Below are 72,089 nucleotides of genomic sequence, written 5' to 3'. Positions count from 1 at the left end.
CCATTGTAAGGATACTAGTGAGAGAGGGTCATGTCTTTTTGTGGTTAACTGGTGTTCGTGTATCCTGGTGGCTAGTTTTCTATCTGTTTGTCCAATGTAGTGTTTGCTACAGTCCTTGCATGGTATTTTGTAAATGACATTAGCTTTGCTTGCTGTCTGTATACGGTCTTTCAAGTTCATTAGCTGCTGTTTTAGTGTGTTGGTGGGTTTGTGGGCTACCATGATACCAAGGGGTCTGAGTAGTCTGGCAGTCATTTGAGATGTCTTTGATCTGGGGAGAGTGGCTAAACTTTCTGGACGTGTTTTAGCTACTTGTTTTGGTTTGTTGCTGAGAAATCGGTGGACTGTGTTCATTGGGTACCCATTCTTTTTGAATACACAATATAGGTGATTTTTCTCAGCTCTGCGTATTTCCTCTGTACTACAGTGTGTGTTAGCTTATTGAAGTAATGTTCTGATGCAGTTTCATTTGTGGGTGTTGGAGTGATTGCTTCTGTAGTTCAATATTTGGTCTGTATGTGTTGTTTTCCATTGGGGAAGTTCGCTCTCCTATGACATCTAGGAATGACATTTTGTTGTTGCTTTTCTCCTCTTTAGTGAATTTTATGCCTGTAGGGGTATTATTGATGGTCTTGAAGGTTTCCTCTAATTTCGTTTAGTGATGACAAAGGTATCATCCACGTAGCGGACCTAAAGTTTGGGTTGGATGGTTAGCAGAGCTATTTGTTCAAGTCTCTGCATTACTGCCTCTGCTAAGAACCCTGATATTGGAGATCCCATGAGTGTTCCGTAGGTTTGTCTGTAGGTTTTGTTGTTGAAGGTGAAGTGTGTGGTAAGGCATAGGTCCACTAGCTTGATGATACTGTCCTTGTTGTTAAAGTTAGTGGTGCTTGGTGTATGTATCTTTGGGTCTTCTAATAGTGTAGTCAGTGTTTCCTTGGCCAGGTTAATGTTGATTGATGTAAACAGGGTTGTTATATCAAGGGAGACAATTATTTCATCCTCTTTTATCTTAGTGTCTTTAATGGTCTTCAGGAATTCTTGGGTGGAGTGGATGGAGTGGCATGAGTCTTCTACAAAGTGTTTTAGTCCTTGGTATAGCTCCTTGGCCAGTCTGTAAGTTGGTGTGCCAGGTAGCGAGACTATGGGTCTGAGGTGGGCTCCTGGTTTGTGAATTTTGTGTAATCCGTAGAAGCGTGGTGTGTTGGATCCATTTGGTTTAATTTTTTGGAAGTCGGTCTTATTTATTTCTCCAGATTTCTGAAGTTTTTTGAGTAGGGCTATGAATCAGCTCTCTAGTTGTGGGGTCGGGTCTATCACCACTTGTTGAGAAGTGTTGGTATCTGTAGGTAGTGTGTTCGCTTTTTCAATGTAGTCTCTTCGATTTAGAATGACTGTCAAGTGTCCTTTGTCTGCAGGAAGGATAACAATGTTTTTATCTTTTTTTTAGTCTTTCCAGTGCTTTCCTTTCTTGAGTGTGTTGAGTGTGTTTCCTTCCTTTTTTCTGCTTAATGTTGGCACAACTACCTGTCTGATGGTTTGCTGGGTTTCTTCTGTGAGTTGGTTGTCTTTTAGTGCTGTTTCTAATGCTGCTAAGAAATCTTTCTTGTCCGCATCTTGGCAGTTGTAATTTAATCCTCTTACTAAGACAGCTTTTTCAGTGTCTGTTAAAGGTCGGTCAGATAAATTTTTTATCCATGCTTCTGTGTTGTCAGTGTTGTTACTTTGTGTAAGTTTGTCTAGTTTTTTTCTGCAAGTCTAGTTTTTTTCATTTTCTGTGTTTGTTGCTGTCTAATATCTATGGCTTGTGGTACTGTGTCTATCCATTCATGATCTGTTGCATGAGTGAGTAAAGATTTTTGGTGCAAAATTTCCCAGTTGTATTTACAGAGTCTGTTGTGGGCATCATTATTCATTTTTCTAAGCATTCTGCAGCCGTTTTGCTCTGCTATTCTTTTGGTTAGTGGGGTGTTAAGAGGAGGTTTGTATTAAAGCATTTGGATAGTACCTGTTTCTTAGGCATTTGTGCAGGAAGTATAGCTGTTCGTGGGTGGCACTCTGTCAGATGGCATTTGTTTCCCATTTTCGGGCCATTTTTAGTGTATGATTATGGTAGCCCACAAGCCCACCAACATACTAAAACAGCAGCTAATGAACTTGAAAGATGCTATACAGACAACACGCAAAATGAACATCATCTACAAAATACTTTGCAAAAACTGTAACAAACACTACATTGGACAAACAGACAGAAAACTAGCCACCAGGATACATGAACACCAATTAGCCACACAAAGACATGACCCTCTCTCACTAGTATCCTTACATTCGGATGAGGAAGGACACTACTTCGACTGGGACAACATATCCTTCCTAGAACAAGCCAACAAAGACATGCACGAGAATTTTTAGAAGCATAGCATTCCAAGCAGTACTCTATCAACAAACACATCGAGTTAGACCCCATCTACCACCCCTTGAGAAATGGAACCGGATGTGACTTCACCACCGGAAATCACATCACCACAGGAAATGTAACATGACATCATCAACCCAAAGAAACCCAAACATATAAATAGAAAGCAGGGATTTTCAGCAGTGCTTCGTCTGAGGCCCACTGAAGATGTTACCTAGTCAGGTGACAAACCTCTCGAAATGAGCCTTCCAGCTCAGTGAGCAAACCTACATCCAAAACCTCAACCTGAGCTACAAATCTTCTCAAAACCTGTCAAAGGGATGCGCTTGGGCTCTCTATTGGAGTTATCACTATGGAAACAAGCACATTATCCAGTAGTCTGTTTGTGTAGCTTGACATTTTGCTATTTATTGTTCTGTCTATTGGCTTTTGTTATGGATCAATATTCATCATTATTTACTACTGCTGTGTGGTTTCTATGTATTCAAAAATAGATTAAGGAGCAACCACAAAATGTTAATTTGGAGAGTTTATTATTTGGTTGTTAAGAGCCTGTTAATTGCTCCACAATTCCACATTTGCAATATTAGATTGGAAAGCAAATATTTTACTCTATTCATTAGTGAGCTTAATGAAGGGGAAGATTTCAAACTCTCTACCAAGCATTAATGATAATATAATATCATGATCAGGTATGTTATTTTTACCATTAGCGCAAGTTTATTTTTTTTCTGATAGCAAACTGACTCCTAACTCTTTAAATAAGACAGCAGAATCATAGAAATGTGGAGAAAACAGTGTAAAAACTAATAATATGAGCTCATGATAAAATGTAACCCATAGCAGACGCTGGAAATATAAAATGACAAAAGAAGATGTTCCAATAAAAGGTTATTTGTTGAAAACATTAACCGTTTCTCTCTCTGTAGATTTGCCTACTGCATGTTTCGAGTCCTAATTCAATGGCCTGCTATCCATGTTATCTGCATTCTTACTACTCCTATGTTGCTGTTGTTGTCCATTTTGGACTCACCAACCAGTTTATGTATTAAAAACACTTTGCCCAATTGCTGTTGTCTTTGAGGTGATCAAAGGGGCAGAATTCCAGTTGTCATTCAACTAAACCTTATTAACAAAATTTTCCTGATGGAAAACACCATGTCAGCATTTTCCAATATCCAGCTGCATCCATCTGAGAAAAGATATTACCTGTCATTATTCGCATGTTTGAGCTGGGTCATTGGAATCTCCTTTCCGATGTAGGCTGGCTCACTGACATGAATGTGGCAATCACAGGTCAGGGTGGATATTCTCCTCAGCTTTCTTAGATTGATGCATAGTTATTCGTCATGACACTTACTGCAATTCTTCTCTGAGAGGGTGGCTTTCAGGTGGGAGCTTTTATCCCCCTTATCCGAAAAATTCCCAAACCTCCTGTAGGTAATGGCCAATAGTGTTATGAGTAGGGTTCAAAGCATCTAATGGGGTCACACCAACTTCCTCCGCTGTTGCCATGGTGGAAAGATGTTAATTGCACATCCTCAGTCTCTGGCTGGAAGTCCAGGTGCCAGAAAGTCTGATCAATATTTCTCTAATACATAGCCCTTGAGATGGTTGTAACTGGTTTTCCCCCCAAGCTTCATGAGCTCTTTAATTTTGGTTTCCAGTGTTCTCTGTAGCTGATAGCTACTAGCCTGCTGTTTAATTTAGCTTGGCCAATTTCCTGCCAGGCTCTATTTCTCCACCTATGGATCAATTTAAAACCTCCAATTTTGAGTTCATGGTCACTTGAGCACACTGCTGCTCTATATTCACTCTAGTATCAAAGTAGTAGTTGTTTGTTGAAGAGGACAAGCAATGTCAGTTGATTAAGAATCTGAAGGTGTCTTCATATACCAAATTGGAGCTCTTCAAACGAGCAGGTCAATCAAAGACAGTGGAACCAGTTCAGACAGCTTATGTGTTTCTGCAAGGTTATAGTAGCAAAGAAATCCTGTGCTGTCCGTCATACAAGACTTTTGTATTTCTGGCACTTGTCCTGCTGCTTGGAATGCTTACTCCGTTACTGTCATAATCACAGTCATAGAATCAGAAAGGTCTACAGCACAGAAAGAAGGTCCTTTGACACTTCTTATCTGCACTGGTCACATGCAAGTATCTAACTATTCTAATCCCATTTTCCAGCATTTGACCTTATATACCTGGCACTGCATATGTATATCTAAATCCTGCTTAAATGATATGAAGGTTTCTGTCTCTACCACCCTTGTGTTCCTTGGTTGACAGGTCCCATTTTAAGACTCTCTTTTTTTCTCAGGTCCAGCCCAGCTGTGTTGCTTCTGCCCCCTTGGTAATTTGTCTCCTTGCTAATGGCTAGGTAAAGAAATATATGTGTAATGCAACTTTGCTAAAACTGTGGCTCTGTGGTGTTTGGCCGTGTTACAAAATCAAGCGTAGCAGTGCTATGATGGTAGGCATGGCACTATTGAAAATCTACAGTCTCAGCAGTCTTAATCATATTTTATTCATATCACTCAGTGAGCAAGGTTTTTTTTATGGAATTGACCTGCATCTTCCACAGTATCACAAACACTTTTTGACATCGCAGTCAGCTGTGAGTTGCGCTATTGACAACAATGCTTTTGGATTAGATGTCAGATTCAGGGTTAGTAGTAAGAGTAAGCTAGAGTCAGTGAATAGAGTTAAAAGTTAAATTGAACAATTGGGTTTGGGATGGGGTTCAGGAGTTCATTAGTGGTAAAGTTATGATTAATGATTGTGTTAAGGCTTAGATTTCAGGTTAAATTAGATTTAGGATTCAATTTAGGGTTAGAGTTAATGATGACGATTAAGTCTTGACTTTGACTAAAGTCAGTCAGAAATGTATTTTGTTTTATTCATCTTAATGTAGGCCAAAAGGCTCAATTAGATTAGATTACTTACAGTGTGGAAACAGGCCCTTCGGCCCAACAAGTATACACCGCCCCGCCGAAGCGTAACCCACCCATACCCCTACATCTACCCCTTAACTAACACTAGGTGCAATTTATCATGGCCAATTCACCTGACCTGCACATCTTTGGACTGTGGGAGGAAACCGGAGCACCCGGAGGAAACCCACGCAGACACGGGGAGAACGTGCAAACTCCACACAGTCAGTCGCCTGAGGCGGGAAATGAACCCGGGTCTCTGGCGCTGTGAGGTAGCAGTGCTAACCACTGTGCCACCGTGCCGCCCACAATTACCACCAGTGAAATGTGTCCTTTGACAAGAAGCTTTCAGAAGGGACTTCATCTTCAACCCAATAGGAGTCCAACCCACCACCAATGCTTTTGTTGAGCAATGGACAGCCCACCCTTCCTGAGTCACCCCCTTTTCCAAGATATAGTGTGAGGTCAGTGTGCTGGGATAGCAGCAACCAGAAGTTTCACATTCTCACACTTCCAATCTGCCTGGAGAACCTTTGTGGAATTTACAGCATTGTAACTGGGAATAGCTGAACAAGAATATGCATTGGAAAACTGGCAAATCTTCAAAAAAAGCAATAAGATGCAAATTCCAATCCAAATAGCACCCCAATGTTGAAAATTATGTCACAAAGACAAAATATAACTTAATCTTAATCTATAATCTGGTAACAATCTTGGGGAAAAGAATAAAATGCAAGAGAGAATTGAGAGAATTGTCCTCTGAATTGAGTGTTGATTTGGCTATTTCTGGTGGGTACGTTATCTAACTTTAACTAGCCGGCAGTATTGAGATTAGTGAAGAATTATGTAAATGTGGAAATGGTTCGGTTTATTTTCAGGAGCTGGCTGAGGGAGCAGAATGATGAACTGGGAATATTACTTGGCTTGTACTTAAAATTCCAGGTTGATTTGCTGCAGGCATGAGTTCAAATCCCAACACGGCAGCTGGTGCTTTTGAAAATTCAATTAACAACATTTAGAGTTTAAAAACTAGTTTCAGTTAGGCTGACTGTCTTAAAAGCCAAGGTGTGTCAGTATGCTTTACAAGAATTGCTCTTGATATCATAAATATGTCATAGAACGTACAAGCCTCAGAATCCATCTTGACCCATGCCACTTGAAGAATGACACTCTCATGGAAGCATACTATACTTTGTAACTAAATAGCTTAATGTTAGCCCAGGAAGTGAAGTCGCTGTGACTGTGATATTTGCATACACTGGTGAGTTGTAATTGATGCCTGTTGGATATTTTGATACCAAATTACCAACATTCCAGTTTCTTATATTTAGAAGGAATAACATAAGCAAGGTACCCTGCTGGAAGTAAAATGCATACGAATGAATCAATTATCGATTACCATCAAAAAATGCTGGTTTATTAATGCTCTTTTGAGTAGGACATCTTTTCCTGTATCATCTGCCCTCCAAGTGACTCTAGATTCAAAGTCATATGGTAGGCTTTTAAGTGTCCTCTGAAATTAGTTCAAAGACAATTAGGGGTCAGCAACAAATATGAACCTTGCTCAGATTGCATGAAATGATTTTTAAAAGTGGACAGGTCTCTGGGTATACTTTAATTTTTACATCTGATCCAGACCAAAGTGTAATAAGATTTTAAAGCTGAATATAGAGGATATTTTGTGCCCCAATATTATCTTCCTTGCTGTAGAAATATTTTTTAAAATTTATCTTCCTGTCAACTATGAATGGAGCAAAATCTTCTAGCAATTTCCCTCAGCATATTGCATTTTGAATTCAAATACCTAATTATAAAGGGAATGTACTCCATCCCACGACAAGAGAACATTTTGAATTATGTTTAATTAAATCTAATCAGATGTGTTTTTGACTATTAAATTTCAGTCTTTATGTTCACAGAAGCACAGATGGACACACTGATAGCAGCACAAAATAAAACATCTTGCTCCTTGAAGGTTGAGTGGTAAGTAATCTCAGTGTTGGAGACTTCCTTGCACATAATATTATTTAGATTCAAGGCTGATACAGGCAAGCAGTGACTTCAGCTTTATTTATTTTAAAAGTCATATCATGAATTGAATTGAATTGAATTGAATTGAATTTATTGTCACGTGAACCAAGGCACAGTGAAAAGCTTTGTCTTGTGAGCAATACAGGCAGGTCACAGAGTTAAGTAGCATAGATAGTAAGTAATAGATAAACAGCAGCAAAAACAAAACACAGGCACAGGCAAATGTTTAGAGTTTGTGAGTCCATTCAGTTTTCTAACAACAGTAGGGTAGAAACTGTTGTGAAACCGGCTGGTGCATGTGTTCAGGTTTCTGTATCTTCTTCCAGATGATAGAGGTTGTAGAAAAACATTGCCAGGGATATTTAAGAATGCTGGTGGCCTTTCCTTGACAGCAGGCCTGGTAGATGGATTCTACAGATGGGAGGTTGGCCTTTGTGATTGTCCGGGCTGAGTTCACCACTCTCTGTAACCGTCTCCAATCTTGAATGGTACAGTTGCCATACCAGGCAGTGATACATTCAATGGCGCACCTATAAAGGTTGGCAAGGGTATTTGCATCATGCCAAATTTCCTCATCTGACTGAGGAAGAAGAGACGTTATTCTGCCTTCGTAATCAATGTGTCCACATGAAGAGTCTAATAAAGCTTGTTGTGGATGACCACTCCCAAGAGTTTGACACTCTCCATTTGTTCCACCTCTGTGCTGTTAACGTATAGGGGTGCATGAGTAACATTCACTGAAAGTCAATAATGAGTTCCTTAGTTTTGCTGGCATTGAGATCTAGGTGCATCATTTTTCCAGGTAGTCCACTTCCCGTCTGTAGTCTGTTTTGTCACCATCTGAGATTCGACTGACTATAGCGGTGTCATCAGTGAACTTGTAAATGGCATTAGTCTGGTATTTGTGACACAATCATGGGTATACAATGAGTACAGTAGGGGGCTGAGGATGTTCCCCTGAGGGACTCTAGTGTTGAGTGTTAGTGATGATGAAATATTGTCCCCAATCTTTGGTAAATTGAAAGAAATGTGCAGCTGCTACGGTTGTCAATCTTTTGTCACTAAGTCAAAAATTAATCAGGGAGACATCAGCATCCTGAATCATTGAATTTATAAATTCAGAGGAGCCTGTAATCTGAATTCAAATCGCAATACAAATTTGAGATTTTAACCAATAAGGCAAGAGGAGACAATCTAGTCAATAACTCAGAAAGCTTTACTTAGGTTGTAAATGTTATCTATTTGGGTGTAGAGGTGCCAGTGTTGGACTAGGTTGGACAAAGTTAAAAATCACTCAACACCAGGTTATAGGTGTTTATTTGGAAGCACTCGCTTTCAGAGTCCTCCTCCTTCATCAGGTCGCTTTGGAAGAGGATCATAAGACACAGAGTTTATAGCAAAAGATTACAGTGCAGACACATTCTATTTTGCTCAAAAAGCATACAATTTGCAGACAGTCAATCCATGTAATATTTTATAAATTCCTACTTAGGAAATAGAACCAGCCTGACTCAAAATTGGGATGCAACAGACTCAAACCTTACATCATTAATGCATTGTCTTAGCAGAGGTGTAACTTTTTTTAATAAAACCTTAAGTTATCTCGAGAATGTGGCTAAAAGAAGTTCTGGGATTTACATATTAATGAACGGAAACCTGCAATCCATTCTAAAAGATGAAAGACTTAACAGCAATCTAGGTTTTTATTTCAATATATAATTTCAGTTGCATGACACTGTCATTTTTTGCTGTAAATTCTGTGTTTTATGATCCTTTTCCAAAGCTACCTACTAAAGGAGCAGTGCTTTGAAAGCTAGTGCTTCCAAATAAACCTCTAGTACTATAACCTAGCATTGTTGATTTTTAACTTTACTTATTAAAGCAGGACAGCAAATTTGTAGACTTACCGCAGTTCTTATCTTTCATTTCAGATTGGGACACAGATCAACACTGGGTTTCTGACTGTCTCTCTCCAATGCCTTCAGGGCTTTCCAGTCCTGATTGGAATCATGATTACTTCAAATTTCTTAGGTATGTTGATCACTGAAAGTTGTTGCTTCTTAACAATTTCCAAGTTACAAGCCCATGGCTTGATCAATTTCATCACTACGTTGTGGTTTGTTTGTTAATTGGGTTGAAGGGGTGTACAAGTCTATTATCTGGTTGTTTTTGTTTCTCCAGTTTCTTGTAATACAAGGAATAACAGAAGTGAGGTATCCATGATGTGAAGGTGCCAGTGTTGGACAAAGTTAAAAATCACACAACATCAGGTTTCAGTCTCACAAGTTTGTTTGGAACTGCTAGCTTCTGGGGAGCTGCTGCTTTGTCAGGTAGCTAGAGGTGCAGGATTATAAAACACAGAATTTATAGTAAAAGATCAAAGTGTCATACAACTGATGTGATGGATTGAACAAACCTGGATTGCTGTTAAGTCTTTAATCACTTAGAATAGCATTACAGGTTTCAATTAATAAGTGAGGTACCCTGCTGGAACTAAAATACATATGAATGAACCAATTATTGATCGCCATCAAAATAAGCTGGTTTATTAATATTCTTTTGGGAAGGACACCTTTACCTGTATCATCTGCCCTCCAAGCGACTCCAAATTAAAGGTAATATGGCAGGTTCTTAACTATCCTCTGAAATAAGTTCAAAGGCAATTATTGGAAGGCAACAAATGTGAACCATTGAAAGCTTATTATTTAGAGGTGAAAGATAGTGTCAAAACTATATGAAAATTAATGTAGAAGATCAGGACTTACTAATGTCAATACAAAGTTTGTACATCAGAATGGACACTGTTTTGTGAAAACAATGTTTATTCATATATTATTGTTTCTTCGTATGGTTTAATGAAGCTAACCTACTTCTTTACAAAAAGTGTTGCATTTTGCCTTCCTTCTGTCAGTGCAGAATCCTTGCATTCTCTTCTACATTCAAGTATGACACTACTGTGACAATAGGCAGAAAGTGAGTACTGCAGATGCCGGAGATTAGAGTCAAGATTAGAATGGTGCTGGAAACACACAGCAGGTCAGGCAGCATCCAAGGAGCAGGAAAATCGATGTTTTGGGCAGAAGCCCTCCGTCAGGAATGAATGACTGATTCATTCATTCCTGATGATGGACTTCTGCCCAAAACATCAATTTTCCTGCTCCTCGGATGTTGCCTGACCTGCTGTGCTTTTCCAGCACCACTCTAATCTTGACTACTATGACAATACCCATTTTCTTAGATGTCAGCTTAATTTTCAAAACTGGCAAAATGCTTGTGCACACCTTGAGTGGGAAATGTAGAGGGCACTCTCTTGATAAAGATATTTGCAAGACACTTAACCGTAGTATGCAGAGCAAGCAGATTACGAAGTCAATCCAAAGCACTGTTGTGTGAGAAAGATTCTTCTGCTTGGAGTTTTCTGGCTGATATGTATAATCTTTGGCATAAAATCATATATTTACCTCTCAGGCAATCAACCAAAATGTGGGTCATTGTCAAGTGCTTTTTGAGCAGGTTCTGCCTGCTTTGTTTGATCAGGACTGTTCTTTCAACACCAAACCTGTGGACCTTTTATTCAGCAATATAAAGACAGAATGTCATTTTGAAAAACTCATGGACAATCTCTTCTGAATGTGATTGTTTTGCTGGATGCTAGACCTGACATAGATACCTTAGTGTATGCGCAAGTTATTGGTTTATCATCGAAAGACAGGTTCCTATCCCATCCCGCTGTAACTGCTTAAAAGCAAAATGCTACAGATGCTGGAGAGCTGAAATAAATCCTGTGAAAGCAGCCCATCAACTCTGCTCTGCAATTCAATGAGTTCATGGCTGATCTGATAATCTTCAATCCAAATTCCTGCCTTATCCCTATATTCTTTGATTCCCAAAAAGATGAAAAATCTGTCTACCTTGGCCTTGAATATACTTAATAACCCAGCCTCGAAGATCTTCTGCGGTAAATAATTTCACAGGTTCACTATCCTCAGAGAGAAAAATTTTCCTTATCTCTGTCCTAAATGGGTAACCCCCGACTCTAAGATAGTGCCCTCTGCTCTGAGTCTCTACCAAAGGGAAACAACCTCTCTGCATCTATCTGTCAAGACCACTAAGGACCTTATATACTTCAATGAGTTCCCCTCTCATTATTCTAAACTGTAACTCTAACTCTAAAGTTCAAACCACTTAATCTCTCCTTACCTGAGATCATTTTAGCAAGATGTCTCTATTTAAGTATTCCTTTTCCTTTGAAATAAATTCCATTTACCTTCCCTATTACTTACATAACTTCTATGCTAGCTTTTTGTGGTTCAGGATTGTAAGACTTGAATCCAAAAAAAGTTCGAATTAAAAGCTGGCCTGAGGGTAGCTGTTCAAACACTGCGAATTATTGTAAAAGAAAATATGGTCATTATTGTCCTTTAGGGAAGAAAATCTGTCATCATTATCTGATCTGTCCGACATGTGACTTCAGACCTATGGCAATGTGATTGACTCTTAAATGTTTCGGGGTGATGAAGGATGAGCAATAAATGCTGATCTAGCCAAAGATATCCAAATCTCTTGAACCAATTAAAAAATGCACAAAAGCCTTTGAGCTGTAGCCTTTTATAGACTTTCTCTATTTAAATAATGCTCAGCTCTTCCACATTTCCTGCAGAAGAAAATAACCCCACATCTTCCCAAGCTACAGTCCATTTGTGAAGTTTTTGCCCATAAAGTTAACCTGTGTATATGCCAATGTCCTTATATAGGCTCGTGCCACCTCACTAGCTGCCTTTCCATCCATTTTTGTGTTATCCACAAAACTGGTAATAGAACATTCCACATTTGTATGTGGCTTTGATAAAAATCAGTTTTTTAATGACACATTTGGATTCTTTATTGTTCACATTAATGGTTGTCTATTCTTTTGCCAAAGGTAGCCGTTTCTCTACAACTATTCTATCCAGACCTCTTACTGATTTTGAATACCTCTATCAGATCTTCTGTTAACAGTTCTTCTTGAAGGAGAACAACCCCAGCGTATCCAATCTATTCCCAATTCTAAAGTCACTTATCCATGCAATTATTTTTATAAATCCTTTCTGCATCCTCTCCAAAGTCTTCACTAGAGTCTGGTGTCCAGAATTAGACATAATATTCCAATTCAAGATCGAAGCTTTATAAAAGCTATTCATATGTAGTTGCTTTCTCATGATATTTTACTTCTGTCAGATGCACTGATTCAGGCTCCAAAATGTCTCCCTCCTCTGACCCCTGAGCAGCATATTGATGCTATGTGGTCAGCTTTCTCTCTATGGAAAGCTGTGTAATGGACATTAAAGAAGATGGTGATAAGAGTCAATAAAGACTAAAAGCAATGAGATGATAGCTGATACATTGGCTACAAGGTTCATAGCGACTATTTCCATGCAACTCCTGAATCTGGTGATGTTAGGCTAGTTTAATTCTTTATACAGTGGACTCCTGTCTCTATTTTGCAGTAGCCCTGTGGCTTTGGTACTCAGATCTACATCAATGACCAACTGATTAAAATAAACAGTGTAACAGGATGATGTACTTCACCATCCATACGCAGTACAATACACATTCCCCTTTTCATTTCCCTTTTGATTAATGTACGATTAAAAAAAAGTTGAAGTCCTCTTTCCCTGATCACTTGCTGCTTTTCATTTGTTTAACATAAGACCATATGATGTTAACAGTAGAAGGAGGCCTTCCAGCCCATCAGGTGTGGTCCACCATTCAATGCGATCATGACTAATCCTTGACTCACTTTCCTGCTTTTCCCTCATAATACTTGATTTTCTTACTGATTAAAAAATTGTCTTATCAGCTTTAAATACATGTAATGGCCATGGTAAAGATTCCACAGATGTACTATCCTCTGCAAGAAGAAACTCATCCTCAATCTTAAATGTGCAACCTTGTATTCTGAGGTTATGCCCTCTCATCACGGATTCTCCCAAAATGGGAACAACTTTTCCACATCTACCCTATCAAGCCCTGAAGAATCTTGTATGTTTCAATAAGATCACTTCTCAATCTTCTATACTCCAAAAAGTACAGGCCCCAACTACTCAAAGTTTCATGTTGAAAGGAGGAACAAGAATTCAGAGTACTGGGCTTATGGTAACATTCTTGGTAGTGTAGATGAGCAGAGGCATCTCGGTGTCCAGGTACATAGATCCTTGAAAGCTGCCACCCAGGTTGATAAGGTTGTTAACAAGACATACAGTGTGTTAGCTTTTATTAGTAGAGGGATTGAGTTTTGAAACCATAAGATCATGCTGCAGCTATACAAAACTCTGGTGCGGCCACACTTGGAGTATTGCATACGGTTTTGGTCACCGCACTATAGGAAGCATGTGGAAGCTTTGGAGAGGGTTCAGAGAACACTTAACAGGATGTTGCCTAGTATGGAGAGAAGATCTTACAAAGAAAGGCTGAGGGACTTGAAGCTGTTTTTGTTGGAGAGAAGGAAGTTGAGAAGTGACTTAATTGAGGACATGTAAGATAATCAAAGGGTAAGATAGGGTGGACAGTGAGAGCTTTTTTCCTTGGATGGTGATGGCTAGCACGAGGGGGGCATAGCTTTAAAATGAGAGATGATAGATATAGAACAGATGTCAGTTTCTTTACTCAGAGAGTAGTAGGGACATGGAACGCATTGCCTGCAACAGTAGTAGACTCGGAGAAAGTGAGGACTGCAGATGCTGGAGATCAGAGCTTAAAAATGTATTGCACTTTTCCAGCAACACATTTTTAAATAGTAGTAGACTCGCCAACTTTAAGGACAGTTTAATGGTCATTGATAGACATACGGGCGAAAATGGGATAGTGTAGATTAGATGGGCTTCTGATTGGTTTCACAGGCCAGCGTAACATCAAGGGCCAAAGGGCCTGTACTGCACTGTAATATTCTATATTGTATGTTCTATGTTCTATAACCTCGAGACAGTGCAGTCCATATTCCAGCTTCCTTTTCTTATGGGTCATCGATGCTACTATGCACACAGCCTTCCATGCACCCACAAGATATATTTCCCTCAATCACTCTTTACTGCTGGTCATATTAATGGTTGGTGTTGAATAATCAATCACTCATCGGGATTGACGGACTTTGTGGGTTAGTTGATTTGAAACAGCGAAACTTGTTGAATAAAACAGAATGTATAGCAAAGTGACTGATATCTGTGTATGCAGACCCACAGCAGGCTAACTGGTGGAGTTACAACATTGTACATACAGAGTACATGGAATCCTTAAAGGTAAACTCTCTTAAAGGCAAGATACACATATGACACAGTCAGGAGGCAATGCTGTCTGACCTGCTGTGCTCGTCCAGTTTCATACCTATTGATTCTGGCTTCCAGTATCTGCAGTTTTTACTGTCTCTGGGAGGCATACCATCGAGGTGCTTCATTGATATTATCTTGCCAAACCTAAGAAGTCTGTTGAGATCTTCCTGGTGCTGGGTCCAGGTTTCCATCAGTCTGCTGTTGCTTCTGCAGTCAATCCCACAAGCCCACCTCCAATTATGGTTTCCTGGTCACCTTTTCCAGTTTTCTGATGCTACTGGCATTTAGTCAGCATGTCCATAACCAGTTCCAGTGAAGGAGTTAATTTGGCTTTATAAGTCATGTTGGTGGGTAGTGGATGAAGGAAGACTTTTCTAGCTATGTAATTCCCTGTGTTGTAAGTGCTTGTGCTTACTCTTTACATCAGTCCCATTGTTTCCTGTGTCCTGTCTCCTTGGTTTGTCTGCTGCCATTAATTGGACAATAAATATGACTGCAGGCCAATTATTTACTTATCATGCATTTTGCTGATGTTCTGTGGGGTTGGATTGGGAAGGTAGGTGGAGTTGAAATCCTGCCTGTAATTGATATATGTTTGCTGTTCATAAGGGTTATGTAGACTGTCCGACAGTTGCATCATTTATCCTTCCTCTTTTTTTGACAATGATGTCACATGTAGAATTTTCCAGTCTTCTGGTACCATCCCAATTCATATGGAGAACTGAAATGGAAGGCTATAGGCAGAAATTTGTCACATTCTGGTCTCACATCCTTCATATTTTCAGATGCATTCTACCAACTTCATGTGCAGTTCTAATGCATCACGTTTATAAAACTTGAACCCACCCAGTACCTCAGCTATCTATTCCTTTAATATTCACAAACTCTCTTTTCTTGCCATTGCTTTTCTCACTGCTGTCTGAACTTTCCATACTCTCGCACATGGCATGTGATGTAGGAGCAGTATAAGAACATTCAACCCCTCGTGTCTGTTCTGCTTTTCAATGCAATCATGGCTGATCTAAATATAACTACAACTCCACATTCCCGTCTACATACAATAGCATTTTTTTCTCTTTGCTTATCAAACATCTATTCACTTCTGCTGTAAAAGTATTCAAAGATTCTGCTTCCATAATCTTTTTAGGAAATTAGTTCCAAAGACTGTGAGAAAAAAAGTTGCCTCCTCTCTGTCTTCATCCCAATTCTCACTTCTACTCTCAACCTGACATCTGTTGTGATTTTTTTTTCTGCTCCATCTTGTCCTCTATCTCTTTCATCATACAGGGAGTCTGGTTTGCCCCTCATGGGAATGTGCCTTGACTGTACCCAAACTACCTCATTTTTAAAGGTAGTCCATTGTTCAATAATGTTGGCCAACCAAATATTCACTCAATTTTAGCCAGGACAGGTCTCTTCTTTTACCCTGGGTTGCTCTTTGTGTTTTTCCATAGACAATGTGTGATATTATTCACTATTCCCTAAATATTCCTAAACTTGATTCAATTCATTAGTCCCATTCCTCATTTGGTCAGAAACTTATTGATCAAGAAAAGTCTTCTGAGCATACTTCAGAAATTATTTTCTCTCTCTGCTGTTGACACCACTAGTATCGCAGGATAATTAAAAACCCTCACTTTTTAGTTCTTGCACTTCTCTGTAACCTTTCTGCAGATTTGCTTCTCTATATCTTTCCTATTAATTGGCAATTGAAAACATCCAATAACGTGATAATGCCTCTCTTGTTTCTTAACTTGAAACAAGTAACTTTTGCCCTTTATAAAGTGAAAGGTTGATAAATGTACCTTGACTAAGCTTGACCAGTTTGCAGTATCCCTTATTTAACACAGTATCATTGCACTTTGAGATAGACAAAGGGAATGAGAATCAGTGAAAGATCCAACATACCTTTGTTGAACACTATATCAAGGAAAAACAATATTTATCCAATTCTAATTTGTATTTTAATTAAACTCTGTCAACTTATATCAATCCCTTTATGGTATCCTTCAATAAACTGGCTTAAATCTCTAAGTAAACAGTTTCAAATCTACATTAGCTGACTACATCTGACACGGGCTTCCAAAGGTTCAGTACACTCTATCCATGGGCCTCCACAGTGTAGCTGAACTGTTTGTCTGAAAAGACAGGTAATACCTGTTCAATAAGGCTGGGACAGGTTGTTCCTTGATCTCTGAAGATTGGTTAATTTGAATCCACAGTACTACTTGGGGCTTCTCTTGTCATCTAGAGCAGGTCCTGGCCTTCAGGACCCCTTCTGGGTCTGGTCAGTCTGAGGATGCTCGGCATGAGGTACAAGAAGCTGGAGATGCTGTGTAGCCCGGCTGCCAATTGAGGGTGCTCCTCATGCATTTGCAACTTCTTTCATATTTTCTCTTGATCTTCTCCTCTCGACAGAAAACAGTCCCAACTTCTCCAAACTTTTCTCATGGCTGAGGGTTCTCATTCCCTGGAACTATTCTTAAAAAATATTTTGCATTCTCTTTAATACATTAACATTCTTCCTAAAGTGCTAGAACTGTACACAATACTCCAGATGAAGTCTAACGTATGATCATCGTATGATCATCAGAACCTGTTTACTTTTGTCTTCTCTACCCCAACGAATGTAACCAAAAATAATGTTTTCTTTATTAAGAGCTCTCCCTATCTGTCTTGTCATCATTAATAACTTATGGGCATAAGCATACAAATTTCTTTGGTTCTGCACACCATTTAGAGTGGAATTTATTATTGTCTCTCCATACTCTTTCTCCTAAAGTGCATCACCTCACATTTCCCCATATTGAACTTCATCTGCCACCTTCCTGCCCACCACCAACTTATTAATGGATCTTTGAAGGTCTGCACTTTCCTATTCACACTACAATACTTCTAAGTTTTATGTCACCTGCAAGTTTTGAAATTGTCATACGAAAATCTTGATCATTGTGCTTCAGGGTCCTAATAACTGACCTCTGCGGAACGCCACTACAAACCTTTCCCCAGTCTGAAAACATCCATTAACCATTCAATCCTTTTTCCTTGCAATCCATTAATTTTGTATCCAAATTGTTGCTGACCCCTTCATTCCATACCTACAACTTTCCTCACAAATCTGTTGTGTGATTCTGTATGGAGCAACTTTTATAAGTCCAAGTAAACAACATCAGTGGCCTTACACTCTCTGTTCCTTCTTCAAGAAAACTCTGGCAGGTTTGGCAGACATGACTTTCCCTTAACAAACTCATGCAGACTCATCTGAATCAATCCACATTTTTCTATGTGGCTATTAATTTTAACTCAAGTACATTGTTTCTATTCTCCTTAACACAGAATGTAGGCTTTCTGACTAGTGTTCCAGTGCATCAAGCTTTTTGGTGTAGGCACCCATTAGGCTTTATTCTATGGTCCGTCCTATCAAAGCTTTCAACTGAGTTCTTAGAAGTAAGGATTAGTGGGAACTCACGCTCCAGCAAGCTGATACCTGTCTCCTCCTTTCCTGCTTTCTGTACAATTGCCTTATCAGCTGCAGATTCCACCTCTATCTTGGTGACTACAATGCTTATGGCATCTGAATATGAGCTGGAAACTGTAAGATCAATTTGAAAGACAAAAGAAATAAAGAATGAGCTGCAGTAAAGGGGGAGGAGGGGGCAAGGAATACGTGCAGCTTCTAAAGCAGAAAAGGTAGAAGGAAGAGAGAATTGTAGATGAGGCAGGGAAGATTATGTGGTTATCCTCAATGCTAATCCAGCCAGTCACACCAGTGGACATGATTTCAGCAATGTCTCATCCCAAGACAATGGCACCATCTCTTCTGTTGGGGTGAAAACTTGGAGGATACTTGTCCTTTTCCAAGTTAAAAATCACACAACACCAGTTATAGTCCAGCAAGTTTAATTGGAAGCACTAGCTTTCAGAGCACTGCTCCTTCATCCGTTGGTTGTGGAGTACACAATTGTAAGACACAGAATTTATTGCAAAAGTTTACAGTGTGATGTAACTGAAATTATACATTGCAAAGTACCTTGATTGTTTGTTAAGTCTTTCAAGGAGTGGCATGGTGGCACAGTGGTTAACACTGCTGCCTTACAGCGCCAGAGACCTGGGTTCATTTCCCGCCTCAGGCGACTGACTGTGTGGAGTCTGCACATTCTCCCCGTGTCTGCGTGGGTTTCCTCCCACAGTCCAAAGATGTGGAGATCAGGTGAATTGGCCATGCTAAATTGCCCGTAGTGTTAGGTTAGGGGTATGGGTGGGTTGCACTTCGGTGGGGCGGTGTGGACTTGTTGGGCCGAAGGGCCTGTTTCCACACTGTAAGTAATCTAATCTATTGGGCTATAACCTGGTGTTGTGTGATTTTTAACTTTGTACACCCCAGTCCAACACCGGCATCTCCAAATCATGTCCTTTTCTAGTTCTTCTCTGCTGTCTCCTATTGTGCACCATCTTCCACAGCCTTTCAATGAGTTCTACACATTATGTTTATGTGATGTTGCTGAATGAATGTGTGCTACCTGCGAGTTGAATGTGTGAGGCTTGCAAAGATGCTAATTCTGTGAGATTGAGTTAAAATGTTTGAATATTAGTGCTGAGCTCCAGGTAATACAGATTATTGAAGGATAAGAACCCAGCCCTTTAGCTCTTGTGTATCAGCACTAGCTCTCAGCCTGGATAAATCGGAGGATTGGCAGTAGGAGGGGCATTTTGTTGTAAGACCACCCAACAAATCCAAAAGTAATGTTTGATGTAAAGGTGATGACCATGCAACAAAGGAAAAAGGAGAGAGGAGGAAGGACGGACAGAAGGTGAGGGAGGAAGGTAGGAAAGTGACAGAGGACGGGGTTAGTGGTCACCTATAGACATCCTAGTTTGGTTTAGGTTATAAAGTAACGCAGTTTAGTGTGAATATACTATGTATTTAACACTGAGGGTAGATAGCCACATCTTCATAGGAGATGTATAAGCTCACAAAATGATGGATGTGACTTTTGTCATTAATTGGGGTAGCACTATTTTCGGGTGTTCATTGGTGGATCAAGGAGAAATCATTAAGGGTATTGATTCCACAATATTTGATAAACTTCTACCTAGTTCACTGACAAAGTACTGATTTCCTCAGATAATCACAAATAAGCCTTGTCTGTAAATTTAAAAGTTCCCATGTGAACCAACAAAAAGATTAAATTCTGAACTTTCATCCATCTCCTGTCTAGTTAAATATGGGAGAATATATTATTTTGTGAACAGCGGAACTTCATTGAATTGACTGAAAAATGTCGTACTTGAAAGGCAAGTCAACAATCAATGGCATTGCAAAAGTTTAATTAAAATACTAAAGAAGAGACCTAAAAATGGCTGTATAATTCAAACAATAACCCACTTTCCCCCTCACCCTCAGTATCTTCACCCCCATGACAGCATTGGTTAACTGTCAGGACTTAAAAAGGTACAGCTTTATGAAGAATGGTCTTGCAAACATTTTTTTGTTGCAACCAAACAGTGAGACTTTATTAACAAATGAATGCATAGTTGTTACTGAGACACTGCCTACAGTGAAGATGCCAAGACTTCAATCCAACACAAGGAATTGGGTAGCTAGTGTTGAACTAATGCATTTCCCATTTGACAGTGTCAACATGACCAAGTGGGTCTGTAGCAAAGTGACCTGACTCCAAGACTCTTCTACGATAATTTTGTTGGATGACTATACCAAGCACTTCCCAAAATATTTTGGAGGGAAGGTTGGAAACTCCCAGTACACAGTAAGAATTAGAGTTGAGTTTATACATCAAATACAATAATGTGGACTGCTCATGCTCACCAAGGCTCTCTGCATGGTGAAATATAGAACATAGAACATAGAAAAATACAGCACAGAACAGGCCCTTTGGCCCTCGATGTTGCGCTGACCTGTGAACTATTCTCAGCTCTTCTCCCTACACTATCCCATCATCATCCATGTGCTTATCCAAGGATTGTTTAAATCTCCCTAATGTGGCTGAGTTGACTACATTGGCAGCTAGGGCATTCCATGCCCTTACCACTCTCTGAATAAAGAACCTGCTTCTGACATCTGTCTTAAATCTATCACCCCTCAATTTGTAGTTATGCCCCTTCGTACAAGCTGACGTTAACATCCTAGGAAAAAGACTTTCACTGTCTATCCGATCTAAATCTCTGATCATCTTGTATGTCTCTATCAACTCCCCTTTTAGCCTTCTTCTTTCCAATGAGAACAGACCTAAGTCTCTCAGCCTTTCCTCATAAGACCTTCCCTCCAGACCAGGCAACATCCTGGTAAATCTCCTCTGCACCTTTTCCAATGCTTCCACATCCTTTCTGAAATATGGCAACCAGAACTGTGCACAATATTCCAAGTATGGCAGGATTAGCGTTTTGTATAGTTGAAGCATAATATTGCGGCTCCGGAACTCAATCCTTCTACCATTGAAACCTAACACACCATATGACTTCTTAACAGCATTATCAACTTGGGTGGCAACTTTCAAGGATCTATGTACATGGACTTCAAGATCCCTCTGCACATCCACACTACCAAGAATCTTTCCATTGACCCAGTACTCTGTTATTCTTCCCAAAGTGCATCACCTCACATTTAGTTGCATTGAACTCCATTTGCCACCTCTCAGTCCAATCCTGCAGTTTATCCAAGTCCCCCTCCAACCTGTAATATTCTTCCAAACTGTCCACTACTCCACTGACTTTAGTGTCATCTGCAAATTTACTAATCCATCCACCTATGCCTGCGTCTAAGTCATTTATAAAAATGACAAACAGCAGTGGTCCCAAAACAGATCCTTGTGGCACACCACTAGTAACTGAACTCCAGACTGAATATTTTCCATCAACCACCACTCGCTGCCTTCTTTCAGAAAGCCAGTTTCTAATCCAAACTGCTAAATCACCCCAACCCCTTGCCTCTGCATTTTCTCCAACAGCCTGCCATGTGAAACCTTATCAAAGGCTTTACTGAAGTCCATGTATACCACATCAACTGCCCTACCCTCATCAAATGCTTGGTCACCTTCTCAAAAAACTCAATGAAGTTTGTGAGACACAACCTGTCCTTGACGAACCATGTTGGCTATCTGAAATCAAATTGTTGCTTGCGAGATGATTATAAATCTTATCTCTTATAATCTTTCCAAAACTTTTCCTACAACAGATGTAAGGCTCACTGGTCTATAATTACCTGGGTCATTTCTACTGCCCTTCTTGAACAAGGGCACAACATTTGCAATCCTCCAGTCTCTGGTACTAGACAATGATGAGTCAAATATCAAAGCCAAAAGCTCTGCTATCTCCTCCCTCGCTTCCCAGAGAATCCTCGGATAAATCTTCGGCCCAGGGGACTTGTCTACTTTCACTCCTTCTAGAACTGATAACACCTGTTCATAACTAACCTCGATCCCTTCTAGTCTAGTATCTTGTATCTCATTCTTCTCCGCTACAATATTCTCCTTTTCTTGAGTGAAAACCGATGAGAAATGTTCGTTTAGCACCTCTCCAATCTCCACAGGGTCCACACTCAACTTCCCACTTCTGTCTTTGACTGGCCCTATTACTACTCTAGTCATCCTTTTATTCCTCATATACCTATAGAAAGCTTTGGGGTTGTCCTTTATTCTATTTGCTAAAGATTGCTCGTGTCCTCTCTTTGCTCTTCTTAACTCTCTCTTTAAATCCTTCCTAGCTGATCTGTAACTCTCCATCTCCAAATCTGAACCATCTTGCTTAACAAGAGATGCAGTTTCTGTAGTAAACCATGGTTCCCTTACCTTATCACTTCCTCCCTGCCTGACAGGGACATACCTTTCAAGGGCAAGCATTATCTGTTCCTTAAACCAGCTCCACATTTCCATTGTTTGCATCCCTTGCATTTTGCTACCCCATTCCATGCACGTTAATTCTTGCTGAATCGCATTATAATTGCCCTTGCCCCATCAATAACTCTTGACCTGTGGCTTGTACTTATCCCTTTCCATCGCTAAACTAAAAGTAACTGCCAAATTTGATCCAACTTATTTTTATTTGGAAATCAGAAAGGTGATGAAGATGAAGCACTTCATATAGGGCACTTGAACTTTAGCAAGGCTTTTGATAAACTTAGCAGACTAGTCAAGAACGTAAGAGTCCATGGGATCAAAGAGAAACTGACATGTTACATTCAAAATTTGCTGAGAAACAGGAAGCAGAGTTTGATGGTAGAGTGGTGATTTTGTGGCTAGAAGTCTGCCTCCTCTGGGGTTCCAAGGGCTCAGGGCTGGTTCCCTTGCTGTTTGTGAAGTACACTAATCTTTGGGATTTAAATGATCAAGATACGATCAAGAGGTTTGGGATATGATCAAGAGGTTCATGGGTGGCATGAAAATCAGTAAAGTGGTAAATAGTGAGGAAGATATTAAAGGACTGGTCAGGTGGACAAAGCAGTGACAAATGGAATTCAACTCAGAAAAGTGTGTGGTAATCCACCAAAGGAGGCATGACAGGATGAATCTTTGTAGAATCTTTGTAGGAAGCAAGGTGTTGTCAAGGTAACTGTGGGGGCTGGTGGGTTTATAGAGTCATGGAATCATAGAGTCATAGAGATGTACAGCATGGAAACAGATCCTTTCGTCCATCTATGCCAACCAGATATCCCAATCCAATCTAGTCCCACCTGCCAGCACCTGGCCCATATCTCTCCAAACCCTTCCTATTCATATACCCATCCAAATGCCTTTGAAATGTTGCAATTGTACTAGCCTCTACTACTTCCTCCGGCAGCTCATTCCATACATGTACCACCCTCTACGTGAAAACGTTGCCCCTTAGGTGTCTTTTATATCTTTCCCCTCTCACCCTAAACCTATGCCCTCTAGTTCTGGACTCCCCGATCCCCGGGAAAAGACTTTGTCCATTTATCCTATCCATGCCCCTCATAATTTTGTAAACTTCTATAAGGTCACTCCTCAGCCTCCGACGCTCCAGGGAAAACAGCCCCAGCCTGTTCAGCCTCTCCCTATAGCTCAAATCCTTCTACCTTTGAGCCAGTTCTGTATCCAAAAGGCTAGGTCTCCATATATTCCATGAGATCTAATCTTGCTAACTAGTCTCCCATGGGGAACCTTGTCGAACGCCTTACTGAAGTCCATATAGATCACATCTACTTCTCTGCCCTCATAAATCCTCTTTGTTACTTCTTCAAAAAACTCAATCAAGTTTGTGAGACATGATTTCCCACTAGCAAAGCCATGTTGGCTCTCCCTAATAAGTCCTTGCCTTTCCAAATACTTGTACATCCTGTCCCTAAGGATTCCCTCCAACAACTTGTCCACCACTGACGTCAGGTTCACTGGTTTATAATTCCCTGGCTTTTCCTTGACACCCTTCATAAATTTGGCACCACTTTGGCCAATCGCCAGTCTTCCGGCACCTCACCTGTGATTATCGATGAGACAAATATCTCAGCAAAAGGCCCAGCAATCATTTCTCTAGCTTCCCACAGAGTTCTAGGGTACAACTGATTAGGTCCTGGGGATTTATCCACCTTTATGCGTTTCAAGATATCCAGCACTTCCTCCTCTGAGGATCTTAGTGGCCAGTCTATCCCTAGAAATGGAGACAGAGATGTCGGGAAAGGAAAGAGGAGTCAGAGGTGGACCGGGTGAAGGTAAGATTAGGATGGAAATTGGAAGTAAAATTGATAAATGTTTCCAATTCCAGGCACGAGAGGGAGGCAACATTGATTATGCCGTCAATATACTAGAGAAAGATTTGTGGATGGAGGCTGGGAAGAACTATTATTTCTGCCTGCTCCTGCCCCACAGAACTCATCTCTTCTTGCTTTGACTTGGTCTTTTCTCCCCTGGTCCAGTCCCTGCCTCCCCGTACATCCACACTTCCTCTGACATTTTATACCAATTTCAGAATTTCCAGCTTGCGGGCTCTAGCCAAGTCCTTTGTACTATGGCTGTGTTATCCTTTTACAAATCCATCCCCCACCACAGTGGTCTCAGGGCTCTCTGCTTCTTCCTGAAGCAAAGGCCCGAAATGTCCCCAAACATCAGTAGTCTCCTTCACCTGGCCGAGCTCGTCTTCAATCTGAACAACACTTCTTTTAACCCCTCTTATTTTCTTCAGGTCAGAGGTGTGCCCTTGAGTACAAGCATGGGCCCCAGTTACGCCTGTATCTTTGTGGAGTATGTGAACATTTCTTGTTCTAGTCCATTTCCAGCCCCTACTCACTACTCTGAGGCTCCCTGGTCCACTCTTCCTTCACTCCCAATATTCCCGCAGACCCTAATGGCACCTTCCGCTGCAACCACAGAAGATGTAACAGCAGCCCTTTTATTTCCTCCCTCCTCAGTATCCAAGGACACAAATGCATTTTCCAGATGAAGCAGCCCTTTACCTGCACTTCACACAATCTAGTCTACTGCATTCGCTGCTCACAATGTGGTGTCCTCTACATTGGGGAAATAAACCATAGACTGGATTACCACTTCACAGACTGCTTATGTCCTGTCTGCAAAAAAGGCCCTGGGCTTCCAGTTACCTACCACTTCAACACACCACCTAGCTTCCCGGCCAACATCTCTGTCTCAGGTTTGCTGCCATGCTCCAGCGAAGCTCAGAGCAATCTGGAAGATACCACCTCATTTTCCTCTTGGGGATCCTGCAGCTTTCTGAACTCAACATCGAGTTCAATAACTTCAGGGCTTGAGCTCTCTCATGACCTTATCCCAACTGCCACACACCAGGCCTTGATGTCACTTAGCTTGCTATGACACACAGTAACAGTCCCCATTAATAGCTATTCACCCTCCTAGCTAGATTGTTATTCACTCCTTTGTCTGTCCAACTGTTCTTCTTTCTATTTGGGCCCTATTCCCACCTTTCGTTTACTCTCAATCCACTATTTCTGGATTATAACTGCAGTAATACAATAGCTGGACTACTGTATCTTGCTGCATCACTGCATTTGTGCAAACAAAGTGATCCATTCTAATAATTTATCGTTACATGAGAAATCACAAGATTAGATTGGACCTTCCAATGGCAACAGTGGGAGTGCAAGGTGAAGTGTTCAATGTTGTTGCATGTCAGGACCCTGGGCAACTTGCAATGTTCACAGCTTAAGGGTATGGAATAAGCCAATTAGGACTGTGAGGAAGGATTGTTAGGACTGTGAGGACAGAGGATGATGAGCCTGCAGAGTTCTCTGTCACAGGGAATGGTTGAAGCCAAAACATTGAACAATTCCAAGAAGGAGTTAAATGTAGTTTTCAAGGCTAAGGGCTCAAAAAGGTATGGGGAGAAAGTGGGAATGGAATACTGAGTTGGATGATCAGCCATGATCACATTAAATGGCGAAGCAGGCTTGATGAGCCAAATGGCTTAATCCTGCTCCTTTTTCTAGGTTTCTATGATATGAGCCATGCATACCTGAAGAGAGAAATAGTAAAAAACAGTATTTCTTGTAAATGAACCGGCTGTACTGGAGATCCGTTTGAAAGTGTGCAAGGTAAGCCAGACCAGTATGTCTTATTCTCTCATTTTACTGGTTTCCTCTTCTGGAAATGCCTGGATTTTCTCCATGTGGTTTAAATTGATGATGGGCTGAATTCCAAAATGCTCAGTTCTCTCCAAGTCCACTTCTAACAGTGACTTTAGGATCAGAGACTTGGGCTTGATACCTTGCAATTCATCTAAAAATTTATGCTGGGAGGACCTGGCCTGAAGGGAATTGCACTAAGTGATGATGTTAGTTTGGAGTGCTGGCGCAGACATGACAGGTTGAACGGACCTTCATCTATGCCATAAAAATTCTATAATCAGCAATGGAAGATGTCATGAAGAAACCTTAAATTTTATTTAGAATTAAACTGAAACAATTAACATCCATTCATCAATCCCATTTAACACAGTAAATTAATGTATTAGAAAAAGGCAAAATATTAAAGAAAACCTCAACAACTTTAAATAAAACTAGTATATTGACTTGATCCTTCCATCCTAGCCAATACAGCAATGAAGTTATGCATATTGCCTAAGTAAGAAATCAGTTTTATTTAATTTCAGCATTTTCGAAGTAGAAAATTCAAATTTTAAAAAATTAAGAGAAGCTTATTCTTTTGTCAGTGTGTGACTATTGTTGGAACATTCACATTGACCTACCATTTTATCCCACTACAGTCAATAGACTAGGGTGAAGAGAGGAGACAATTAGGAAGAAGATAATAAGCCAAATAGAAAACAAAAAAATGCAATAACACGATGATACTTCAACAATGATAACTCAATGACTTCTGAAGTTTGAAACTAGATCGTTCAACCTGTCAGGTTTTCCTGGATTTTGGCCAAGTCAGGCTGACTTGTGTGCCCTACAAAAGTGCCCTGAAGAATAGATTGATATATTCCAGACCCTTTCCAGTTTTCTGCAGTTTTCCTATAAGGATAAGTGTGCAGGAAGTCAGCCTATCTCCACCTTGAGCCTTTGCAGTGTCATTCAAATACCCACCTGTCCTCCAATTTTAGTAGAATCACTTATAAATAAACATAATTCAGAAAGGTCATAAATCAAGGGAACTCCACTCCCAAGTGCAGAACCGAAGAATGCCAGCACATTGTTTTATTCACTCGTAGGAAGTGAGCATCACTAGCTGGCCAGCATTTATTGACCAACCCTGGTTTCCCTTGAGAAGGTGGTAGTGGGCTCGCTCCTTAAACCACTGCAATCAACATGCTATGGGTAGACCCACAATGCAATTAGAGAGGAAATTCCAGAATTTTGACTGAGCGATAGTGAAGGAATATATATTTCCAAGTCAAGATGGTAATACCATCAGAAGGGAACTTGCAGGTGATAGCTTTCCTATGTATCTGCTGCCCTTGTCCTTCTAGACAGCAGCACCCATTGGTGTGGGCATTGATGTTTAAGCATCTTTAGCGAATTGCTGCACTGCATCTGTTAGATAGTACACAATGCTGCAACAGAGCATCTGGTGAGCAAAAGAGTGGATGCTTGTGAATGTAGGGCCAAAAAAGCAGGCTACTTTGTTATGGATGGTGTCATGCTTCTTGAGTGTTGTTGGAGCTGCACTCTTCCATGCAAGTGGAGAGTTTTCTATCATACGTTTGACTTGTGCGCTATAGACAGTGGACAGATTCTGTGAAGTCAAGAGGTTAGTTACTCGCTGCAGTGTTCATAGACCTCTGACCTTGTCTTGTAACCTTTGTACTTCTGTAGTGAGTCCAACTGAGTTTCTGGTCAATGGTAACCCCAGGAAGTTGATAATAGGGGATTCTGCGATGTTAATGCTATTAAATGTCGAGTGCTTTTTTGATTGCCTGTTCTTGCAGATAGTCATTGCCTAGCATTTATTTGGCTTAAAGATTACTTCAATGCTCCTGGCATTTTTAAAGAATCTGTCCTTTAAATTTCAATAGTTAGATGCTGTCACACTAGTTAGATGCATTTTTATTGCAATTATCCATTATGCAACTCTCTATCATAAAGGTATATTGATTGTTACTTTGATCTGAACAGTTTAGGTGTGGAGATGCAAAACTAAAGAAACCACTGCTTGGTGTCTCTGATGTAATAATATGAAGCCACACAAGTATCTAGAGCTCTACTATACATTGAAAAAAAAACAACTGCTTTTAGTGGCAGGTGGTCTCCAACTTCGAAACATCTCACGTCTGAATATGCATGCTCATGAACACGCGGAACATCTATGAATTAGATTCCATCAAGTCATAGATGATAGAGGTTTACAGCACAGAAAAAGGCCCTTTGCCCATCGCTTCTGCATCAATCAAAAAAATCTAACCATTCTAATCCCATTTTCCAGTCTTGTGTACCTTAGTATCCCAAAGCACATCTAAATACTTCTTAGATGTTATGAGGAATACTTCTTAAATTATGCTATGAATTATAGTATCAATATTGCCATTAATTTTAAGGATAGGATGTGTGAATGTCTAATTGTACTTACAAATGGATATTTTGTTGTGCACTGTGTTCTAACTTGCATGCAAATTGATTTACAGCATATGAAGAATGGAACCCATTTGTAACTCAGTGACTAACTGTATCATGAAAGTGACATCTGAAACTTGCCTGCTTTGATTTGCAGAAAATCTGATTGACTTTGAAAAATTAACAGCAAGTTTTTATTCAATTTCAATAAACTCTATTTTACAAAAAATTTTTGACAGCTGATTACATTATAAATACTTGATTGGTTTTCAAAAGCTCCAGAGCCATTTGTCTCATTAAAGGGCTTGCGTTCAGATATTGGTTGACAGTTTTAAGAGGTTATTAAAGGATGTTCTGTCTTTAATGTAGTAAGCAAATAAGTGTTTGTTATTAAAATAGACAAGGTAAATAAAGAAGTTTCTTTTATGAATGAGTGCTTTTTACAGTATGATCTGCGTTTAAATAACAGCTCTGTGAGACTGTTAGATCTTTTATTGAGCATTAAAAAGACATTGTTTGAAAAATGGATATTATGGTAGAAGACTTTGGAAGACACATGTGGTGGATACATGGATGTAACATGGGGAAAATGAGGCAGCATATAATTTTTAAAACCCCTAGAGGAAGAAAGTGAATTTTGCAGATGTTTGAAGAAGCCATGGAGGCATGAGGGAAGGTCAGAAATGAGCAGGAAGTTGAGAAGCTGAAGGATCAATGAGAAGGAGTGACCATTTCAAATTGACTCTTATCAGGTCATGTGACCCAATATTAGAAATAGTGTGAAATATCATAAAAACAAACCTCTTGATGCTAAATGTCAATGTAGGCTCTATTACCTGTTTGAAGTGGAATGGCTTAAACTAGGTCCAAACAAATGCAGGTTAGGGGTACTGGCCATGATAACAAAATTGCCCTGTAGTGTCCAGGGATGTGCAGGTTAAGTGGGCCAGCCATGGTAAAAATTCCATACAGTGATTATGGGATGGGATGGGAGGGTGGATCTTTGTGGGATATTCTTCAGGTGGTCAGTGCAGACTCAATGGGCTGAATGGCCTCTTTTGGCATTGTAGTGATTCTATGAATCTATGATGCTATTCTACAGTGTTATGATTCTATATTAAAGGATTGCTTATCATGAGAGCTTAGTTTACGTTACCCAGGAAGGATCAATAGACTCAGAATGGTGGATTCTGTTCCAGAACAAGATAAGAACCATCCTTTGGCTTGAAAAGCATGTTTGAAGACAAAGACTACAGGTCAATATATTTATCAGCAGGTTCTGAGAAACCATAGTCAAATATAATGAATCACTAACAAGATGGAAAAAAGCCTATTATTAAACTTGAAAAGTAGAATTTGGTATCAGTTAAAATTCACAATAAAAGTAATTAATGTCATAATAGCTTCTACTGTTGAGAAGATTGAAGTCAGAGCAATGTAGTTTAAGGTCTATGAGCAGGACAGAATCCTTCTTAAGGTCTGGAAAACCCTGTCTAACATGTTCAAGTTCAGATATTATTCTGGACACTTCCAAAATGAGAAAGCTTAGCTTACCCTATGGTTCTGCATACTTTGTCAAGTTGGAAGAAAAAAATTGAACTGCTACCACACTGGAATTTGTTAAATACACACACACACACACACACATACACACACACACGCACACTTGTAATGGAATGCTTGAACAAAAATAATAACCTGATTAAAGGTAGAAATTAACTTGTAAAATTAAATGGGCTTTGACAATAGTTGGCTGTTACAGATTAATATGTGTAGTGGTACTTTTGGGAGACACATATTCACTTTGGCAATGCACCAGGAGAGCTTTACTGGAAGGTTATGTGGATGATTCCAAGAGACTTGAAATTAAGTGGGTCTCTTCAGTGCCTCTTTTACTCAGCCACATGACTATCATTTCGTCTCCAGGATTGTCATTCGCTCAATAGCAGAGTACGGAAACAATTATACAATCACAAGCCCAAATGTGCAAGTTACAGATAATTAGGGGTGTCAGAGTGGGATCAAGAATCAAGACTTTGCTTCAATTTGCTGAAGTGAGCATTAGGAAATCTTGGCAGGCTATGGACTAGGGCAAAGGTGGGAGTGGGTGGCGATGGGAAGTAATGAGGGTTGCACAGAGCGAAAGTACCACTGTGGACCTCAATGGTCAGTCACAATTGCTTATATCAATGTAGCTGAGAAGGATGAAGTGGGGATCTCACTGAAACCTACAGAATATCAAGAGGCCTGGTTGAATGGACGTGGTGAAAATGTTTCCACTTGTAGTAGAGATTAAGACCAGAGGGCATAACGTCAGAGTGAAACGACAACCCTTTAGTATTGAGATGAGGAGGAATTTCTTCTGCCAGAGGGTGGAGAGTCTGTGGAACACATTGCCGCAGATGTTATGGATGCCAAGTCATTGAAAGTATTTAAGATAGAGAGACAGATTTTTAAAAGTTGAATTCAAATCTGCCATGCTGGGATTTGAACCCAGGCTTCTGGAACATTATCTGGGTTTGTCGATTAACAGGCCAGAGTGTTGCTGGAAAAGCACAGCAAGTCAGGCAACATCTGAAGAGCAGGAAAATTGATGTTTCCTTCATCAGGAATGGAGGCAGGGAGCCTCCAGGGTGGAGAGATAAGTCGGGGTGGGGGCTGCTGGGGAGAAGGTAGCAAAGTGTACAATGGATGGATGGAGGTGGGGATGAAGGTGATAGGTCAGAGAGGACGGTGGAGCGGATAGGTGGGAAGCTAGATTGATAGGTAGGACAGGTCATGAGGATGGTGCTAAGCTGGAAGTTTGGAACTGGGGTAAGGTGGGGGGGAGGCAAAATGAGGAAACTGGTGAAGTCCACATTGATGCACTGGAATTGAAGTGTTCCAAGGCGGAAGATGAGGCGTTATTCCTCCTGGCATCGGGTGGTGAGGGAGTGACGGTGGAGGAGGCCCGGACTTGCATGTCCTTGGCAGAGTGGGAGGGGGAATTGAAATGTTGGGCCACTGGGCGGTGGGGTTGATTGGTGTGGGTCTTGGAGATGTTCCCTGAAGCGCTCTGCGATTTGGTGTGCAGTTTCCCCAATGTAGAGGAGATCACATCAGGAGCAACGGATACAATAAATGACATTGGTAGATATGCAGGTGAAACTTTGATGGATGTGGAAGGCTCCTTTGGGGCCTTGGATGGAGGTGAGGCCAGCAATAATGCTACCAGGCCCTTTCTCAGGCAAAACATTCCAAAAGCTTACTGTTTTGTAAGGACTATAGAATCCTGGAGCAATATTGCAATGATGTCAGGGAGCTGCACATCACTGAGTACAGCATGGCAGGGTCAGAATACCTTAGATTCACTTCCAGAAGACACGCACGCAGAATGGACATAAATATTCATTTGAAGATACTTAGGTCTTTCGTTCGGTTAATCGAATTCTGGATAATCGAATGCCGGATATCACAGTTTAACCAAGCATCGGGACCTTGCGATCTTGCTGGATAATCCGATATTTGGATAATCTAATGCCAGATAATCAAGGTTCCTCTGTATATGTGATTTAGTGTGAATGCTTAATAAATATTTAATAAATGAAGTTTGAAGTCTGAGCCTGAAGTAAAGCTTGGCTTTACTTCTTCTGCGAACAATCTGTCTCAAACACAAATTCAGTGTGTGACATCAAATCACATGATAAAGATGATGACAATGATGTGGGATGCAACTTGAAAAATCATTGCAGCAGTGAATATTAGAATACAGACCTGAAATTGTTTGGAGAAGAAAAGAAGTCAAAAATTCATGTAAAAGCAGCTAGCAGCCAGAGAAGCCACACAACTGAATAGCTGTCATGAAAATAACATTTCTAGCTGAAAGTTCTGGCACTAGTTTAAAATGCCATCATGATCAGCAAGGTCAAGCTGACTGAAGAGCTTGATCCTGCGCCACACCTTTCTCGTTATATGCTCTCTGCACCCCGGAGAAACCACAAAAACAGAGTAATTTACAAAAACTTTTCTCCAGCAAGTAATAGGGTAAACAAGCATTTCAGAAGCAGTTAGACTCACTGGAAGTCAAGGGGAGAAATATGAAGTGAGTAATCATGAAAAGAAGTTGATACCTGGACACTCAGAACAAATTCAATCCCTTAAGGAAAGGAACAAGAAGCTTCCCTTTCAGGTGGAATCTGGACTGAGTAGCACCCTTAAAGGTTCCGAACAGTAAATTAACAAATCTCTGATGAAAAAGTCAACAGCAGCATATTAAAGTATTTCTTCAAAGACAGGCTTACAGAGAGTTATTAAAACAGGACAAATAAAATTGGGATTTTTTTAAAAATGCAATTTGAAGTATCAGAGTCCTGAAGTTAGTAAAACTTTTTTATCACTTTGATGGTGTGAATGAAAAGTTTAAAGGTTTATTTGGCAATTCAGAAGTTTATTCAATAAGATATGAAAAATGAGATAAAGAAATAAAGCATTAATCTAATCACATTGTGTCAAATTTAGTATGAAAATACCACAGACATAAAAGTGTTGGTTCAGGTGACATCACAGCAGTTATCCTTGACGTAGGCAAAACTTCATTAAATTTTATTGAGTAAAACCATTTTCAGAAAGCTCAACCAAGGGATTTTGAAGAAATCCTTCAGCCATCTTGGAAAAGAATATCTTCTTCATCACTCTGAAGGCAATACATTGGTAAAGGAAAATTGAACCTCACATAGAATCCCTACAATGCAGAAGGCTGCTTTGAGACCAAATGCTACCATTTCATCTACAATTCATTCTTGTCAATCATGGTAAAATTTTCCTTATTAAAACTATAGCTACACATCAATTTGATTTAATTAGTTATGAGGTGTCTTATAATTGTAAAAGATGTTATACAAGCACAGCACTTTAATTTTTCTTTCCCAAAGTGCTTGTATTGCTGACTTGGACTCTTCATTTAGGGCAGCACGGTGGCACAGTGGCACAGTGGTTAGCACTGCTGCATCACAGTGCCAGAGACCAGGGTTCAATTCCCGCCTCAGGCGACTGACTGTGTGGAGTTTGCACATTCTCCCCGTGTCTGTGTGGGTTTCCTCCGGGTGCTCCAGTTTCCTCCCACAGTCCAAAGCTGTGCAGGTCAGGTGAATTGGCCATGCTAAATTGTCCGTAGTGTTAGGTAAGGGGTAAATGTAGGTGTATGGGTGGGTTGCGGGTCGGTGTGGACTTGTTGGGCCGAGGGGCCTGTTTCCACACTGTAAAGTAATCTAAATCTTGGTTTTCATTAACTTAAACAAAAGTTAGATCTGGTTATATTATAACTCAAATGTTATAGTGTTTCTTTTCATTAGTGGAACTTATTAATTTTATTCAGCTGTTCACAGTTTAACCATGGAAATAAGAATCTGCTCATGTTCAAAAAATTACTCTTTATCTAACATTCAACATCAATCATCTTCAGTTCTACATTTCATTTCCTGAAGCCGGGTCTAAAAATGTGTCGAGAATCATTCTTGTAATTACAAATTCCACTCATTAACATGATCGTTTTAGGCCACCTAACTTATTTTGAAATTTATTCTTTAACATTTTAGCCTTAACATGATAATGTTTCACTTGTATATTTGTTTGATCAGTGATAATGAATAAAAATGAGGCTGCTAAGTTCTACTTATAATAAATTATGTAAAAATCCAGCAGATTTCATACAATAAAAAAGTAATGAAATACATCAAAAAGTCGATATATTCTTGTCACCAACTGCAGCTTGCTTTCAAAATCCCAATTCTTCAAAAAGAAACAAACATCTTTCCAAAATAGTTCACAGTGAGCAGTTAGTTGAAGAGTCTATCAAAGTAAAATGAAGGGAGTCAGCAGAGCTCTAACATACAGTCTCATTTCCAGGGAGACTGTAAATGAGATGTTAAAAAAATGACTCTTATAGTTCAAGTCTTTTTTTTGTAACATGATAGAAATGGATAACAGGAATGGAAGAATTTGAAGGAGCTCTATAGACTATGAAGAGTGACAACATCCATCTCAGTGGCAAGTAGTGGACAAGGCAAACAATGCAAAAATGGAGGCATTCTTCATTATCTTTTCTATTGAACTCAAAATCATACAATATGCAAAATCGGCTATTGATTTCCTATTAAAAATAATGTTTTGATTTACCTCTAAGCTATACCTCACTGAAGAAACTCATTGATGAACTTTGCCATATCTTGCAACTGGGGATTTGCATACAGTAATGTTTCAGCAGATTATCTTCAGTCCTTTAAGCCCATTTTTAAAAAATCATTCAGGAATTAGAGGCATCGCTGGTAAGGATTGCTTTGCATATTTTCAATTGGTCCTTGGTTAAACCTCAACAGAGGGCAATTAAGAGTTTAAGGATTTATGTACAAGAGAATAGGGGAAGAGAAAGAGATTGACACAAGAAGTTAATGATAGTTTGAAGAGATGATGGGCTAAATAGCCTCTTTCTGCACCATAGCAATTCTGTGATTCTGTGATTCTGTGAGTCTGGAGAGACAGAATCCTAGATCAGGTTAAAAAGGATTTCCTTCTTTAAAGGACATCTATGAGCCAAGTAGTTGTTCACAACAGCAAGTAATGGTTTCCTAATCACAATCAATATTGGCTATATTTTAAATCTAGAATTAATAATTTAATTTAAATTTGAGCAATTGCCATGATGGGATTTACACCCATGAGCCCATTGCTGAGCCAACTAGTTCGTGATATCTTTGCGAAGATCTTTGCTTCCTCACTCTCCATGGGAGTTGTACCGGAGGATTGAAAGGAGACGAATGTTGTTCCTCTTTTCAAGAAGGGTAATAGGGAATTCCCTGGCAATTACAGACCAATCAGTCCTTGGCACAACATCGTGGGCCAAAGGGCCTATTCTGTGCTGTACTTTCCTATGTTCCATGTTCTATTACCGTTTTTTGATCTATCCACTGTATTCCCATCGCTATTTCTAATAACCCTAAATTCTGTGGTCAGCAAAGTTTAGGAAAGAATTCTGAGGGATAAAATTTATGACTGTTTGGAAAAGCATAGCATGATTAAAGGCAGTCAGCTTGGCTTTTTGAGGGGGCAGGTCATGCCTCACTAATCTTATTGAATTCTTTGAGGAGGTGACAAGACAAGTCAACTAGGTTCAAGCAGTGGATGTGGTGTATCTGGACTTCAGCAAGGCATTTGATAAGGTTTCTAATGGTAGGCTCATTCATAAAGTCAGGAGGTATGGGATACAGGGAGATTTGGCTATCTGGATTCAGAATTGGTTGGCTGACAGAAGGCAGAGAGTAGTTGTAGATGGAAAGTATTCTGCCTGGAGGTCAGTGTAGAGTGATGTCCCGCAGGACTCTGTTCTTGGGCCTCTGCTCTTTGTAGTTTTTATAAATGACTTGGATGAGGAAGTTGAGGGGTGGGTTAGCAAATTTGCAGATGACACAAAGGTTGGAGATGCCATTGATAGTTTTGAGGGCTATTGCAGGCTGCAGTGTGACATAGACAGGATGCAGACCTGGGCTGAAAAATGGCAGATGAAGTTCAACCTGGATAAATGCTAAGTGATGCATTTTGGAAGGTCAAACTCAAATGCTGTATATAGGATTAAAGACAGGACTCTTGGCAGTGTGGAGGATCTTGATGTTCAAGTTCACAAATCCCTCAAAGTTGCCACTCAAGTGGATCGGATTGTTCAGAAAGCATATGGTGATGTGGCTTTCATTAACAGGGGGATCGAGTTTAAGAGCTGCGAGGTTTTGCTACAGTTCTACAAGTCCCTGGTGAGACTACACTTGGAATGTTGTGTCCAGTTCTGGCCACCCGTGGGTGGCACGGTGGCACAGTGGTTAGCACTGCTGCCTCACAGCGCCGGAGACCCGGGTTCAATTCCCGCCTCAGGCGACTGACTGTGTGGAGTTTGCACGTTCTCCCCGTGTCTGCGTGGGTTTCCTCCAGGTGCTCCGGTTTCCTCCCACAGTCCAAAGATGTGCAGGTCAGGTGAATTGGCCATGCTAAATTGCCTGTAGTGTTAGGTAAGGGGTAGATGTAGATGTAGGGGTATGGGTGGGTTACGCTTCGGTGGGGCGGTGTGGACTTGTTGGGCCGAAGGGCCTGTTTCCACACTGTAAGTAATCTAATATAGGAAAGATAGAGGCTTTGGAAAGGGTGCAAGGAAGGTTTACCAGGATGCTGCCTGGACTGGAGGGCTTGCCTTATAAAGAGAGATTGACTAAGCTCGGGCGTTTCGCTCTAGAGAGAAGGATGAAGAGAGGTGACCTGATCGAGGTATACAAGGTAATGAGAGGCATGGATAGAGTCAATAGCCAGAGACTTTTCCCCAGGGCAGGATTGACTGGCACGAGAGGTCATTGTTTTAAGATATTAGGAGGAAGATATAGAGGGGATGTCAGAGGTAGGTTCTTTACACAGAGAGTTGTGAATGAATGGAATGGGCTGCCAGCGGTGGTGATGGAAGCAGAGTCATTAGGGACATTTAAGTGACAGTTGGACATACACATGGACAGCAGTGAATTGAGGGGTCCGTATGTTAGGTTATTTCATTTTAGATTAGGAATAATCCTTGGCACAACATCGTGGACCAAAGGGCCTGTTCTGTGCTGTACTTTCCTATGTTCTATGTTCTATGTTCTATGTTCTATAACCACTATTTGACCTATCCGCTGTATTCCCATCGCTATTTCTAATAACCCTAAACTCCAATGACAGAACTAAAAATCTTCTGTAAAGCACAAGGCAGGAGTTTGATGCAATACTCCCAATTGCCTGGATAAGTGCAGTTCCAACAACACTCAATCAATTGGACACCATCTAGGACAAAAGTGGTTTACTTGATTGGCACGTCCACTAATATTCACTCCCTTCACCACCAATACCAGGATCAGCAATGTGTGACATTTACCTGATACACTGCAAACATTCCCCAGTGTACCTTAGATAGCACCTTCTAAACCCACAACCACTCCCATTTCAAAGGACAGAGCCGTAGATACACACAATCACCACCACTTTCAACTTCTCCTCCAAGCCACTCAACATTTTGACTTGGAAATATAACATTGAGTCAAAATGTCACAAGGTCAAAATCCTGGATCTCTCTTCTTAATGAAATTGTGAATGTTTCTATAGCAATTGAATGCTATTCACAATCACCTCATGAATGGTGAATAGAAATCAGCAATAAATGCTGGGCCATCCAGCAATGTCCACATCCCATGAATGAATCTAAGAAAATAATCAGATGAATGAATAAATAAGTTTGACGAGGCAGCGTAGGTGTATACAGCCCATGGCGGTTTTTAGATATCATTGTGTTCCCAACAAACATATTCCTTGTAGCTATCTGCAACTTAAGAAACTTCAGTGCAGAGTTGTTGAGTTTGGGTTTGAGCTGCAGACATTCAGCTCCTGAGGATGGGAAGTCCAGGTGTTGACTGGAGAGTTTGGTTCAGGTGGCAGTAATACTTTCAAGAGTTCAAAAGGCATTTCTACCTGGGTGAAGCCCAGAAGTAGCAAGGGGAAGAAAAAATTGGTAGAGTTGTTTATTGACATTTTAACAATGGTTAGAGTGTATGGCTAAGTATATATGAGAAAATTATAGATATATATATAATAGCCACAACACTGTAAATCATGGGGGACTTTAACCTTTATGTGGACTGACTAAACCAAATTTGACAGTAATAATGAGGAGGCAAATTCATGGAGTCTTTACAAGGCTGTTTAGTAAATCTGTATGTCAAGGAACCAAAGTGGAACAAACTGATTTGGATGTAGCAATATGAAATGAGAGAAGGTAGACTGGTAATTATTCAGAAGGAATTAGTGAGGTTGATTGACGATATTAGCAGATTTTAGATTGAGTTGGAAAGTGATTTAGCTGAGTACAATACTAAAACATTACATCTAACCAAGTAAACTACTCAGATATGTTGGTTAAGGTAATTTGGCATGAAAGGTGTAATGACTAGGATTGAAAGAATTGTTCCGGAACGTAAGGCAGAATAACAATAAAAAAGAAGCGGACAAATGAAAATGAAAGGCAGTGTTAGATTAAGGGAAGTGATGGACAATGTTGTGAAAAGACTGATAAGAACAGAGGAATTTAACAAATAATTTGCACTACTTTTCACTGAAGAAGACACAAAGAAAATTTTCTGGAATTAACAAGGAAGTAAGGTTTTCATGACAATGAGAATTTAAAAGAACCAACTTGGACCAAATCTTCCACAATCCAGAGCAGTGAATCCAGTATTCAATTCAGTGTTGTTGGCAGGATCCTTTGGCTATCCTTGTACATTCACATGCACTGTCATAACCCAGGAAGCTTAAATTTCTAATGGGCTAGTTTGCACTGCCTGAAACCCTGCATTTGTAGTAGATATATGCAATTTATCGGACACTTATCACGGACATGTTATACTGTTAATTTCAATATAACTCTGGGATTGGACTGGACTGACCATCCACCACCAATGCTCAGCTCCCATTATACCCCCCAACCCAAACCAATTTCCCCAATTCTCTCTCCTCTTCACCTGATATGACTACTCAACCCAACCCAGCTACGTACTACCCACTCATTTAAACAATTGCAAACTTATCAATTCACTCACATAACTATTAAGCTACTCATCTGCTCACTTACATACCCACTCGCTCACATATCTTTCTACTTATCCACACATCTGCTTACCTGTTCATTCATGCCCCAAGCACCTGCTCACTCACTCACCCAGTCTTTCATCCACTTACCCATTCACTCACCCAATCACCTGCTTATTGAATCATGCAACTGCTCACCTGCTCATTGATTTACTGTCTCACTCTCCCACTTATTCATCCTTTCACACACACTCACTCACTCATCCAGTCACCCACTTGTCTACTTGGCCACTCACCTACTCACTCAATGTACTAAATGGACTACTCCAGCTCTTATTCCTTATGTTCTCACACTCGTCTGTTGACAAAAGGCAGTTCAATTCATGCTTGAAGCTCATTAATTCTTTCTGTTCCACCTTACTTTATAGTAGCCTATTTCAAAAAATGAGCCTTTTTTTTATGAAGAAGTTATGATTGCATTTTCCATTTGGAAGCTCTTCACAGAATCCCTACTGTGTGGATGATGGCCATTTGGAGAGTCTACACTGACCCTCCAAAGAGCATCTCACTCAAACCCACCCCTACTCTACATTTCCTATAGCCTACACATCTTTGGACTGTGGAAGGAAATCGGAGCATCCAGAGGAAACACAGAGAGAATGTGCAAACTTCACATAGTTGCCCAAGAATGGAATCAAACTCAGGTCCCTGGAGCTATGATGCACCAGTATTAACCACTGACCCACTATGCTCTTTATTTATGAAACTTATAAAATTACACATTGTACGTAAGTTCCTGGATTCAATGTTAAATGCTGCAATAGCACCTTCTCTTTTCTTTTCAAAAGCAACTAAAAGTAACCTACCATGCCTTTAAAATCATCTCCTTAACTTCAAAAACTAGCCAAGTGGATCTCCCTCTACTCCTACCAATAAGACTGTTGCTTTTCTTAAAATAAAATGGAAAATAAAACCAGACTCAGAACTCTAGATGTAATCTCAACAGCCTCAAATAATTTTGCATCTTTGGATGTTTATGCTATATTTCTTGCTATGCATTTTACTATTTTACTTCTTTTCAAAACAGCCTGTGAACATCGTAATGTTTTGGTAACTTGTCAATCATGACAGTAATGTAATCACCCTGCTGACAGAAGTGACAGAAGTTGCCACTGCACTTAACCTTTCCTTCCAACTCTTTGGTAAGTGTCACCACAGAACTACCCAGATCACAGGTGACTGGTTTCACCTTGTGAGTGAATTATATGCAGCAGCAAGAAAGGCTGTCAGACTGCTGTTCAGTGAGGAGATAAACTTGCATGTATCAAGGAGTGATTCAACTTCTTAAGTCTGCTCCACCATTAAAGGATGATGTGAAATATCTATTCAATTCATCTGTTACCTCTTTATTATGTATTTTCAATTTCTAGGCTCAATTTACAGGACCAACACTCACATTGTTAATTTTTTCTTGCTTCAATGTTTATAGAAATCTTGAGAATATCCTACATCTTAAAAAGGATTGTGAGTTCCACATTTATTGTAAGATGCAGATAAGTTGAATGCTGACCAAACCTGAACAGAGTATGGGACGGGCAGATTAGTGATGAGTACAACTAGTAACTTGATTGATGACTCTCATAATTTTTGTGATCAGGACCAGGAGCACACATTGGAGAATAACGGAGTTACATTGGTCCTATTTCTTTGTGGATGGTGTGTACCTGGAAAATCAACCACCTCGATGATGAATAATTGGTCGCAGCACAGCTGTTTGCATTGAGGTTATTCTGCTCTTCAGACAAATGCAAGCCAGAATTCTACACTTCTTTTAATCAATTGTTTTAATAATACGTTTATAATGATAAGTCAGCAAAACTCCCTGCTCTGAGCTGCACTCGCGCCAACTTTCCACATGATTACTGAGGTCACAGTTATATCACAGTACACCTCAGAAGCTTATCTATATTTTGATTAAACCAACTCTATAATTGCATGTACAGTTATTGTTTAATTTAATTGATACCTGACGTATTATTCTGGGCAGGGTGTTAACTCTGCTGGAGCCTATCTATGTTCTCAGTTAGACATTCAAAGGAAAATTGAAGACAAAACTATGCTATACAACTTTCAAACATGCCCCCAGCTGTCCCATTCCTCCCCCTACCACAATAGGCCAACTCGCTGAATCTTTGGCTCAGCCATCCTTAATATCAGTGAATGGTAGCACATTCATGGTCTTTTGGCTTGCTGACCACTGGTTCATTTTGACTATGTGTAACACTTTTTAATGCCATATTGGTGATCGCAATAGGTTCTTCTGTTTTTTGAATTCCACCATGAGTTTAGAAAGCCCACTGAAATATTTGGTCAAGTGCCTTTTGATTGATTGGTTGATAATACTTTGTCTCTGAGCCAGTCTTCCTTTTGGAGTAAGTAAGAAGGCAATGGTCCAGTGATATTTTCACAGGCAATATTCTGAGGACCTGTGTTGTTCAAATGTCACCATGCAAGTTGGTAGAATTTGGATTAATTTTTTTTATAATCTGGAATTAAGAGTCTAATGATGACCATAAATCATCATTGATTGTCGGAAAAACCCAATAGGTTCACTAATGTCCTTTCGGGAAGTAAACAAACTGGTCTGGCCTAAATGTGACTCCAGACCCATCACAATGTAGCTGACTCTTAATTGCCCTCTGGGTAATGAAGGATGGGTAATAAATGCTAGGTTAGACAGCAAAGTCCTCATCTCATGAATTTAAAAAAAAATTGAACTCCTTTGCTACTTCAAGTACTTTGATGTCAAGACATGCATGCAAGCTCAAATGTAAGAAGTGTTCATTGTGAATTATGTATACACTTCATTCTCTTCTGCTCTTTGAGTTGTTGTGTTACTTGTAGCATTCCTTTAATGTTGATAGTTATTCCATCTGAACCATGTAATTTATTCAGTATCGGGGGTAACATTCTAATTCTTCAGCCATGGTAGTTGAACTGATGGAAATGTAATACTTGTAAGAACCTATATCCGCTTTAAAATTGATGAGGTATTCATCGACATAAACAGGTTTTGTCAAACTGAGCCAACTGAACATTCAATTTCATTGAGAAATGCCTTCAGTATCTATTCTAGAGGTGTTGGTCCTAATGCATCAACATCTTTGTATTAGTAAACATTTTGCTCTATGCTGCTCTGAAACTATCTCCTATGTCTGTAGGTATTCTGGAAATGACCTGCAGTTTTACAAATGTTGTATTCTTCTCTCATAATTGAACTTTGCTTGTGCCTGTGGGACATTATTTGTTCTGTAGCACTGATTCTGGGTGCCTATTACCTGTCCCTTTTTTAATTGAGGCTCTTGAGTCTGTACAATGTTTGTACCTTATAAATTGGATGAATTCTGATGGTTTCCAATGATAATGTTGCCCTTCTTCTCTGAGGATTTGGTTGTGTCAACCTCCTCTTTGTTTGCAGTTCAAATTGTTTTATCCAAATTCAAATCTTCATGAACTATAATAGACCTGAGAAACATGCAGCAGGCATTCCGACTTATGAATTCTGATTCCAAAGGTACATCATCACAATTATCCATTAATCTTCAGAAATAATTAATAACTTATTGATTCCTCTTGATTATGAATTCTTGACTTAATTTTTGATCTGTCAAGAATTTTACTTGTTCTCATCTTAAAATTATTGTCAAATGAAGGCTATCATCCCTTCTTCTAAATCTTGGCATTTTGTGACATCATTTGCTGAAAGCCCTAGTAAATAGTATGTTTTCTTATTCAGCTTTAGAAATAATATTTTAGTTTAACATTGAGTTCTGTACCTTAACTGTTTGTAGTAGTTCTATTTCTCTAAGATGTTCATTCCTGTGTACTTATAATGCAACTCAGATCTTAAATCTTTCTTATAGAGTCATAGAGATGTACAGCATTGAAACAGATCCTTCGGTCCAATCCGTCCATGCCGACCAGATATCCCAACCCAATCTAGTCCCACCTGCCAGCACCCAGCCCATATCCCTCTAAACTCTTCCTATTCATATACCCATCCAAATGCCTTTTAAATATTGCAATTGGACCAGCCTCCACTAATTCCTCTGGCAGCTCATTCCATACACGTACCACCCTCTGCGTGAAAAAGTTGCCCTTAGGTCTCTTTTATATTTTTCCCCTCTCACCATAAACCTATGCCCTCTAGTTCTGGACTGTCCCACCCCAGAGAAAAGACTTTGTCTATTTATCCTATCCATGCCCCTCATAATTTTGTAAACTTCTATAAGGTCACCCCTCAGCCTCCGACGCTCCAGGAAAACAGCCCCAGCCTGATCAGCCTCTCCCTATAGCTCAAATCCTCTAACCCTGGCAACATCCAATAGGAAGGAGACCACAATTGCACGCAATATTCGAACAATGGCCTAACCAATGTCCGGTACAACTACAACATGACCTCCCAACTCCTGTACTCAAAACATCATCATATTGTGAGAATTCATTCATCTCGTTTTAAAGCTGTTTTAAATTTTGCAGTATGTAAATGCTGCTTTTTTAAAAAATTAAACCATACAGCAAGTCAATGTTGTTTTAATCTCATTCTTTGGAAGACTTTTATTTATTCCCATAAATAGAAATGCGACTTAAAAGTTGTTTTCTCCCAAGCCTTTAAACTGTGCAACAATTCTGCATATTTTCTCTTCTAAAGTTTTGAATGATTATTATAACAATGCTGTATCTCTGTAATGCTTGCTAGGAGGTCTTCCCAACTATTTACAGTCAAGAGTATAGTGCCCTGCCTTCTACAGTCAAGATGAAGGTGTTCTGCTTTCTAAGTGGTAGGGCAAAGACTTTACTAAAACAAACATAGAAAATGCTAGAGAAAGATTAGAATTGTCTGCACTAGTGAGAGATGTAATTATAACACACAAGATTAAGTAAAGGTAAGGGTAAAGGACAAACCGTTGATCTGCTTGCATGTGTGAGTGATAGAGATAACTGGCAGTCTTTTAATCTAAGGCTCACCATGCCACAGGTGAGGAAGAGTCCTTCATGGTAACCTCAGAACTTGAACCCACGCTGTTGGTATCACTCACCAGCCATCCACCTAACTGATCTAACTGACCCTTGAGAACAGGACATGTACATTAATGTAAATAAAAGAGTTTGCAGAATCTGCAACAGTCAGAGAGCAGTCACTTGCAAGGAGACACCATTACAAGCTGCTCATTACCAGAAGAGACTAGGGTAGCCATTTCTGTAATTGCAGAATAGAACCCTGAGCCATATGTCTCATGGCAATTGAAACCAATTGTTTCAGTCATTTCCTAATTTAGCTTAGTGGACGTCATAGGCAAGAGAAAAATTATTAACAACTTTTGAAACCTCTGTGACACCAAATCATGTTATTACAATAAATCAATCAATAAAAATTGTGATATAGCAATCTGTGCATTACTGACTGAACAGTACTAGTAACAAACATTGCACAGAACATTTGATAGCATTAATAACAGGGGAAGTTATCCTTTAACTGCACAAGTAAGTCTTATGATATAAATAAATTAAATATCTTGATATCAGTGTGTAAAAAAGTCTTCTTGACTCTCATCATTTTAAAGAATTTTTACCCCCATCACTATGACATTGATTTTAACCTTCTTAGTGTAAAGCTAAAAAGATAGGTAAGTATTTAAAATGAATAGGTTACTTAATCAATTCAGCACTCAGCGCACAATCCTATCATAACGTCTCCAATTTAAACTTCCAATGCTCTGCTAAAGATAGTGTGAGCCTTTTCAATTAAAACAAATCAGGGTCGTAAGACCTCAACAGGATGGTAATGTAACCTCTTGGAGGGCCTGAGCAGAGATATAAAAAGGTTGAATTCCCACTTGGCTGAACTATTGGAGATGTGAAAGCAGCTCACCAGGTACATTAAGAATTTGTTTAGTGAAATATGGAGGAGTGGGAATACTTTAATGTGTTTCAGACCGTTGCAAGACTCATGACTAAAATCATCTATGGTCTTCTCCTTTCTCTTGGAATTAAACTTGCCAGAAAGTTTCCCTCCTGTCCGAGAAAATTATTGCTCAGCTCAGTTGAGAGGACTGATACAGCCTACTACCAATGTCTTATGTAATTGTCCAGGAGAAATCACAAATTTCTCAAACACTTTCCAGTTATCCCTTGGCTATGCTGGAGATGTTACACTTTCTAAGCCTCCTCTACTTTGGAACTGGAAAATGATTAAAGAACAGCATGAACGTGCAATCGCCTCAAATCCAAGGCACTGATTGCTAAGAGCAGCTTTTATCCTTAAAGCAAAAAGACATGCTACATGAAATTATGTGACCTGTGCCTTGTGTAGAAGTAAGAGTGTCCCCTGTGACTCTGGATCAGGATCTCCTGTTGAAAAACTTCATTCTAAATATGTATATTGAACAGCTGGGAATCTAATTAATCATAAAACACAAAGGAAATTGTCCACCGTTGTACTCCAATTCAAGAAAGAAATTAATTAGCAATCGCTTCTTTAATATTTTAATGCATGAAGCAAAAGAATTTGGGATTTATCTAATAAGCCCTCATGGGTAGCTAAATATAAAAGGAAGAATTTCAACATGTTTAATGAATGTGAGTGTTCAAACACATGTAAGATTTATCATTGAAGATCTTTCATATTTTGCTATCTTAATAAAATTAACATAGATTTTTCAATATTTTAGGCTCTTCATTCTTGAACATTAGCCTCTAGACAAAGACACTTTTCCCAAGTTCAGAATTCCATTGTGTTTTCCCATTCATTTCCACTATACATTGATTTGATCAATAAATGTTCGGTAGAAAATAGTGTGGCACAATGAAATCCCTGTCAATCAGCATGATGTAACTGATCACATAATTATGGCAATAATAGTGAGAAGATATCCCTGTAGAATGGACGTGTGAAGGGGGAGACCTTGTACAATACAATAGAAAGCTAAACTTGATAAACTACTATGTATTGATTTAAATAAAGGAACATTACATTTGGTGAAGTGCCTTACTTAGAGAAACGAGCAAGTAGCCTCAAAGCAGTGTCTGTGCAGGCACCCATGCCTGAGAGCACATTCCTGATGAAACATCGACTCTCCTGCTCCTCAGATGCTGCCTAATCTGCTGTGCTTTTCCAGCGCCACACTTTTCGACTGAGATGCTTCAGACCAGTCATTCAACGTGCAGTTGGCTATACTGGTTTGAACCACTGGGTAAAACATCATGGCAGCTGGGGAGAAACTTCCAGAGCGAGGACCTGAACTGAACACAAGACCTATCTCTCTTCCCCACAACTACTACTACTCTTGTTGCCTATTGTTCAGTGACACCTGTGATATCTAATTTCCCTCACTCTCGAACCTTCTCTGAAAACAAGAACCTAGTTGCTAACATGTAATAATCTAATTGTTTCAGACAAGATATAAAAGAGACCTAAGGGGCAACTTTTTCACACAGAGGGCAGTACGTGTATGGAATGAGCTGCCAGAGGAAGTAGTGGAGGCTGGTACAATTGCAACATTTATAAGGCATTTGGATGGGTTAATGAATAGGAAATGTTTGGAGGGATATGGGCTGGGTGCTGGCAGGTGGGACTATCTGGTCAGCATGGATGGATTGGACCGAAGGGTTTGTTTCCATGCTGTACATCTCTATGACTCTAAGTGGCAATTTAAACATTGACTACCTCTTTGGGAAAGAGGTTCCTGATTCATGTGTGTTACCTGGTGGATGATCTTCCTCCCCTTCTATACTGATGTGATCAGCTACCTATCTCCTAGCTTCCCAGTCTGAAGCTTGGCACTTTCTTTCCCCAGATCCCTTTCATACCTCCATCACATTTCATTGATTATTGATCAATGCATCCAGAGGGTAAGCAAGGTAATAATAAAGCTCAGCTGCCAAAGAGGATGAAGATTCACAAAGAGCAACATGAGTGAGCCAAACTCGTGTGAATACAATCCAACAGGAGATGAATAGTCCTCAAGTAGTCCAAAAGGAATAGAGAAAGGTGGTCTCAGACATTCATGAAAGTTGCATTCAGAGAGATGTGAAAAAATCAGGACCCATAAAGATAGCCACAGATGATATTGTAATTAAAAATAACGAAATAGTAGATTTGCAAACTGCACTGGGCTAACAGTGTTGTGGGGAAAATCACCAGCCTCGGAGTCAGAGGCAGGGTTCAATGACAGAATTTATTGTACAAGGAAATATCAGAGCTCCAGGGAGAGAGAGAGAGAGAGACACCAACAGCACAATGGTCAGCTAGGAGTCTTCTCTCCACCTGGAGCACATCAAGATATTTTTATTGTAGGACTTTGGCTCAATCTACCAACTTACTTTCTTCTACGTGTGAGCCCAGTCCTGCGTGTTCTTTTAAATGAAGCACTAGGAGAAGATATTCAGTCTCACATTCTTAATTTATTTTAAACAGTAAGTGGACAAAGTAAACAGAGCTCTGGGTCAAAACCTTTTTGTCCCTGACAAACTACAAAGTGTGCCAGTTCAAAAAGTAAGACCTATCCCTGTCCCTGACCCAGTCTTTTATACAATAAAAAAACGTCATGCAATCACTGAGGTAGAATTATCTTCTGATTGGCTGTTGATCTGACACCATTCTCCGCCTCCTCGCATTCCCAGATGGCCAACCCCACGTGACCTTCTTTTGCCCATGAAACGGAGCACCACATGACCTTCTTTGGCCCGCGAAACGGAGCATCACGTGACCTCCTCGCCCGCGAAACGGAGCATCACGGAGCGCCTTCTGTGCGCGTTAAACAGCATCACCACAGACCTCCAAATGCCAAATACATTTACACTCGCAGCCAGCCTTCTATTTTATAAGTAAGCCATATATTTACAAATCCCCCTTTTGGTCTCATAAAAATGAGACCAACCAACCAGTTCTATACATCACATTCGCTCTCCGATGCATAGTCTTCCCTTCTTGCCAAAGCCATGGATTCCGTCTCCATCTGTGACATCTGATAGGGTGGGGGACCCTTCCCTTCAATTGCTGTAATAATTACCCTGTTCAACAAAGATCTAATACAGGGGATACAACAACATCTGCACAACACTAACACAATAATCATACCACTGAGGGACATAAACACAGAGAGAATTAATCTTTTCCATTTCCCAAACCATGAGTCAAAAATACCTCCTAGAGGGTTGTCAATACCGGAATGTTCATGCATTTCTTCAGACAAGGTTCTTAGTCCTTCCACGGGTCTGGTTTCTGAGCCATCGGGTGCCGTATTATTGGGGATAAACGTACAACATTGGTCTCCGAACATAGAGCACACTCCCCCCTTTTCTGCTAACAACATATCTAAGGCCATTCTATTTTGTACTGTCATCAATGAGGTCGCTGCCAATTGTTCACCGCATCTCTAGTTCTATTAGCTAGCCTAAGTACATTGTAATGTACATAATTAATTCGGTCAACGTTTTTATTCGGCGTAACTGGGAATAGAACACCGATAATTGGGAGATTCTCAAATCCTGCTGCTATCTGGTCTGCCAATTTATATTCATCAGGTACACCACGGGGAACACCTATTGCATCTATGTAAGTGGTTGAGCCGGATGTGACATCAAACAAATCCCTACGAATTTGTGTATACGGATTTATTCCCTGTCGTCGTTCTCCAAAAAGAAATAAGGGTACTCCTAACCTGACCATTGCACAGGTTCCAGACCAATCTGGAGGTAGACTAACATATAGTGTTCTATCTCCACAGTACCAAAAAAGAACAGCTCTGGCCCAAACCATTGTGCTAGCATTCTGCCAGCCGGTTACATTAATTGTATCCTGACACCAGTCAACGGGCATGTCTCCCAAGATTATATTAGACCTTCGAGCGAAACACGTGTAATTATTGGACCTTGGAGTAAACACTGGAGGTAACGTGGAATTCTTTACAGGTGGGAAAATAACACTTAATGTGGTACAATTTGGAGGGTCCGCCTGCATGGTGAGGGCCATCATGCAGTGAAATCCTGTTGGGTCTATATTAGGGAACAATGGGGCTGGGGTAGTAAATAGGGTTGGCCTGGCCGAAGAACACGCAACGCAATTACTCATATTCATTGAGGTTGCGGTCGCTGTCATCCAGTCTAGCCATAAGTTCTTATCCCCATACCCTGTAGCTAATTTAATAATGTCCCTTCTCGTAAGGTTGTTGTGGTCTATTACTACAACTTTATCCATTTTGTAATATAATAGGTCAGTGATGAGATTATTGTCCTTGTGACATAGTTTGTTTATTGTAAACATTGCAGAATTGTTGATAATTTTGTTGCAGTCATTGTCAGTTCCAGCTCAGCCTTTGTTAATTTCAGCACGGTCATTGTCAGTTTCAGCGCAGACATTGTCAATTTCAATGTCAGCGTGGATGTAAGTTACTGTAGTGATGGGTGTTACTCACTCTTCCTGAGTTAAAAATCACACAACACCAGGTTATGGTCCAAGTTTATTTGGAAGCACTAGTCTTCGGAACGCAGTTCCTTCATCAGGTGGGTATTAGCACTTTGTATTGAGTCCGTGTCAAAGAGCTCGCATTTCTATCGAAGGTGTTGGCTGGACCCGGACACTTCGGTAAGCAGTATACTCTACTCATGCGTATTCTCTCCCCCACCTGCTTTAAAGTAATCAGCTAGGTTGTGAGTGCATTGTGCTGGCATCCTGGTGGCCCCAGGCAGTATCTGTGTTTTTTCTGCTGTGTCTCTCCATATTGTGGTCCAGCAGTCATCTTGTGTGTCAAGTGGCCAACTTATGGCTCAGCGGCCACCTTGTGTGTCCGTGTGCCTAGTGTCACCCTGTCCTGTGTCATCTTCCATTTCAGTCCCCGCTTTGTGGTCAAGGAGGCGACTTTGGAGATCTCCCGCAGACCACCAATTTACATGTAGAGATAGATCATCTCTAGGAGCTCCTCCTCCTGAGGGGTATCATGGAGTGCCAATTTCCTTGGGGGCTCTTCCATGGTGACACTTGCTGCTGGCACAGTTCTCATCAGTAGCACCTTACAGCAGAGCTTTAAACACCTGAGGCCCACACAGAATACCAGCATGAGTGGAATAAGGAGAACCATCCCATGTGTCAAATAGGGTCCCCAAGCTTTACATATCAAACAATTTAGCCAGCTGTCTGTAATTGTGGCTCCCTGTCAAAAATTATTTAGCTGGTCTCAAATATTCTTGATGGCTTCAGTAATGTTATAAGAGTTATCAATAACATGGGTGATACAATTGTCACCAGTAATTGTAGAAACTTCCCCTTGCTGTGCTAATTGATAATCCACCACATCTGCTGTGTGTCGAGTCATAGTTCAGCTAGCTCTGTGTAAATTGCTTCCAGAACTTTTGAGGTATTATTGCATTAGATAGTCCGGCCATATACAAGCTAATTTCGGTTTTTAATGCTGATGACCCCTGCTGCACTCCCCAAGAATCCATATCCCAATGATGACCCCAAAGTGGTGGGAATCTGCCAGTCAGCACAGAATGCCTGGCTGATGGAGAGGGTCAATATCCTTCTCCCGAGATGTACTCTGCTGGGGCATGGCACAGTAAGGGATGCAATTGCCCCTACTGTGAACAGGTTTTGGAGGTCTGGGGTGTCTGTTGCTGAAGTCCCCTTAAATAGAAAAAAACAGCTTCCCCCAGCTGGTAAATATCGAAAGGATACGTCCATGTGGCAGAGCTGACATGAGTGCCATTGCACTGACCACATATGAATTGTCTGCAGGTGTAGGTAAACTGTCCCCTGGTGACTATACAGCGCTGATAAGTGCACCGTTTCTGGACCTATGAGTCATATTTGGGAACCAGGGCATAAACACATCCCCATCGCTGCCCTATAAAATAGAGTGGATAATTACCGGGTTTTAAATGTTTTTCCTTCCAGAGGTTGGGGGACCCAGCTGCACACATATACCCTGAAGTCCCCATTTGTATTTTCCTATCTGACCTTTACACGGTGTTCCCAAGCTGTCTATTGTATACAGGTCACGAGGGGTCCACTCTGGGGTGGCCACAAATAGGGATTCTACTGATCGCGCCAGTGAGTAGCAGACAGTTCAGTTTCCATGTAAACTTAGGTGGGTTTTACAGAAGAGGTTATCTTCAAATCCTGACATGCTCCCAACAGTTGCAACACTTAAGCACAGTAAATTACACACAGGTATATACATTTTTACAGTTAACTAAAGTTATCAGTCAAAGCCTTTGTTTTCGTCAGGAGGTGCAGTCGTGCTTCTGTGTGGTTTGTTCTGTTGTGTTTTCGGTACTCTCCCTGGGATGACTGTCTTGTCCGCCGTTCCAGCCTGCACCTGGGGAATTGTCAATGACATTAGTTTGGTCACAGGAGTCTTTAAATGGTTTGAGTTGGGTCCAGCGCTTCCATGTGCTTTTTCCTATAATACCTAGGCAGGTACACAGTAGTCCCCACTTATTACCGTGTCATATGGCCTATTTCATTTTGAGGCAAAGCCTGGTGTGTCAGGCAGTGCTTGCATTAGGATGCCGATTCCTGCTGCTGGGACCTCAGGGAAGATTTCGAGTTCCTCTGCTCTGTCCTTTTTGTCCTGTTTATCAATTACAGATTTCCACCACCATTTCAATTGGGCGCTTAACTCTATCACATACCGCCGAATTTTGTCTTTTCATGGACCCACATCGGTGGCACCTGTGATTATTGTCCCTGGCAATTGCATTGCTCGCCCAGTCATTAATTCATATGGCGTTAGCCCGGTTGCCTGATTCATGGTGGCTCTTAATCTCATTAGCATGGCTGGCAGCACTTCAGCCCATGTTCTGCCTGAGATTTGCCTGGCCTTAGCTAAAGTATTTTAAAGCGTTCTATTCATTCTCTCCACCATCTCTGAGCTTTGGGGGTGATAGGAAATATGAAATTTTTGTCTAATGCTGAGTAATTAGCAGACAGTCATCATGACTTTGCCTGTAAAATGCGTTCCTTGGTCAGAGTCGATCTGGAGGGATACCCCACGCCTCGGGATTACCTCCTCCGCTAATATTCTGGCTACAGTGGTCACAGTGCAGCTTTTGGTAAGGAATGGCTCTACCCACCGGGTGAATTGGTCTATGATGACCAGGCAGTAGTTTTCCCACGGAAAGGTGGTCATTGACCTGTAAAATCCACTTGAAGGTGTTCCCAGGGTCCCCTAGGTCTAGGCTGGCGTCCCATCTTAGCTTTTATGGGTCTTCCTGGATTATGCTGTGCACAAACCATGCATCTGTGGCAGTACTTGGCCACGTCACTTCCCATTCCCTTCCACCACCACTCTGTCCCTAGGCTTGCTATCATGGCCTCTCTACTTGTATGGGAGAGCCCGTGGTGCAGTTCAAGCAATGTGTTCTGTTTACACGCTGGTGCTACCACCTTGTCTGCTCACGTCCAGACACCATCCTCCCCTTTGAATGCCCCCTGCAGTTTCCATTTCTCTCTCTTCCTGCGGAGTGTCCTCCTGTAGCTGCTGAATTTGGATAGTGTCTTTTGCTAATTCAATAGTGGCTATTGCAGCCTCGTCAATGACTTCTTATTCTAGAGCTTTCTGAACTGCTTGGTCTGCTGCCTGGTTTCTTTTGAATTTTAGCCAACCTGGGCTTTTTGCTGGCTTATTTTGATGGGCTTTTATTTTTCTTACTACAGCCTCTTTTGGCTGTTCACTGGCACACAATAGTGCCTGAATTCTTAATTTGTGTCTGATAGGTGTTCTCCCTGCGGTGGTGAACCCTCTTCTACCCTATGCCACCATGTAATCATGGACAACACCGAAGGCATATTGACTGTCTGTATGTATATTCACAATTTTTCCTTTTGCTAGTTCAAGTGCTGTGGTGAGTGCTCCCTGTTCTGCTACCTGTGCGAACTGACTTCCATCAATCCTCCCAGACATAACTGACTCTAACTTATCATTTACCACAGTCCATCCTGTTCAGGGGCGACCCTGCTATGTATTTCGTGATCCATTCACAAAGAGGGTCTCCTCAGCTGTGTCTAGGAGGATATCCTTTACTGTCCACCTATCCTCATCCCCAACTCCATCTATATCCGCACAGTTGTGCGGGTCCCTTGTGTTTAGAATTCCCTCAGCTGGGTTTTCTCCGAATCCCTGACTATTACTATGCACTGACTTGGGGGAAAAAGAACTGCCTCCCACTTTTCCCTTCTCATATTGGAGATGACCCTCAGTTTCCCTGTCTTTAGCATCTCTACTAGGGTGTATTTAATGTGGTGGATGACATTCCCTGTCATTACTATGGGCTCACTAACCCTAACGGCCCAAACAGCGCAGTCTAAGGCTGCTATGCACCTGGGTAACCCAGTGACTACTGACCCTTCTGTAGTTGAGCAGTACCCTATGGGCCTTGTCCTGCTACCATGGTCTTGGGTGATCACTGCAGAGTAAAACCCTCCCTCATTATTACAGTGGATTTCAAAATCCTTGCTGGGATCTGGCAGCCCCAGCCCAGGGGCTGATATGAGTCAAATTTTAAGCTGACTGCCTGAGTCCTCCTATTCTGACCCCCAGGTTACAGGTTCCAAGGCGGGCTTGCCTCCTTTAATTAATCTCTGGATCAGTTCAGCCAATTTTGCGAACTCGGGAATAAAGCTCTAACTGTAGTTGAATAGCCCCAAGACCTTTTTGACTCCCCTGACAGTGGCAGGTTGTGGCATCTGTTGGATTGCGTTCTTGTGATCATTGGGCATTTCTTTGAGTCCCTGGGACATAAAGACTTGTGTTTTGCCAATCTGTGCCTTTGTGGGACTAACTTTTAACCCTGGAGTTGGCAATTCCTGTAACACTAGATATAAAGCTTCCTGGTGTCCTGACTCAGACTCTGAGGTAATAAAGATATCATCTACATATTGGAGGGCAGTGCTACCCTCTGGTAAATCTATTCTCTTCCAAATGTCGCTCATCACCCTGTGAAAAATAGTAAGGCAGTTGTGGACCCTTGTGGCAGGCGAGTCCACATATACTGCCTGCTCCTTAACGTAAAAGAGAATTTATTCTGGGACTCAGGGTGTAATAGGATAGATCAGAAATCGTTGCCTATGTCTAAAATGGTCTAAATCGTGTGTTCAGGTGCCAAGCTGTTTAAAATGGTAGAGGGGTCTGCTACAATGGGGTGCAATTTGGTGGTGACTGTATTTAGTCCTGTATAATCAATAGTGAGCCTGTAACTCCTGTCAGGCTTTATTACTGGCCACGTTGGGGAATTAGTTATACTTGTAGTTTCTTTCAGGATTCCCTGTGTCACTAGTCCTTGCACTATCTCCACAACTATTTTTGCTGCTTCAGGTTTAATTGGGTATTGCCGGTGGGCTAATCCTCCGGTCCAGTAACCCTTATCAGGTTGATGTTAACTAGACCTGTATCAAACTTTGTTTCTGCCCATGCTCCAGGGATGGAGGTGCAGATGGCTCTTTATCTCCTCTTTTCAAGGTTGAAGTCCCTACTGGTGACTGTAGCCACTCTAATACTTTCAAGGTGACTTGTAAGTTTTGCAATCTTGGTCTTTCGACCATCCTGTCTGGGCCAAATCAATTTCCATTTCCAACAATCGATTAGAACATTATATTCTCTCATGAGGTCACTGCCCATTATAGTGCCCTCATTATTTTGGCATGCATAGAATTCCTTGGGAATATATAGTGTTTATTTCTACGAGGATAGTTTCCCTTGTTGAGTAAGCTGGTGTTTTATCCCCTCCTACCCCAGTTAAGTGAATCATTTTATTTGTGTGGGGTAAGGGTAGGTTTGTGATAGTTACGGCTGCTCCTGTATCTACTAGCATCTCGCATTTCCACCCTCCTAATACTGCGGGCATGTAAATTCTCCCCTCTCTCTTACTCTCACGAATGAGGGCAGCTAGTTGTCAGCTCTGCTGACCTTGGAACTCTTGTGGTTCTGTGGTGTTCCAGGTGGTGTTTGGGGGTGCCCCATGCTTTTCCCAGCACACTGCTTCTATGTGTCCTATTCTGTTGCAGTGGCTGCAGCATTTTACATTATTCCCTGTTCTATTACCTGCTCATGGGGCCCTACATTCCCTAGCAAAGTGCCCCTGTCAGCCACAGTGGTGGCAGGATCATTTTATTCTATTTTTGCCTCCATTCCGGTGGGCTGCTTTATCAGGTCTTGCCTTTATTGCAGGAGGTTCTGCCTCCTGCATCCTGCTGGCCCACTCAACTAAATCATCACAATCCTGGGACATTATTTCTCCCATTTTCAGGATGGCTTGGTGGGGACTAGAGAGCCCATCTCTAAAAGCTTGGATGAATGCCCGGTCCCCTCGATCTGGGTTCGCTTGCCCTGAGCATTCCTGATAGATCCTAAATAATCATTCCCCATACTCAGAGACTCCTTCCCTTTTAAGTTGCTTCATGGTTGTGATCTTGCTCCAGTTCATGGGAGCATTTCCTAGCACCCTCTGGATTTCCTCTTTAAAATTGGCAAAGGTGACCTGCTGGGCATCTATCTCAACTGTAAGGGCAACAGCATGTGTCCACCGTGCTCCCTAAAGTCTCGGGTTGCTGCGGCATTGGCTGCCTCACTTGTCCACTGGGCAAGCTGCTCGGACTAGCTGGTGTATGTCTCTCAGGTGCAGTTGATGCCCTACCCATACACTATCCAGGTCTTCCCAGAACCTGGTATTTGCTCTCCAGGGCTGTAATTTGCCCAGAGAGGCCATAATCTGCTGCCTCTCTGCTGTGGTGAAGGGTTTATAGTTCACTTTGGGCTGTAAGTCTGTTCCTTCCTCTAGTAACTGGCGCTAAGTTATACTCTTGCACAGTTTGTCCAACAGAGAGAGCAGTTGGTCCCTGCTGGCCGACCTCGTAGGGACAAATCAAATCCAAGTCTGAATTCTTGTGCACCCTTCTTAACCCCTGCTCCAACTCTTGTATTCTATCCTCCAGCTCTTTAACTTGTTCCTGGTCCTTTCTCCACCTACTCAAGGAGGCACTCACTTCTCCAACTAGGCCTGCTAATTGGTATATTAACATTGCCCCTATCCTTTTAGCTTTATTTTGTTTCTGTTTATCTATCTATTCTCTCTGTTGTGCTAATGTCTGGGATGGATCCCAACCACTTTTCTTCATTTGCTCTGTTAACCCTTGTCTGTCTGCTGTGTATTTCTCAATGAGAGAACCTGCAGTATCCCCCTTAAAACTTTAATCTGCCATTTAGCAGATTGTATACCTCCAGATGCCACCAATTGAAAAGTGTTCCTAACCAGTGGGGAATTCTCTACCCCCTGGCCAATAATACTGTCCCAGCACCATCCATACGGCAGTAGCAGTCTCCTAGCAAGGTGTGCTCTCTACCGGTGGGACTTTTCTACCCTCCCGGCCATGAATACTACTCGGTACTTGCCAGTCGGCTGGTGATGCTGGCTCATTAGGGTATGCTCTCTAACGGGACTCCTCTACCCTCCTGATCATCTCTACTGATCCAACACCTCCCCATAGGCCCAGAAACCTATCTCTGGTCCGGTGTGCTGTCCACTGGTGGGACTCTTTACCCTCCCAGCCACCACCACTATTCAAGCTCTGTTGTTCTACCATGGACTGACAGGGTATTTACTCACAGTGTCCATCCTCCCTAACTTGGTAATGTGCGCTCCACCGAGGTTTGGCTCTTGGTCAGAGTAATCAGCTCCTCTTCCTCACCACACTGGAAATTACAAGTGCAAACAGCACCCAACTTTTAACTTAAACTCTAAATGGATTCCGTGTTGTTGGCTCCTACAGAGTCCAATATTACCTGACTTTGCCACTTGTGCTTCACAGCTCCTAGTGCCCTTAGCACCTCAATTCCCACTTCAAATCCCAACCTTCGCGTGGGGGGGGGGTTGGCAGGAGGGCTACCCCTCTTCACAACCGGTTTAGGGCAGGGTTTTTGACACAGGCACTACCTTGTCCTCTGGCTGTTTCAGCACAAGCAGCAGGTTCTTACAACAGCACATATTCTCCACAGACATGCGCTTAAATTTTTAACTCAGTACTGTAGCAAGTTTGACATTACAATCGGTACACCTGTTAAACCGTGTCTTTGGCCTGGTCTAACTTCCCGTTTGGAGGTACAAATTGATTCTTACCCCCACTCCCCGATCATGGCCTTCATCCAGGGCATCAGTATCCAGAACCATGCTCGCAGTGCCAATTGTTGTGGGGAAAATCACTAGCCTCAGAGTCAGAGATGGGGTTTGACGGCAGAGTTTATTGTACAAGGAAATACCAGAGTTCTGGGGAGAGAGAGACACCAACAGCTCAGTGGTCAGCTGTAAGTCATCTCTCTACCCGGAGCACATGTCAAGATACTTTTATACACTTTGTGATGTAATAGGTCAGTGGTGAGGTTATTGTCTTTGTAATATAGTTTGTATATTGTAAACATTGCAGAATCATTGATAGTTTTGGTGCAGTCATTGTCAGTTCCAGCGCAGCCTTTGTTAATTTCAGTACAGTCGTTGTCAGTTTCAGCACAGACATTGTCAATTTCAATGTCAGCGTGGATGTACATTATTGTAGTAATGGGCGCTAATCGCTCTTCCTAAGAAGGACAATTGCTGCAGCCCTGGCTATTAGCACTTTATATTGAGTCCGTATCAAACAGTTAGCATGTCTATCAAAGGTGGACCCAGACACTTCGGCGGGCAGTTTTCGCTACTCATGTGTATTGTCTCCCCCACCCGCCTTAAACTAATCAACTAGATTGTGAGTGCATTGTGCTGGCATCCTGGTGGTCCCAGGTAATAGCTGTTTGCTCTGCTGTCTCTCTCCATATTGTGGTCCAGCGGCCATCTTGTGTGTCCATGTACCTAGTGTCATCCTGCCACGTGCCATCTCCCACTTCAACAGGAATCCATCTAAGTCCTCTGAGGCAGAGCGTTACAAAGTCCCACAACCCTCACAGACCTCTACGTCCACTCCTGTTATGTGCGACTTTGTAAGTAAGGGGAGTATGTCAGGCAGAAGCTGGCAGTATGTCGCAAGAACAAGGTATGTGCATGAATCCAACAGTATGCAAGGGAAAGGCCAAGCATCAGAACACCAGCCATGAGTCCTGATTGTTGATTTGGCAATGATGGTTTTGATTAGCAAATTATTTTGCTGGATGTGAGCATCACTGGTAGGGCAATGAAGGAACAGCAAAATATTTCCAAATCAGGATGTTGTGTGCCTTGGAGGGGAACTTGCAAGTTTTGCTATTTCCATGTCTGGTGCATTGAATAGTGTGTGAGGTTTGTGTTTGCAATTTGTGAAGTCCAGTACTGCAGCCAGTCCCCCTTGAACTGATGTCATGAGCAACCTCCTCCCACTTCCTTCACAGTGTGTGTCTGGGCAATCTCTTAATCCCAGTGGAAACATGAGCTCTTCCTCCTTTTTGCCATTTGCAACAAGGCTTCTACCAACATACCCAAGAGGCTGGGATTCTTCTCCCTAGCCTACTCCGCCAAAGGGTAAGACATGAAAGAAACTCAAACAATTAATTAATTATATTATTAATTATTAACTCCTTATTATATTTTCAGAAATAGTTGCACAATAACTTAAATGCATCATTGTTTTTGGAAAGATGTTGGCTGCATTTCAAAAATGCAGACATGCTGCAAATTGTTCTAGCCACAAATATATGAGCGACCCCTCTCTGGGCACACACTTAGTTAGCTGCATGTTGACACTAAACTGCACATTCAGTCCTCAGGATGAGCATGCAGCACAAAGTTTGAGTGTTACATGCCTCTCCTCCACCAGGCACATGGTAGCCACACATCATAACCATCTGCTCAATAACAGCTTAGGTAAATTTTTGGCCCACTCTGGTCTGGTGTGAAAGCTGAAGAACAGGAGTGTGCATTCACAAAATCTAAGATCAGAAATTGAGCCATTGTAACAGTGCTGTGAGGAAGTACTTCAGTGCACAAAGATTACTAGTAATCCCTTCCCCAATAACTTCTGAAGTTTGGTCAATTGAAGGTATCACATTTTAATGCAGAGACAAAACTAGGGCAAGATGAGGCTGTGCATATAAAATATTTATGCTTTAATGTGGTAACAGTTTAACAGCTACAAGTTGCTTGAATGACTGATGGAAGCATATGTATTTCAGTTTACAAAGGCATTCTTACATGAACAAGTAGGAGTTTATTTTTCTACCAGTAGCAAGATTGGGAAACTATATAGCCCAAGTTTCCTCATGTCTTTAGTACATTTGATAATGAGCAGCACAATCCATATAGAATTTGCAAGAACAAATTTCATCAAAGTGTTTTTAAAAACATTATGTGGTACAGAATATGTTAAGTAAGTAGTAAGCAATTCTCATACTTAAAATCACAAATCACTGTTTTCATAAAAATGCATCAGGATATGGTTAGAAAAAAGAAACGAAAATCAGAAGACAAACAAAATAAATAAATGGGTGTTGAGCATGGGGTTTCAAGGGCTCATTGTTGCCATGGTAAATTACATCATGAATCAATGTCTCGGAGCTGAAGTGATTGTTACAAAATGCAGAATTTTAGTTGCTTTAGAATTTCTTCCATAGCTCAAGTCAGAACTGCAGTTTAGTTTGTGTGATTTTGTACTGAATACTGAAAGGAAAACCTGATGCAAGTTATCTGTCACTGTATCAGCTAATCCTCAGGCAAACGTTTAACTTAGGTTTACATTCTCTACACTCGGCCAATCCAATATGTAAGACTGAGCACTGGTCTGGCAGAGTTGAATTCCATTTATTATTGAAGGAAGAATGCTTTGGTCCATGATTTGTGCTTTATTTATGACTTAATAGCAAACATCAGGTGGACATGATTCTTAATGATAACAATCCCAAAAGTCCATGAATCAAATCTCTACAATGCATCATACACAGCTCTGAGAATAATATTCAATTCCACTGTATATCTGATCCTAATGGCAAGTAAAAACTCCCGGAGCATCCTCACCAAAAGTTTCAAAGCAGCAAACAGACTATCCAAATGAAGCATGGATTTCAGTAATTTTCCAAAGGTGCTTTATATATAATATTGCCTGAAAGACTTAAGGTTTTGAAGGTTTTGTGGAAAATTTATTTATTCAGGGTCCTATGGAAATACCTGTAGTGGTTTATTTTAAAGAGGTCATTAAAATTTACTTGTGGATTTTGGAGACTATTTTAACAAGGCTTCCAGTAAAATCACATGACTGTTGATACCTGCTTGCTTGGCTACAAAACCCTGCTAGGGCTGTTTTTTCAACAATGACTGGCTTAGTAATGTCCTTGTATTACCCGAGTTGGAATACAGCCTGCTAAGGACAAACTGAGTTGGAGGAAAGCCTATTAAGAATATGCTGAGTTAGAGGGGAGTTTGTCATGAACACGTTGTCCAGCTGATTTCACTCATTTCTGAAAAGAAAACCCTCTACATCTGCTCAAGCTGGAGTCCATATTTTGTTTTGAAAGAGTGATTGAAAGAGCATCTCATGTTGGCAAGACTTCAGATGTTGTGTGCAATTAGTGATTGACCACATAGTCCAGAACATCATGGCAACAAGCTTCAGAACAATCTATGCTTTATCGGTTTGACTTCAAAACTGACCCATTGGCCAAAGTGTTTTTATTTAAGAAAGTTAAACTCTACAGATAAATTTGTTTTATTCTGTGTGTGTGTGTTATGGGGATATAAAAGGGATGAGCATTTATACTTCCATATTGCATCTTTATTTAATAAGTTTTATATTTATAATAAACCCATAATTGTGTTTATTACAAAATCTGGTAAGAGATTTCTTTGTTTAAAAGCCTGATATAGATAAGGTATTTAATTAGTCATCTTTGGAATTAGAAGAAGTACTTATTACTTTAGGTTGCGGCAGATTGAGGAGTGTGACTAAATTGATGGTGAGCTCCTCCAGCCTTTGTTGAAAAAAAGGGATGACTGAAATGCAAACATGAATATCCCACCACTATCATTGAAGCAGATAAGGCTGAAATCAAAATGGATCATAGGGTTTTAATAGACTTGATGGTTAAAATATCCAGTGACTACAAAGTAATAGAATAGTGATAAAAAGAGAATGCATATGATAATGAAATAGTGCATGAAGGAATGCAATTTTGACAAGTGGTTGTAAGCAGCTATAATAGATTAGTAGAATGAATCTCCTATGATTTAGGGATTAACGAAAAACTTACTGAGTTTATGAAATGTATTGACAAAGGCTAAGATCCTCTTTGAAAGAAAAACCACAATCATGCTACACCTACCAAAGAGAAAAGGAAATGGTGCATCACACATATATCTTTCAATCCAATGCCTCACATAATAGATTTTTTGTAAAACCATTGTGGGACCACCCACAGTACATGGATTGCAGTGGTTCAAAAAGACAGCTGTACACCAATGGCAACTAGGGACAGGTAATAAGTCTAGCTAGCCAATGATGCCCACATCCCATGAGTGAATTAAATAAAACAGAACCTTGTTCCTGGATTTATCACTTCATCAAGGTGATGCTAAGCAGTTGTATATATGCAAAATTAAATATCACAGTTGGAGTGTCATGTGCAGTTCTGGTTAACCACACTATAAGAAGGATGTGATTGCACTGGAGGGATTGTAAAGGAGATTCACCAGGATATTGCCTGGGATGGAGCAGTTTAGCTATGAAGAAAGCTCAGGTTGTTTTCTTTGGAGAAGAGAATATTGAGAGGGGAGTCTGATAGAGGTGTATATAAAACTATGGTAGGCATGGACAGGGTGGATAGGAAGCTACTATTCCACTTAGTTGAATGGTCAAGAGCAAGAGGACATCATTGAAAGGCAAGAGGCTAAGAAGTGATATAAGGAAAAGGCTTTTGCTTTACCCAGAAGGCAGTGGAATCTAGAATGCATTGTCTAAGAGGTTAAAAAGTACTAGGATTAGAATTTGAAGTGTCATAACAGTAAAGGCTGTTGACCTACTGCAGGAAACTAGGATTTGACGTTACCAACTCGATGGACCTAAAGGCCTCTTCTGTACTGTATGATTCTATGATCCTGAGAATGCTGCTAAATCCACTTGTTAAACTAATACTATTAAAATAAATTCTAGATTTTAAGATTTAATTGTCTAACAAGGAAGTAACAAGTACTTGCATCCTCAAAGATATTTACTAAGATGAAGAATTATTTGACTAGAACTTCTACTCATTACATTTCCTGCTGGAATCAGCAATTTTAAAGGAATAAAACTAGGAGAAGTTTGGAGAAATTTTCGATTCGTATGCATTCACTCTAGTGTCTCTCATAGTGAAAGTACTGTTGCTTCAGTGTGACAACAAAAGTTCTACTCTTAATTAGGATCAAGGTATCTTGCTAGTCACTGTAGGTTGCTATTATCATCATCCTGAGCTACAAATCTTCTCAAAAATCGCTAACTGAGGAAGCTATTTGGGATTTAAGGCAAATGCTGTTTTAAATGTTGATGGATGTCTTCCGTGATACACTCTAAATAATAAAATCTCACAATTCTCTCTGACAAACCAGATTATCTTTCTGTTCCTAGAACTATCAATGTGATGATTGAAAAATGTACAAATTGTATGTTTGATTCTTTAATAAGCTTTTATATAACATATTATTGCCCCATGGGCGGCACGGTGGCACAGTGGTTAGCACTACTGCCTCACAGCGCCAGAGACCTGGGTTCAATTCCGGCCTCAGGCGACTCTCTGTGTGGAGTTTGCACATTCTCCCCGTGTCTGCGTGGGTTTCCTCCGGGTGCTCCGGTTTCCTCCCACAGTCCAAAGATGTGCAGGTCAGGTGAATTGGCCATGCTAAATTGCCCGTAGTGTTAGGTAAGGGGTAGATGTAGGGGTATGGGTGGGTTGCGCTTCAGCGGGGCGGTGTGGACTTGTTGGGCCGAAAGGCCTGTTTCCACACTGTAAGTAATCTCATCTAATCTACTCTTCCATAAATTAAAACTCAACATCCCATTTCTACAAACTCTTAAGTGGAGAGGTACATTAATGAGGAGAGATGTTTGGAACCTTATCACTTCAAGATTGTTATAATCTGACTAAAACTTTATAAAACTTCTAGCTGGAGAACTGTAATAATCTCAGCTGGTTCTTTTCATTCAGAGAGAGCAGAACAGTTCTACAGACAGATGTAAGCATCTTTCAGGTCTGTCTTTCTCAGAGATAAGTAAGAATCATTAGAGAAGGATGTCGGATCTGGAATAGTACCAAAAAGGGTCTAGGTGTACTTTAGGTGATGTTTATTATGATGTGTTAGTGACATCAGCACTCATGCAAGTTACAGTGATAAAATAGAAGTCACATGACACAAGATTATAGTCTAACAGGGTTATTTGAGATCACAAGATTTTGGACTGCTGCTCCTTCGTCAAGTCCACTTATCTTCTCTGAAGAACGAGTACTGAACACAGTTAAAGTTATAAAATTGTTAAGGGTTCAGCAAAGACAATCACTGAGAAGTTGTCTCCCTATCTGGAGAATCTACAACTAAAAATTCCAGCCTGAGAATAAGCAGTTAGATACATAGAACTCTTATTTTAGACAACCTGTGGGAATCTCTACCTCCAGAGTGTGTGGATGTACAGCTAATGAATATAAAGACTTGAGAGCAATAGATATTGAAAATATGGGATAAAGTGCAAAAATGAAGTTGATTTAAAACTTCTGTCATGACTTTATTGAACAGCCATTAAGGAACTGTGTGGCTAACAGTTCTTTCTGCTGTTCTCATGGAATATACAGAACTTGGAGGCAATTCAGAGAGAGAAGAAAAATATAAGTCTGAGTTACGAGGGAAGCCTGGAGCAAGTTTGTCTTTTTAGCAGAAGGCTGTCCATTTAGGGCCTTGTTTTCCCCATTCTTTTATTTGCAATATGCCACCTTAGATATACGTATGTGGAAATGAATTTGCCGATTTTGTTCCCAGATGGAAAACAATTGTGAAATGCTTGAATGGAAACTAATTCAGTGAAACTTACAAAACAATAAATGGGGAGACAATGAAATGTGCAGGTATGCTAGCTACTAATATGAAAGAAGTTGACAGCGGGTGTTTTAGATACATAAAAGGTAACAGACAGGCAAGAGTGGACATAGGACCACTGGAAAATGTGGCTGAAGAAGTAATAATAAGGAACAAAGAAATGGTAGAGAAATTGAATAGGTACTTTGCATCAGCTTTCATGGTGGAAGAGACCAGCTGCATACCAGAACTTCAAGAGAATCCGTGGTAGAGGTGAGTAAAGACAGGGAGGGGAGATAAAATGAGTCTTTTTCAGGATGACCGCCGATGATTAGCAGAATACTTTAGGGTTCTGTGTTGGAATGTGGAATCATGTTCAATAATTATCGAGATCGGTGAGTGGCAAAAATAACCACTTTATTGAAATAGCCTCTTGATTTATGAGAAAACTAACTGATCATGGACTAAATGAGACAGTAGCAATGTGAATAAAATGTTGGTAAAGTAATGAAAGTGTAATAGTTATTGGCATTTCTTGGGTTAAACAAGGTTTATAGTGTAGTTTATCCAGGATCTGTTTTGAGACCCTGACTTTTCTAAATATATATTAATTAACTTAATGTTGGTTGTGCAGAAATTATTTCAAAGTTTGTAGATGATACAAAACTTGGATGTGTTGTAAAACATAAGGAGAACTTGTGAAATAATTAAAGTGGGTAGAGAGGGCATGGGCAGATCGAAATGGAGAACTGTGAGGTGATACGTTTTGGTGGAAAGCACTTGAAGAGACATTACTTTTAAAAAGGGAACTACATTGAAGAGTGTATAGAAGCAGAGAGTTATATATGTGCATGAGGGACTAAAGGTACCAGTACATATAGAGCTAGTTTGTAAGTTTCTGGTATATGTATACTAAGCTTTATTAATAGGTTGTAGATTACAGAAGGATGGTGTCAGACTGAACTAATGTAACATATTTATTAAACCTCAGCTGGATTATCAAAAACCATTCTGGGCACTGCACTTTGAAATGATGTGAACACATTGGAAAGAGTGCAGGGGGATTCTGAGAATAGTGTAAGAGATGAATAATTTTAGTTACTAAAATAGATTGGAGAAAATGGGATTGATTTTCTTATAAAGCAGAAGGCTAAGAGGAGCTCTGATAAAGGTTTTCTAAATTATGAATGTGCTGGGAAGAATAAATAAGGAAAAACTGAAATTCATAAAAGGATCAAGAATAAATCAAGAATAGATGTATGGCAATTTACAAAAGGAGCAAATGTAACATGAGAAAAAAAGTCTTTTTTCCCCAGTGAGAAGTTAAGGTCAGAGATGTGCTGCCTGCTAATGTAATGGAGGGTGTTTCAACTGAGACACTTAAAAGGACATTTGATGGTTTCTTAAATAGAAAAAAAAGTGTAGGATTATGGGAAAAGAAAAGAGAATGGCATTTAGTCAAAATATCTATTCAGAGAATCGGTGCAGACCTGACGGCCAACCCTCCTTCTGAATTATCATAATTTTGTGATTCTATGATTCCCACAAAATAGCACACTCTTAACACTATGCTGGGGTTTCATCTTAGACCACAGCTTAAGCGCTTGAATGGAAGTTTCTAACTCTGAGGTATGTCTCCTGAGACACAAGAGGGCTTTCACCATCAAGATCAGTGGCATCACGTCATGACCATTCCCAGCCAGCAGTACCATTTGCTGTGCAGTTAGTGAGTGAAGTGACCTGTGAAGATCTTTGCTACCATCAGCATTATGTGGAAGCCATTGGACAAAGACCCTTGAAATAACCATCTTACCATAAGATACCTCACAATAATATATACATAATAGGTGACAAACATTTAGCAAAGATCTTGGACAGAATCTCTCACAGATAGCTATGAAATAATATAGTGGTAATTCATATATGTTTGTTGGGATTTCTCAATTTGGAGAAAAGGCAGAAGAATGGCATTCAGTCATAGTGCACACTCACAGAACCCATGCACCCCTGATGAGTCAAAAAACCTCAGTAATTTCTTAATTTGTTTATGACTGAGGCACTCCAACAGCACTGGAGGCATATTGCTGGACTTGACAACTGGAATGACTTTGGAGAGTATCTTTGGTCACAGCAGGCTGTAAGGGACATAAGAACAGAGATTGCGAGTCAAACTTTGCATGTCTGTAGCAGCTGTAAAGAGAAAGCAGAGTTAACATTTCAAGTCCAGTGTTCCAAGAATGCAGAATTGTGAGAGTCTCCTATCAAGTGCCTAGACTCTTTTCTGTCATCACAGTAGCCTAAGGCAGTGGTGTTACTGGCAGAGGAGACTCTGTCACAGTCAAGAGCAACCTGAGAAGAGCTGCAAATGCATCATTGTGAGGTTCACTTTTAACTCCCTACTTGCATGAGAGAGTGAGGACATGGCAGAGCCTCCAGGCCTCTCATTTCTTTCTACTACTCACTTTATCTCAATATAAAAGCAAGGGATTGAAAGGTGATTGCATATCTTAGGAAAGGAAACTAAAACTTCCTTCAACTGGAGTCTCTACAAGTTTCAATTCTTATCAGACTTACCAGAAATTAAAATTTCACCAAGGTTCGAACTTTGCATCAAAGCAAACCCCAGCTGTGAAATATGGCTGTGATAATGAGCCTTATTTATAATGTTTGACCAGAAATACCAGAGCTAGAGAAAATTGTTTGCCATTACTGTCAAATTTGGCCAAAGCCCAAGTGAGAAGAAAGTTTCTCACTCTCAGTAATCACTTTCCATTCCATTAATTGTTTCAGTTAGAAGGAAATAAAGAAAAATATCAATGACTCAACTCAGCCATAATGGGATGCATCGATTGACAGGAGCTGCTCTGAAAGACAACTCTGCTTTCTGCATGAATAGGAGACACAGGGAGAGAAGTGCAATTTTTTGAAAGTGTATTAGTTGCTGTTATGCAGCGGCTTTATTTTCCAGATATTGATGTTAATGGAAAGCAGAACCAGATGAGGTGCATGTATTCTGTCCAGTCAATGTAGAATTTCACTCACAAAATGTTAATGTATAATTTTGTTTTGAAACTGTGTACTATTTCCAGAAGCTTAAAAAAGTTACTTTCTATTGATTTATTTTCCTTTAAGATTAATTTGCAGCTTGCTTAAAAAATTGGATGTAATCTTAACAGAGACTGGGTAAAGCATTTGCATCTGGTAGACTTAGCATGAATAATGCACTAAATTCAATTTGGGGCAAAGTGAAAACTTTAGCTTCAGCTGGGTACATGATATCCTTCCATCCAAATTAATGTTCACCTTTAAGCTCATTAGTCTGTACCCATTTCAGAAGAGGAAGTGGAATAAAATGCAGCTGTATACAATTGACAGATGTGAGCCAAAGATGCAACTGTTTTCTGATGATTGTAATAGGTTTATGCTTCATTTATTTTGCATTACGTTGTGCTTTCATCATGTCAAAACAATGTCTGAAAATATTAGAAACTTCTGGGGTCATTAAATGCACAATTTGATCATAATATCTCTCTGTACATCTCATTAATCTGATGTTCTGCTGATTAATTGATTCGTTGATGAATCTTATTCAAAGAATGAAATCTGGGGACTCTTTTCAAGTCATTGAAAATTTTGTGATTCCTTTTCACCTGCCAGATTTTAACAATGTCCTCATGCTATTATAGATTCAGAAATTGTAACAATATTATGGCTTTAAGAGTTGTATTTTATACTATTGTTTTTTGGAGAGAGGTTTTAAGATAAATACACCGATTGTCGATTTGAAGCAAATAAAATAAACAGCTTGTGAAACCTTGGGGGGGGTTTAAGTTGAAAGAATAGAAACAGTATGAATAGATGGAGTCAGACTCCCATAGAACCAGATTTTTAGGTTAGATTTCAGCAGTTGGTGGGGCTTTGAAGTTGGCTGTGGAAGCTGTTATTTCTCCCTCAACCATAGCAAAAAACTGGAGTTCCCTGTTTCTCACAGAATTTTCTCTGGGTATTCATTTCCCCTGGACTAGGCATTAAAACATGGAGGTTGAACCTCTCTGCAAATTAACATTGAAACACCCAAAAACGCTTGCCTCACCTCGTAATCTGCTATGAGTAAGTGAAAGAAAATCCCTGATTTCCACTGTTTAAAGAAAATAATAACAATTTATTTTCCTAATTCTAACCGTGATCGCTGAGCAAAAACTAGTAACAAATCCTAGCCCCCTTTTACTTAATTATCTGACCCCAACTCTATAAAAATAACACAGTTATTAAATATTACATTAACTTAATTGCTCAAAGTCCATATAATCTCTTATGCTGTCTTCCTTCCAGTCTTCTGAATCTGCTGTCTTCTCCTTGGATTGTCTTCTTCCTTTTCACTGCTTTTACAGGAAAAGGTGCGCTTTGATAGATAGTGCCTTCTGAGATTTCTTTGAGAGCAAGATGCTTATTTTTTCAGATGTGGGAAGCACTATTATATTAGACATGTCCCTCTCCCTTTCTCTTTGAATCATTGTGCCTCTTGTTACTGTACTCATCGCTGTTCCTTTTAGTGCAAGGAGTGTAATCTTGAAAGGTCAGCGAGGGCAAATGGTTTAGCTATTCAGTGTCAGGATCATCCTGAAATACAAAGATAGTACTTTGCCTTTTTTTCCCCATTACATACTTTTCTTAACCCCATCTCCTTGTTTGCTCCACCCTCAGCTCCAACACTCCACCAGCAGCCCATCCAGTTAACTTTCACCAGCTGAATCCCTGGACATGACATCTTCCTCTCATTTCTCTCCTATCATCCTGCCTATCATCTCCAAGATCATTTTTATCTCTGAGACTCTATCTGCTACTTCCTCAGCCCTGTTCTCATTGAAGCACTCATGGCTGAAAAACTGCCTTCTTGTTCTAGTTTTCTCCTATGGAGAATATCTTCCCAAATTAATGTGAAAGGCACTACCATTAAAAAAGGCTGCTGCACATGTGTGGATGTGCCCATAACACACATGTAACATCAGGGAACAGAGGGCATTGAATGGATACAATTATATGGATACAATTCAGGAAACTGTTCATTACCCAGTTACCGCAAGCTGTTAAAATATTTAAACAAAAGAATACATTAATAAGATAAGCTGATGATTTCTGAATCTATTTTATTGGCTTTGGCATCATTTAGAATATATATTGCCAATTGTATGAACTAATTTAAGTCCACACTTAAAATGTGCAATAAAATTTTTAAAAAGCAGTTGCCAGGGTGATGGTCATTATTTGGCAAGCAAGTAGAATTATATAGATTTCCTACTCTGCTTTTTTGGATAAATGTATAGATGTTCCAGCTACTAATAGTGTTGGAAACAAATTCAGCTTTTCTTATGTTGCTCTAGATATCAGAGTACCCAAACATCAGTTACAACGACCACGGATCAATGAGCTCATGTTAAATAACCCAACATTAGTATTTAAATAAATGAATCTATATGATTACAGCAAGTTTACATGATTCTTTTTGGGGTTCATGGCCCTGTATTAAAACTCAGGAACATTACACTGTACAATTTACTGACAATATCATAAACAACATTTCCTTGTAGGTCTTCTGCCAATTCCACCTTTGATATCTACATTTCATTACACTATACTAAAAAGCACACAAAATGATATCAAAATAGCTAGATAGAAACAGGATAATGTACTTGGTCCACTTCAATCTCTCCTAATTCTTCTGCTACCATGGCAACATGGTCTACTTAAGCTTTTCTATCACTCTGTTACTATGAAAACAATGAATTGACCCACTGACGTCATCAAGATATGGATTGAATGACCGACATATTCCTTCCACCTGTCAGCCTTTCTTCAGATTTCCTCACAAAGCAATCCTACTGACAAAATAATCACAGTCTCAGTAAAATATCATGGTGAGGAAGAAGGCCATTTGGCACATCATGACTGCACCTGTTTGCCAAATAAGCATCATGTCTTCGTGCCAATCTGCGGCGTATTCCCCATAGCCCTTGCACATTATTTCCAATTAAATAATCAGCCTGCGCCCTGTTGAATGTCTCAGGTGAACCTGCCTCCACCACAGTTCCAGGTTTTACATTGAATACCTAACTATTTGCTGTCTGCAAAGCGTTTTTGTCAAAACCCTTGCTTTTTTTGTAAATCGCTTGAAATCTGTGTTTCTTTCTTGATCTTTTCTACAAGCAGGTAAAGTTTTTCCCTATCCTCACAATCCAGCCCCCCTTATGATTTTCTGCAATTGGTACAATATTTGATTGTTCACAATTCACAGACATTTTAGAGACGATGCTGCATATTTTTTTTCTAAACTTTCATCTTTTTAGACTCACCTCTGCATCTTTAATCTGTATTTATATGTGTCGCATTACTAATTCTTCGCAATTTAGTAATTAATAAACTCACATTTTGTTAATTCAAGAAAGCCTTATCAAATTTTCTCCTTTCAAAACACAAGTTCATCTAGATCTGGGAGAAAGGTGTGCACAAGGGAAGGGACCTTTTTCAATTAACCTTGTTGCAACTAACAGAGGGACATGGTGAATAAAAAAAGGGAGCTAATTCATTTGCCCCTACCCAGGAGGGTAACAGTTTGGGGTATCCCATTTGGAACTGTAATGAATTAGAGAATATTGTCCAGAGTCTGTTTGTAACCTCATCCATCTATAAATCTCTCTGATATACCAATAGCAGTGGTAATAGCAGGAGAGATTCCTGATCAGTGAGGATTGTGTGGTTGCTGCAATGCATCACCCTCTTATGTTATAATATTCATGCCATTTACAAACATCAACTTCATTCAAGGGTATTACCTCACACATACTTAAAGAAAATTGATTAGATTGATAAGATCCTGAATTTAGATGGGTGTATATGTGTAAATCTGATCACTAATAACAATAAAGATATAACAATTTTGTACATTCAATTTCCCCCAAAGTCCATAGCTAGAGAAATAATTAACCCTCATACTTCAATATTATGTGTGAATGTCATGGGAAGATCTTGGCAAATGATCTTTAGACTTGATGCTTAATAATATAACATGTATTTTGCAACTTGAGTTTGCATTCCATTGCAAGGATCAACATTTCTAAGTTAAGAGTCAGAACCATGCCAAAGTTCCAACGCCTTGTGAATCCAAGGGAATCACTCTGGAATATGAAATTTCCAAAAGGCATATATTCAAGGTCTCGAACACTTTGAAAAAGTTCCTATTCACTGCCAACTCATCCCCATGATCCCAATTCCTCCAGACCTGATATCATCTCCCCCAATATAAAATCTTCACTTTCTCCCCATAGACCGTTTCCCACACACACCCTTTCTTCAAATCCCACCCAAATCCATGGCATCCCCTCTCAACTAGAGCTATCCCAACAACCCCCAAATTACCACCCACCAGACCAAATGTTAAACTGACCTGCACCAAGCCCTTACTCACTTAACTGTCACCATTACTCTATCTAACCTCCTCCCCACCTGATATTTGCACTCCCACCAGCCTGGCAAGCTGCCACCCCATCAAACTGGGAGATTACAATTCCACCTAACTGCCACACTAATTCCTCACCCATCTATCTTCTCCCTAACCTACCTGACACCTTACCAAGCTGCTGCCATCCACCATACGAACCCATCTATCACCCTATTTCCTGAAACATCTGCCAGCCTTCTTCCCTACTTACTTTCCATGCTTACCATCTCTCAGGAGCTGTCAAAGTTGCTTTGGATCT

Source organism: Chiloscyllium punctatum, chromosome 5, assembly GCF_047496795.1.
Source record: "Chiloscyllium punctatum isolate Juve2018m chromosome 5, sChiPun1.3, whole genome shotgun sequence".
NCBI classification, from domain to species: domain Eukaryota; kingdom Metazoa; phylum Chordata; class Chondrichthyes; order Orectolobiformes; family Hemiscylliidae; genus Chiloscyllium; species Chiloscyllium punctatum.
Note: the sequence above shows the minus strand (reverse complement) of the source record.